General features: G+C 36.9%; 2 protein-coding genes across 2 annotated transcripts; both read left to right on the top strand.

Moving 5' to 3' along the window:
- Positions 1 to 4,919: 4,919 nt before the first annotated feature.
- LOC113469467 (myb-like protein P) lies at positions 4,920 to 10,866 on the top strand. The gene is given in 5 exon segments (XM_026827211.1): positions 4,920 to 4,934; positions 5,522 to 5,682; positions 5,775 to 6,674; positions 6,676 to 8,396; positions 9,536 to 10,866. Coding segments are annotated over 5 exon segments (4,128 nt in total).
- A 24,472-nt stretch (positions 10,867 to 35,338) lies between these two features.
- Positions 35,339 to 58,373, top strand: LOC103514164. The gene is made up of 7 exons (XM_026827209.1): positions 35,339 to 35,464; positions 42,011 to 42,636; positions 43,146 to 43,274; positions 51,824 to 52,044; positions 55,440 to 55,654; positions 57,045 to 57,239; positions 57,952 to 58,373. Exons 1-7 carry the CDS (start codon positions 35,389 to 35,391, stop codon positions 58,371 to 58,373), a joined length of 1,884 nt encoding a protein of 627 aa, XP_026683010.1. The 5' UTR covers positions 35,339 to 35,388.
- Positions 58,374 to 72,089: the final 13,716 nt, after the last annotated feature.

Genomic DNA, 72,089 nt, shown 5'->3' with positions numbered 1-72,089 from the left:
CCTCTACTCCATATTGAATTAGAATATGGAAGCACAATAAATCATTATATCCGGAATTAGACACAGTACAACTGTGTCTAATCTGTGTTGTTACAGATTCTATCAAGGCAAGTTTTTCGGAACTAAACTTGGTATTATTATTTATGAGTTTATGACCCATAGAAGTGCTATGGGAGTTACAGCCTATGAGCCCACTGCGCCTATCAAGGAACCTATGATTAAATTTGCCTATGAAACTGTTTCACTGAAACATACTACTGCCTCTGCAACATAGTAACAAAATGAGCTTGTAGTACAAAATGAGTTTTGTAGTTTACATGCCTAATCATAGGTGTCTATTTTGTTCTGGAGCATAATTACTACCTTCCATTAACCTTATGACCCTCCATTTCTTTCGTATTCAATTTTTTCACCTGCAAATTGATTGTTAATTTGTTTTCTCTCGTCTACTTTGTTTTGAATTGTTTTTATGAAACATACTACTGCCTCTGCAACATATAGTAACAAAATGAGTTTTGTAGTTTACATGCCTAATCATAGGTGTCTATTTTGTTATATGGAGCATAATTACTACCTTCCATTAACTTTTGTAGTTTACATGCCTAATCATAGGTGTCTATTTTGTTATATGGAGCATAATTACTACCTTCCATTAACCTTATGACCCTCCATTTCTTTCGTATTCAATTCTTTCACCTGCAAATTGATTGTTAATTTGTTTTCTCTCGTCTACTTTGTTTTGAATTGTTTTTACGAACAGTTCAGTCCAAATGTTCGAATTTGTGGGTTGAAAATGTTAAAATGGTAAGATTGAAAAAAAAAAAATGTAAAAATAGATAAAAACGAGAGTCAAAATATTAGTGGCCATGGTGAGGCTAAGGTCAAAATTGGAAAAAAAAAAATAAAAAAAAGAAATAGTGGATTTTATGTCCTGTTGTACCAAACGCCATTGAGGTTGAGTGAAAAAGACTGGCTGGGGTCTACAATCTCCTTATTTAACCTTTTACCAAGGTAAAAATAGATAAAAACGAGAGTCAAAATATTAGTGGCCATGGTGGGGCATTCCCTGCTAAGGTCAAATACTGAAAAAAAAAAAATCTGGTGTGAACATGAAAAATAGTGGATTTTTATGTCCTGTTGTACCAAACGCCATTGAGGTTGAGTGAAAAAGACTGGCTGGGGTCTACAATCTCCTTATTTTAGTGGATTTTTATGTCCTGTTGTACCAAACGCCATTGAGGTTGAGTGAAAAAGACTGGCTGGGGTCTACAATCTCCTTATTTAACCTTTTACCAAGCTCAAAGACCCTCGGCACATGACCCTCAAAGACTAGGGTCAAGAAATACCCAAACATTCTCAGCAATAACACGTGACTGTCACATAGTCCCGAACCTAAACCAACTCCCAAGCACATTCTGACGGAGTCCCAAGCACTAACAGACAAGCTGGCTCCAAGACGTTGCGTTATAAGAGATCGGTATCTTACAAGGTCCGAAATTGGATCTGACGATTACCCACGGACTTCTTGTAGATAATTGGTAATCTTAACATCTAACAACCCATCAAATAGCCGAACTTTCAGCAGAATACCGGAGGCTATAACGCTGTATGGGGATATAGCGTAGAATTGTAGATACTTTGGAACGTAGATATGTATATATAGATACTCCTGTGCATGGGTAGATTTCTTTCATTCTAAAAAATCTAAATACCTTCCCGATGCCGAAGGGCATTTACAATTCGACAGTCTCATTTCGATTTTTTTTCACTTTACATAGTCAACTTGCTGTTTTTATGGCCTACTGAAACAAATGTTTTTAATTTGGTTGGGCAAATAATTCCCACGGTTGCGAACTTGGTGCAGTTTTTTTCCTCGCGACTCGCGAACTTGCGGTTTTGGTGTTTTTTTTTTTCCTGCAACGGTTGAATGTTTCACACTGGCGGACTTGTCTTGTTTCATCTCAAAGTGCCAGGGTCAGGTTTTATTAGTTCTACCAAGGGTCAGGTCACTGTTTGTTACACTTTCGGTCTTTGGTTATCCCAACAAATCAGCAATCGATGGCTAAAACTTGGTCCTGTTTCGAACTATGTAAATAGCATCAGTTGTGGGAACCCAATCTAACCATACCATTTGAAAGGGCGCCCGCAAACAAAGTAACAACCCATAAGAGCTAATCATCAGTCACTATCAAGTAGATGAAGTGACACAAAACACGACTAAAGTTGAGCCAAAAGATATCAAAAAGGAGAAACGATACCAGAAAAATGCATTTTCTGCAAGTCATGGTTACACAGTAGGCTATTCTACTTTGCCCAGAAACAACGAGGTTGGTGTACAAAGTCAACTTCAAGTAGATGAAGTGACACAAAACACGACTAAAGTTGACCCAAAAGATATCAAAAAGGAGAAACGATACCAGAAAAATGCATTTTCTGCAAGTCATGGTTACACAGTAGGCTATTCTACTTTGCCCAAAGATATCACTGAAAGCGTACCTCAAACTCAATTCAATCTTCAACAAGGGGGATATTCAACCTTACCGGTAAATTATAACGAAAAACAAATCAGCAGAAAGGTAAAGCCCGACAATGCTGTTGTAAATGAAATTAAAAAGGTACATTCTGGTCATTTAAAGAAAAAAACCAAATACCACAATAACGGATACTCTACGATAGCAGAAGATTTACTACAACAGCATGATCTTAAAAACGATCTACAACAATTAACTTACTCCACTCTTCCAAATCAGAAAATCCTTGAAGTACTGAAACACCAAAGACATTTCAACTCTACACAACAGCAAGATCAACAAACTGTAACAACTGAAAAGGATACATTACAAAAAATGAGAGAGAACGCACAGAAGTTTTACAATCCACATATTTTACAAGCCGTAAGAAACAATACTGGTAGTGACAATGTACAAATTCAACAATCTATCCAGATCTACGAGAACAACTATGCATCCAAAGGTGACGACAATCATATTGATCTCTCTGGAATAACCACAACTTCCACCACTACTCCTGCATCCACACCAGTCAGTACTACGTCAGAATCATCAGTAGTCACTGAGATCAATGTCATTGAAAGTAATCATGATAGTGATAATCAAGAAAGTAATCTGTACGAGGAAATTATGCTGCAGGATAAATCCAAGCCATTAGAGGATCATTATAACAGCAACTCTCATTCATACTTTGGACAAAAAATGCAGGGTCTTCTCTCTGCAGAGAGAAGACCCTGCATTTTTCTCCTCTGGAAAGATTGGGCGCAGCCCAATATATTCTGCTTCGACACTGCCCACTGCTATGGAGCAAATTTGTAGTTTTGGCATCTCCACTAATGTTATTGCTAGTTTTGGCATCCCCTCTAATAAATTTGGTAGTTTTGGTATTGGTAATTTTTGACATCTGCACTCGTGAATTAAGTAGTTTTGGCATCTCCACGAATAAATTAAGTAGTTTTGGCATTTTCAATCGTGAATTTTGTGGTTTTGGCATCTCCACTAATGAATTCGGTAGTTTTGGCATCTCCACTAATGATGGGTTGTTTTGATATCTCCACTCGTGAATTTGACAGTTTTGGCTTTTCCACTAATTATATTGGTAGTTTTGGCATCTCCACAAAGGAATTCAGTAGTTTTGGCATCTCCACTAATGATGGGTTGTTTTGATATCTCCACTCGTGAATTTGACAGTTTTAGCTTTTCCACTAATTATATTGGTAGTTTTGGCATCTCCACAAAGGAATTCAGTAGTTTTGGCATCTCCACTAATGGGCTGGTGGTGTTGACATTTCTTTAGCCTGGATGAAATCATACTATTACGTACCAACCATCTACAAATGGTCAGCACTATAATATTTTTATAGTTCGATGACGTAATTCGATAATGACTACTTCCGATTCTCAGTCATTCGGAAACTCCCATAAAGAGCATCTGCATTCGTGAATTTGGTAGTTTTGTCATCTCCACTAATGAATTAAGTAGTTTTGGCATTTCCAATTGTGAATTTGGTGGTTTTGGCATCTCCACTAGTGAATTCGGTAGTTTTGGAGTCTCCACTAATGAATTTGGTAGTTTTGGCATTTCCACTATTGAATTTGGGAGCTTTGGCATCTCCACTAAGGAATTCAGTAGTTTTGGCATCTCCACAAATGGGCTGGTTGTTTTGACATTTCTTTAGCCTGGATGAAATCATACTATTACGTAGGTACCAACCATCTACAAATAGTCAGCACTATAATATTTTTATAGTTCGATGATGTAATTCGATAATGACTACTTCCGATTCTCAGTCATTCGGAAACTCCCATAAAGATCTGAAATCAATTCACGGTCCAAAAATTCCAAAATCATCTGGATAAACGACTGGAAAGGAATTTTAGTAGTAAAATTTTTAATGGCTCTATTAAGTCATGCTAAAGTGGAGGCATATTTTAAAGAGTTAGTTATGCTAGTTCCAAAGATGTTTCATTTCGGAGTGAAACTTGTAAGTTTTCCTGAGTTATGCTAGTTCCAAAGATGTTTCATTTCGGAGTGAAACTTGTAAGTTTTCCTCATATTTTGAGAGGAATGAGGAAGAGGCTTGTTTCAATTAATTTGTACTGATAAGAAATCTTGCTCTCTTTTTCTCTTCTTTCCTTCTCTCTCTCTCTCTCTCTCTCTCTCTCTCTCTCCCTTTATATTTTATGGGTGCTATTTTTGACATCTCCACCAATTCTAGAGGATGTGCTAAATTTTGAATATGAAAAAAAGTTACGAGAGCCAAATCTACATAAATATTCCACATTTTTATCGTTCTATCAACTGTCATACGTCACACATGCGTGACATTTCACCAAAACTTACGCGAAGACTCTTTTAGCACCACTTCCGTGATGGTCTCAAAGTTCAATCCAAAAATCCTCTCCAACATGTTCATAGAAAAGGTCAAAATTCAGCCATCGCGTGCAGTACCACATAGGATGACAGAACAAGTTTGAAGAAGAGCTTAAAAAAAGCGACACGCATTTAACCACTTGTTATAAACACTTGTAGCCAATACAAAAAATGTTAACGACCAGAGAGAGAGAGAGAGAGAGAGACATGTAAAAAAGATAGTGAAAGTAACCTACACCGAGCCAAAGTATAGATTATACGAGCTAAGAAGAAGTCAGTTTGGGCAATCGCAGGTGAAATTAGTGCCCTGATGTCCACCAGTTGATTTGTACACATTCCTGAGTTCGAAAACAAAAATTATTGATTTAGTGATCTTGGGCAGGTGAAATTAGTGCCCTGATGTCCACCAGTTGATTTGTACACATTCCTGAGTTCGAAAACAAAAATTATTGATTTAGTGATCTTGATCGGTTCTTTGGACTTGGTGGTTCTGAGAACCAAAAGTTGCATACAGGGTGGTCCGAAATTCAGGAAATATTTTTTTGGTGTTTTTCTTTTTAGAATTTTTTTCATGATGTGATACTAATAAACTTCTCACACGTTTTGAAACAATCATCTCTTTCGTTTTCTGTTTCAGATGAATCTCTCACTCTTGGTTGCCGTCAGTAGCATTGTGGTATTGGCAAGTTGTGCCGCTGCTCCACCCAATGCTCACTACAACAGAAGAGCTTATCCACCACCCAAATTCTTCTATAGTCACAAGTACTCCTGGTTGCCGTCAGTAGCATCGCGGTATTGGCAAGTTGTGCCGCTGCTCCACCCAATGCTCACTACAACAGAAGAGCTTATCCACCACCCAAATTCTTCTATAGTCACAAGGGCGGTTTCAGTTCCGGACCTCCTATAAATAAGTACAGACCTCCGGGATTCCGTGCCACGAGAAATCCTTACATAGGCCCTGGATCAGGACAAGGCATTCAACATCAAGGATTACCTGCACAGGGAATTCCTCAGGTTCTTCATCAAGGTCCACCGCAAGGACTTTATCAGGGTAGACCTCCGGGATTCCGTGCCACGAGAAATCCTTACATAGGCCCTGGACCAGGACAAGGCATTCAACATCAAGGATTACCTGCACAGGGAATTCCTCAGGTTCTTCATCAAGGTCCACCGCAAGGACTTTATCAGGGAGTACCTCAAGGTATTCACCAAGGACCACTAGGCTTTAACCAAGGAGCACCACATGGCTTACACCAAGTTTCTCAACATCAAGGTGTTCATCATCCCCTAGCTCAAGCCCCTCATCCAGGTCACCCTTACCAACAAGTTCCTCACCAGTCTCAGCTCTTCCAGTCCTCCCCTGCCAAACGGTTCACTCCTACACCACAAACCTTTGTAAAAACTTCACCTATACCCCAATTCACCAGCATAGCTCCATGGAAAATTCAGCCCTCCCATTTGAATAGCATTAAGAATGACCTGATCAGTGAGGCTCCATCTTTCACAGTTGCTACAAAAACATACTATAAACCAGATGACGAGAGAAGTCCTATTCACACAATCCCTGCACCAAAATTGAGTCCAGCTGATAAACCAGCTGACTTTGAGTACAGAATTCAACAGCAAACTACCCAACAACAATATTCTACAACACCTGGATTTAAAACTTTAGACAAAGCCATTGCTAATCAAATTAAAATGAATCCTGCAGCACTCTTAGCTCAACAGACACAATCCCACTTTGCACCTGATCCAGACCCACAACATGTACCTCAAGTACGCATACCACCCTACAACACCTGGATTTAAAACTTTAGACAAAGCCATTGCTAATCAAATTAAAATAAATCCTGCAGCACTCTTAGCTCAACAGACACAATCCCACTTTGCACCTGATCCAGACCCACAACATGTACCTCAAGTACGCATACCACCAACCAGTGATCCCTTTTCTCAGCCATCGAATGGACAAGTCCCAATCGACATCTATCTACAACAGCAAATCGATAATGAAATTGCCCAGCAAGAAGCTTTGTACATTCAACAACAAAGAGCTAAGGAGGCGATACAATATCAACAACAACTGGAAGCAGCTCAACTCGCAATAGCACAACAACAAGCTTTCCATGCTCAACAAGAAAACTTGAAGCAACAACTGCTACAACAACAAGCTCTTGAAGCTCAAAAGCAATTGGCTCTACAGGCTCAACAGCAAGCCGCTCAACAAGCAGTACTTCAACAACAGCAACAACAACAAATCTACCAAGAAGTGCCAGTTCAACAACAGTCCTCAGAGTCTTTGACCGCTGAAGAACTGTTCAACCTGATGCATGGAATTCCCGCGAAGAATCAAGCTGGTGTTCAAGCTTCAACCCAATCCGTACAAGATGTATTGTCAGTACCACAGCAACAAAATAATGAAATAGCGAGTGCTGCAACCACTAACTTTCAACCAAACTATCAGAGTTTCAATTATGACGAGAAAGCACACCAACAACAGATTCAGGTAGAACAGCAGAAAGAGTACTCAGAAGGATCTGAATCTAAAAGATCAACTAGCGAAGGTGTTGCACAGACCAACTTTAACCCTCAATATCAGAATTTCAACTATGATGAAAAAACAAAACGTAACGGATTCAACAATGGAAACAACGAGGTTGGTGTACAAAGTCAACTTCAAGTAGATGAAGTGACACAAAACACGACTAAAGTTGACCCAAAAGATATCAAAAAGGAGAAACGATACCAGAAAAATGCATTTTCTGCAAGTCATGGTTACACAGTAGGCTATTCTACTTTGCCCAAAGATATCACTGAAAGCGTACCTCAAACTCAATTCAATCTTCAACAAGGGGGATATTCAACCTTACCGGTAAATTATAACGAAAAACAAATCAGCAGAAAGGTAAAGCCCGACAATGCTGTTGTAAATGAAATTAAAAAGGTACATTCTGGTCATTTAAAGAAAAAAACCAAATACCACAATAACGGATACTCTACGATAGCAGAAGATTTACTACAACAGCATGATCTTAAAAACGATCTACAACAATTAACTTACTCCACTCTTCCAAATCAGAAAATCCTTGAAGTACTGAAACACCAAAGACATTTCAACTCTACACAACAGCAAGATCAACAAACTGTAACAACTGAAAAGGATACATTACAAAAAATGAGAGAGAACGCACAGAAGTTTTACAATCCACATATTTTACAAGCCGTAAGAAACAATACTGGTAGTGACAATGTACAAATTCAACAATCTATCCAGATCTACGAGAACAACTATGCATCCAAAGGTGACGACAATCATATTGATCTCTCTGGAATAACCACAACTTCCACCACTACTCCTGCATCCACACCAGTCAGTACTACGTCAGAATCATCAGTAGTCACTGAGATCAATGTCATTGAAAGTAATCATGATAGTGATAATCAAGAAAGTAATCTGTACGAGGAAATTATGCTGCAGGATAAATCCAAGCCATTAGAGGATCATTATAACAGCAACTCTCATTCATACTTTGGACAAAGAATCCGACCTAAGAGGACGTAGTTCTAATTATTCAAATGGTTGTATTAATGCATCCTCTTTCAAAGTACAATAACACATCAAGTCAATGTATATTACATAGATCAGATAGACTATTTACCAAAGCCAATCTATGTATGTACTATCATAGATTGTTTTTGGAAACTCGTTTCAGATCGCACAGAAAATGGTCTGCCAGTGTGCTTGAACTGACTGAGTGACTGACATCAAAACTTACGACAATAGTAAATCTAGATATATCGAAATACTAAGCCACGTAATAACCCTCAAGTATACAAAGTAGGTATTTCAATTTATTTATTTTTAATTGAGGAAATTATGTATTTGCAGCATTTTGTGGAGAGTAAAAAGGCAGTTCAATTTAAATTATAATTGGATAAATAATCTATCCGTTTTTAATGAGTTAATAAGAGATCCTTCTTGTACTCTCACGAGCTCTTCAAATTATTACGAGGATAAATTATGGGTATATTTAATCCACAGACATGAAGAGTGAGACATTATAAAGCAATTAAATTGAGATTAAATGAAACTCGAAAGAAAATGTATGTAGAAATCGAATGCCGGAATTACTTGAACATAATAGAAATAAATAAAGACAGGTAACTAATGAATAAAAATAAGTGCAATCTTTATAATATTATTTATTGGATTATAACATAATCTGTTTTATAATACCTAGTTAGAAGATCATATAGAAGATCAATATCAACCATCATGTACGAATACATCAAATGCAAGTATACCGACTTACCGACCGTCTGGGCAATCACATCGCAAAACCGTCTGGGCAAAATGATAAAATTATATCATTAGTGATTGGTAGACAGTTGGTGTAGACGTATTTGGTTCGCACCCTTTTACATGATCTAGCAGACTCAGCTATTTGAACTTTGTACCTAAATATTGTTGAATTAACATTCATGATGACAAAAGTAACATTCATTCATTAACCCTATCCATGTTATGCTTAACATAATTATCTGGTCAATGTACTCCCAAGCAATTTCAATAACGACCAGGAGGAGGTATTTGCTGAAAACAAATTAAAAATATATTAAATTTCATCATTAGGAAATTTATAACAAGCAGTACTTCAACAACAGCAACAACAACAAATCTACCAAGAAGTGCCAGTTCAACAACAGTCCTCAGAGTCTTTGACCGCTGAAGAACTGTTCAACCTGATGCATGGAATTCCCGCTAAGAATCAAGCTGATGTTCAAGCTTCAACCCAATCCGTACAAGATGTATTGTCTGTACCACAGCAACAAAATAATGAAATAGCGAGTGCTGCAACCACTAACTTTCAACCAAACTATCAGAGTTTCAATTATGACGAGAAAGCACACCAACAACAGATTCAGGTAGAACAGCAGAAAGAGTACTCAGAAGGATCTGAATCTAAAAGATCAACTAGCGAAGGTGTTGCACAGACCAACTTTAACCCTCAATATCAGAATTTCAACTATGATGAAAAAACAAAACGTAACGGATTCAACAATGGAAACAACGAGGTTGGTGTACAAAGTCAACTTCAAGTAGATGAAGTGACACAAAACACGACTAAAGTTGACCCAAAAGATATCAAAAAGGAGAAACGATACCAGAAAAATGCATTTTCTGCAAGTCATGGTTACACAGTAGGCTATTCTACTTTGCCCAAAGATATCACTGAAAGCGTACCTCAAACTCAATTCAATCTTCAACAAGGGGGATATTCAACCTTACCGGTAAATTATAACGAAAAACAAATCAGCAGAAAGGTAAAGCCCGACAATGCTGTTGTAAATGAAATTAAAAAGGTACATTCTGGTCATTTAAAGAAAAAAACCAAATACCACAATAACGGATACTCTACGATAGCAGAAGATTTACTACAACAGCATGATCTTAAAAACGATCTACAACAATTAACTTACTCCACTCTTCCAAATCAGAAAATCCTTGAAGTACTGAAACACCAAAGACATTTCAACTCTACACAACAGCAAGATCAACAAACTGTAACAACTGAAAAGGATACATTACAAAAAATGAGAGAGAACGCACAGAAGTTTTACAATCCACATATTTTACAAGCCGTAAGAAACAATACTGGTAGTGACAATGTACAAATTCAACAATCTATCCAGATCTACGAGAACAACTATGCATCCAAAGGTGACGACAATCATATTGATCTCTCTGGAATAACCACAACTTCCACCACTACTCCTGCATCCACACCAGTCAGTACTACGTCAGAATCATCAGTAGTCACTGAGATCAATGTCATTGAAAGTAATCATGATAGTGATAATCAAGAAAGTAATCTGTACGAGGAAATTATGCTGCAGGATAAATCCAAGCCATTAGAGGATCATTATAACAGCAACTCTCATTCATACTTTGGACAAAGAATCCGACCTAAGAGGACGTAGTTCTAATTATTCAAATGGTTGTATTAATGCATCCTCTTTCAAAGTACAATAACACATCAAGTCAATGTATATTACATAGATCAGATAGACTATTTACCAAAGCCAATCTATGTATGTACTATCATAGATTGTTTTTGGAAACTCGTTTCAGATCGCACAGAAAATGGTCTGCCAGTGTGCTTGAACTGACTGAGTGACTGACATCAAAACTTACGACAATAGTAAATCTAGATATATCGAAATACTAAGCCACGTAATAACCCTCAAGTATACAAAGTAGGTATTTCAATTTATTTATTTTTAATTGAGGAAATTATGTATTTGCAGCATTTTGTGGAGAGTAAAAAGGCAGTTCAATTTAAATTATAATTGGATAAATAATCTATCCGTTTTTAATGAGTTAATAAGAGATCCTTCTTGTACTCTCACGAGCTCTTCAAATTATTACGAGGATAAATTATGGGTATATTTAATCCACAGACATGAAGAGTGAGACATTATAAAGCAATTAAATTGAGATTAAATGAAACTCGAAAGAAAATGTATGTAGAAATCGAATGCCGGAATTACTTGAACATAATAGAAATAAATAAAGACAGGTAACTAATGAATAAAAATAAGTGCAATCTTTATAATATTATTTATTGGATTATAACATAATCTGTTTTATAATACCTAGTTAGAAGATCATATAGAAGATCAATATCAACCATCATGTACGAATACATCAAATGCAAGTATACCGACTTACCGACCGTCTGGGCAATCACAGGAGAAAATTATATCATTAGTAATTGGTAGCCAGTTGGTGAAAAAAAATGTTGCCCAGATATTATGTGTATAGGTACCTACGTAAATATGGATATAACGGAAGTAGATAATTATGACTACAAAACTACTATAACCCAATCACAGTTAGTCCGATACTAATATGATTGCAGTCTATAAGCACCCGGGTTTGATGTCCACCATCAATCAAAGTTGTAGAAGAACTCAAGAGATCGATAAAATAATTTAGAAAAAGTATGGCTCATTGCATACTTACCTGAAAACAGGCGTTCATATAAATAAAGTTTCATCAACTAGCCTGTTCTAGCTTTTAGTACCCCAGTCAGACTGAGTTGTAGAGGAATCTAGATTTAGTTTACAGTTTAGAGATAGTTTAGCACATTGCATACTTACTTGAAAACAGGCGTTCATATAAATAAAGTTGTAAACCAAATTTTAGTGAAGGATTATGTATTCATTCATAGCTCTCGTACCGTTTGGACCTCGATTCCTTCCTAAAAAGTGTTTCAACTTTTGGTATCGTGTTCATGTTCAAATTTACTGATAGTTCAAGTTATTTTCATAGCTTGTCTAATTTTACATTTACAGTAATGTAAATAAGTTTAGCACATTGCATACTTACTTGAAAACAGGCGTTCATATAAATAAAGTTGTAAACCAAATTTTAGTGAAGGATTATGTATTCATAGCTCTCGTACCGTTTGGACCTCGATTCCTTCCTAAAAGTGTTTCAACTTTTGGTATCGTGTTCATGTTCAAGTTTACTGATAGTTCAAGTTATTTTCATAGCTTGTCTAATTTTACATTTACAGTAATGTAAATGTTTGTAAGCGCTAGGTCGCGGGTTCAATTTCCGCCCGAGACGGATTTTATCCTAAACAGATAAGATTCGTTCTCGGAACGGCTGGCTTCTTCTATCCTGTCTTCCTTCTCTCTTCGATTTCGGGACGATAAAACCTTAGCAGTTACAGTTCTGTCTGTCAAACTTCTTTAAAAAAATGTGTAGCTGAATCGCAGTAAAATGACAAGGCAGACATGTCTGATATGACTTTAGCAGTTAAAAGGCTCCCCTTTACATAAAAAAAAATGTTGCCCAGATATTATGTGTATAGGTACCTACGTAAATATGGATATAACGGAAGTAGATAATTATGACTACAAAACTACTATAACCCAATCACAGTTAGTCCGATACTAATATGATTGCAGTCTATAAGCACCCGGGTTTGATGTCCACCATCAATCAAAGTTGTAGAAGAACTCAAGACCTAACCCTAACCTAACACTGGTTACTGCTCATTTGTGCGTTTAACCTAATCCTAACCTAACACTAGTCACTGCTCATTTATGCGTTTAACCTAACGCCTAACCCTAACCTATTTTTATGTTGTCGAATGAGAAAATTAATTTTTTTCATCTTTGTGTTGGTCAACATGGCGATAACACTCATAAAGCAAGTATCTTCCCTCTTATACACAGATTTTCGTAATGTCTCGTGGACGCGCCTAAGATTTCAAAGTTCGTTTCTTAAGTGCTAATCAATTAAAATATGTGACTTTTTTTACTTCGCGCCTTTTAAAACTTCACTAGGAACACTCCTAAAGCAAGTATCTTCCCTCTTATAAACGGATTTTTGTAATGTCCCATTGACGCGCCTTATGCACAACTACCAATAAGAAAATTATTAATAGATAATACAATTTAAAAGTAAATCCATCTGAACTAAAAGCTCCTTTAAACTTAAATAACTAAAAAAAAGACACATTAAACAGTTCTACTAGTCTACTATAGGAATGTGAAGTGCTGTTCTCTAAAATTATTGTTACCTACCTAAAAAGTTTGAAATGAACAAAGTAATGCATCACCTAGGTACTTCTACAGCTTTATAATGGTAAGTTGAGTTTTTCACTTTATTGAACAGTTCTACTAGTCTACTATAGGAATGTGAAGTGCTGTTCTCTAAAATTATTGTTACCTACCTTATTCATTTCTTAAGAACTTTCTTCTCTTCAGTATGGCACTTTCAAAGAGTATCTGTTTCAGTCACCTGACTAAGATCTACTTCCCTTACCTTTGATATCAGTAGACTAGTTTTATTGACTAGACCGTCATCTAAGTACATGTACATATGTAAATGCAGTTTCTTTGTGTTATTATATCACAACTTTGGTGCTCACTACAGCATTGTAGGATTTTCCCAATATCTCAATAATCCTAAAATCCAATGTTTACCTACCATGCTGGCACCGGTCGCTATGCGCATTATTTATATGTCATAGCTACTCATTTTCCTCACAAGGCTGAGTGGGCCCCGCAACAGCCAGTCACAGAATCAATCATTTGCATGATACAAATTTCTTGACCCCGCCGGGAATTGAACCCGAGTCTACCGCATGCAAGGCGAGCACAGTGACCACTACGCCATGAGGGCTGACTTACATGTACATACATATGTATACAAAATATGTAGGTAATCATGCATTTTATTGATTACCAACATCACTCGTCCCCACAAGCGAGTACAAGATGATTCTTAGAATTGTCTAATCCAGAGGTTCTCAAACTCAGGGGTGTGCCCCCTTGGGGGGGTGTGGAGATAAATCAGGGGGGGCGCGAGCTTTCCCTAAAAAAATCAAATGTATACCAAAATTACCTACCAGGTACTTAGTCTCCAACTCTAGTATCTTGAGATACGTCCAGCGTAATCATATGTATATCAAACGCCTAGAAAAATATTCTGATTATGCTTGAGCCACTGAGGTTGGTTCGTTTTGTTATTTCATAAAACCTATAAATAAAATAGGTAACCTACTTACTTGAATATAAAAAAAAATCTCAAAGTTTCAAATTCTCGTTTTGTTATTCCATAAAAAAAACCCATAGGTAAAAATAATATACCGAGGGGTTGGGTAAGGTAGGGGGGGCATGAAAAAACGAAAATATGCCCAAAGGGGGCGCCATGCAAAAAAGTTTGAGAACTACTGATCTAATCCAATACCTTACTCCTTATTCCTCACTCGGTCACGTTAGGTCCAGCCATGTCTCTCAATCTCAACATAATAATTATGTATGTACCCTGGCTTCAAGATAGTCTCTCAAGTTATGGATACTTGGCTTCAGAATCTTCAGGTTAGAGTAGCTTGTCCGCAGTAGTGAAGAGGTAGATAGTATGCCCCAGACCTGAATCATGTGCTGTGCGAGTGACTAGGACTAGTTCCAGTACTGAGGTATGTGTCGTGACATACACTCCTAACCATTTCCTCCGCGATCTACGCGATCAGAATAATCAAAATCTGATAGCCATCGCGAAACTTTTCATTTTCAAAAAATAAATTCGAATTTGATTTTCGAGTAACAATGCGAGTTAGTATTGTTTCAACCGTGACCTCAAAATACGAAATACCAAACCCATGAAGTTCAAAATGAAATCTAATCTATTCCTAACGAAACTGATAGTGTTTGTGGCGTTTCATGTAAACCAAGCAACCGGTAGCAATGTGTCAAATCAATTAAATAAAAAATACAAAGCATATTGTGATAGTAACGTGTTTAATTGTTTAAAACTAAACATGCTGTTGGAGATACGTAAAATGTCGATGAAAAAGCTGATACAATCCAGATGGTGGGAGGGACCTCAGTGGTTAAAGGAAGATATTGAACACTGGCCACGACAAGAAGAGCCGACAAACGACCTCGAAGTGAACGCTGAAAGAAAAAAGACAGTCGTTTCGGCAATGTTACAGACATCTAATGATACAGAAGGAGAATGGTCACAATGGTATCGGTATTTCTCGCAATTTACCAAGCTCGTCAGAATGCTTGCTTGGGTCATTCGGTTTGTCCTCAAAATACGAAATACCAAACCCATGAAGTTCAAAATGAAATCTAATCTATTCCTAACGAAACTGATAGTGTTTGTGGCGTTTCATATAAACCAAGCAACCGGTGGCAATGTGTCAAATCAATTAAATAAAAAATACAAAGCATATTGTGATAAAACCGTGACCTCAAAATACGAAATACCAAACCCATGAAGTTCAAAATGAAATCTAATCTATTCCTAACGAAACTGATAGTGTTTGTGGTGTTTCATGTAAACCAAGCAACCGGTAGCAATGTGTCAAATCAATTAGATAAAAAATACAAAGCATATTGTGATAATAACGTGTTTAATTGTTTAAAACTAAACATGCTGCTAGAGATACGTAAAATGAGTCAAAGCAAAATCTACCCCATCACTGACGAGCTGTGGTTGGAACAAATAAACAAAACCAGTCTACCTAACAATAACCAAAGTTACATCAAACAACTAAAACTAAATAAAAATAACATCAAACTAAACAAAATCATCAGTGAGTTGAACGATGTTTACCTAACAATAACAATAACCAAAGTTACATCAAACAACTAAAACTAAATAAAAATAACATCAAACTAAACAAAATCATCAGTGAGTTAAATGATGTGTTTAAAACGCATAGTCTGTATATGAATGTCCCAATTTTGCATAGTTCAGATTGGAAGGCAGTAGTTATTTCAGTATTTCTGTAACTTGTCTGGTAAAATACAAGAACTTAGAGGGCTGGGGGACACAGCAACTCATTCTCTAGGTCAATGAATTACTTTTTCTTCTTCCATCAGCCATTATGATGGTAATACCTTTGGGTACATTCTTTTGTTCCGCGCAATTTACTGTTGAAAATAACTTGTCCTCCTAATCCACAGTCTCTCTCTCCCTCTCTCTCTCTCTTTCGAAATTATGGATCGATCGATTTATAATTTTACTATAATTTCATAATAAAGACATGATTGATTGTACTCATCATTTGAAGATGTCTCACATAGTCACATATTTAAGACATCATGAAGATGACTTACATCTCCAAATATATTAAAACAATATTAAAGAGTGTCACAGCTGATTGATATGTTTTATAGAGTAATGGAAATTCACTTTCAATGTTTGGATGTGTGCGTCGTATTTTTATCATCATTGTCACAAATAAGAGAATGAGACTAGACTGCTTTGTAAAAAAATAATGCTTGTAAAATAAATTACCTATTTTTGTATAGTTTCATAGTACCTATTTGTCAGAAAATAATATTTGAATTATTTGATGGTAGTCTCGTTTTCGATGCTGGAATTTCAGATAAAAATGTCATCGGTGAAATGTCATGGTATGTGTAAAATGTTCTGATCTTGTGGACAGAATAAGCATAAGCACAGAATCTTGTAAACAGCATCTCAAAGAATATGCCTTGGAATGCCTAAAATCTGAAACTACTAACATTTCGCTCTGAATTCTGGTTCTCTGACTAATTGCTATTAGTAGGTATTAGAACATTTAGAGCTATCAGCCTATTAAATTAATGTGCCTACTTAATACAAGTCTAATGACTTCATTCAATTTTATAGTCAGAAATCGGAATGCTTCTCAATAATCGGGCTTAAGGAATTGGTTGATACCTAGGTGGTTCTTTGATTTTAATCCTATAACTTCTGTTGCTAAATTTGAGATAGTTAAACAAATCTCCAAGGGTTTGTCGTTCATTTGTTGGGTACCAAAAACAAGACAATCATTCTGGCAAATGACAAACAATACAACTATTTTTGTCCTTTTTGGGTAACGAACTACATAATATGTATACGTATACCTACCAATATATTTTCCCATTCAAATTGGTAATAATCAAGTCTATACCTAGTTATCTAGTGAATCTAGTGATGATAAATTGAAACAATAAAACATACATGCCAACATCTCAACATCTCCGTATCATTCGGCCTGCTACATATGTTCACTAACCACCTGTTTGCGTGACAGATGCCAATTAATATAAACCATGTGGTTGGTCCATTATATGGTTGATATACAACAGGTTGTATAGTTGACGTAGAAACCTATGGTGTTCCATATACACGCCTCATATCACCAAGGCACGTGCTATCGGACTTCGGACACCACTTTGATATAATTACCAACCATATAGGTATCTCGTAGATTCATATAGGTATCTAGTCATAGACACCAACACATAGGTAGTTATTTTACTCACCTACCTGCCAATTTGCCTATGGGTATCAACAAGGTCTGATATCAATTAGAGTCCCAGTTGTGCAGTTGTTAAGGCCTTGGATTCCATAGTTGAAGGGACAATGGTTAGACTTCCAACAGCAACACGAAATATTTGATTCAGAGGAATGCCATTTTGTAAGATCAAGTTTAAATAAATAAATTCCTTTTTACACGATTCTTTATTTGTTAAAATTGCTTAGGCCAGCCATTCACTATCAGGTGTCAGGTAGAATTGACAGGAGGACCTTTTCAGCCGTACCACCTAGGTCTACGTATGCTCATAAGGTGTCAGGTCTACCTGATAGTGAGGGGCTGGACTTACCTACTCTTATCGTCCAATACTGTTAGTAGAGTATTAAAATTTATTGACTGATTCAACCAAACTTAAGCATCTGTTAAAAGCTGCTTCTAGCATAGTTCAAGTTCATAAGCTTCACGTTTATAAACGACAGTCATTATAGCTCATATCACCACAGCTTCTCCAATTGCCTGTTCCTTGTTGTTTATAACTTTCAGTGGAAAGCTCTGTCATCCAGTTTGCTTAGAAGCTCTAGAGAGTGATTCAACCAAACTTAAGCATCTGTTAAAAGCTGCTTCTAGCATAGTTCAAGTTCATAAGCTTGACGTTTATAAACGACAGTCATTATAGCTCATATCACCACAGCGTCTCCTTGCCTGTTCCTTGTTGTTTATAACTTTCAGTGGAAAGCTCTGGTTTGCTTAGAAGCCCTGGAGATGCTAATAGACCTCATTAACAGCTTTCTCTCATTTTGCCATCGTTAAAATTAGAAAAGATGACTTGAAATCAATCAGGCTAGGTAAAGTTATGCGTGTCTTCATTTTACAGCAATTTACAGCAATGACTTCAATCTAAAAATAATATGGTCTTCATTTTACACACTTTACATTTACACCAATTTTGCATAGTTCAGATTGGAAGGCAGTAGTTATTTCAGTATTTCTGTAACTTGTCTGGTAAAATACAAGAACTTAGAGGGCTGTGGGACACAGCAACTTTCATTCTTTAGGTCAAGAAATTACTTTTTCTTCTTCCAACAGCCATTATGATGGTAATACCTTTGGGTACATAGTTCTTTATTATCTTTTGTTCCGCGCAATTTACTGTTGAAAATAACTTGTCCTCCTGATCCACAATTTCTCTCTCTCTCTAGTTCAGATTGGAAGGCAGTAGTTATTTCAGTATTTCTGTAACTTGTCTGGTAAAATACAAGAACTTAGAGGGCTGTGGGACTCGGTAACTTTCATTCGCTAGGTCAAGGAATTACTTTTTCTTCTTCCAACAGCCATTATGATGGTAATACCTTTGGGTACATGGTATCTGGTTATCTATTTGGTACATGGTTATCTATTATCTTTCGTTCTGTACAATTTACTGTTGAAAATAACTTGTCCGCTTGATCCACAATCTCTTTCGAAATTATGGATTGAATGGATTGATCGATTTATAATTTTTATACCATTGTATAAGACATGATTGATTGAACTTATCATTTAAAGATGTCTCACTGATTTAAGACATCATGAAGATGTATTATGGATCGATCGATTTATAATTTTACTATAATTTCATAATAAAGACATGATTGATTGTACTCATCATTTGAAGATGTCTCACATATTTAAGACATCGATGACTTACATCTCCAAATATATTAAAACAATATTAAAGAGTATCACAGCTGATTGATATGTTTTATAGAGAAATGGAAATTCACTTTCAATGTTTGGATGCGTGCGTCGTATTTTTATCATCATTGTCACAAATGAGAGAATGAGACTAGACTGCTTTGTAAAAAAATAATGCTTGTAAAATAAATTACCTATTTTTGTATAGTTTCATAGTAAATATGGGTCCATATACCTAGATACCTATTTAGTTGATGTGATAAAGGGCTTTGGTTCCATGGGATGAGTATTTTTCTAGTCTTAAGAATATTGTACCTGATTGTATTGTGTACGAGTAGGTAGGTATTCATTCATCTTTCGAAAAGTTCATATTCATGTACTTACTCACCTAATATATAGAGATTAATAGAATGCGTTTGATGTTTGAACCGCGGCAACATCGGTCCTAATCCTAATTCTAGGAAATACGTATCCTGTTGGTTCCATGGGATGAGTATTTTTCTAGTCTTAAGAATATTGTACCTGATTGTATTGTGTACGAGTAGGTAGGTATTCATTCATCTTGCGAAAAGTTCATATTCATGTACTTACTCACCTAATACATAGAGATTAATAGAATGCGTTTGATGTTTGAACCGCAGCAACATCGGTCCTAATCCTAAGTCTAGGAAATACGTATCCTACGGAAGTGGAACTATAACTTTGAGCTGTGTCCAGTGTCCATACATAGTCGACGCCTTCCATCGCTGGTCGATCGACGAGGCGAGTCTATGTTGTCGAAGCAGTGTACGGTTTCAGTCGACGGCGTCGACTATGTTTGGACACAACCTAAAGTTCAGATTGGAAGGCAGTAGTTATTTCAGTATTTCTGTAACTTGTCTGGTAAAATACAAGAACTTAGAGGGCTGTGGGACTCGGTATCTTTCATTCGCTAGGTCAAGGAATTACTTTTTCTTCTTCCAACAGCCATTATGATGTTCATTCCTTTGGGTACATAGTTCTTTATTATCTTTTGTTCCGCGCAATTTACTGTTGAAAATAACTTGTCCTCCTAATCCACAGTCTCTCTCTCCCTCTCTCTCTCTCTTTCGAAATTATGGATCGATCGATTTATAATTTTACTATAATTTCATAATAAAGACATGATTGATTGTACTCATCATTTGAAGATGTGTCACTGATTTAAGACATCATGAAGATGTCTTACATCTCCAAATAAATTAAAACAATATTACAGAGTATCACAGCTGATTGATATGTTTTATAGAGAAATGGAAATTCACTTTCAATGTTTGGATGCGTGCGTCGTATTTCTATCATCATTGTCACAAATGAGAGAATGAGACTAGACTGCTTTGTAAAAAAATAATGCTTGTAAAATAAATTACCTATTTTTGTATAGTTTCATAGTAAATATGGGTCCATATACCGATTGATATGTTTTATAGAGAAATGGAAATTCACTTTCAATGTTTGGATGCGTGCGTCGTATTTTTATCATCATTGTCACAAATGAGACTAGACTGCTTTGTAAAAAAATAATGCTTGTAAAATAAACTACCTATTTTTGTATAGTTTCATAGTAAATATGGGTCCATATAGATATTTAGTTGATGTGATAAAGGGCTTTGGTTCCATGGGATGAGTATTTTTCTAGTCTTAAGAATATTGTACCTGATTGTATTGTGTACGAGTAGGTAGGTGTTCATTCATCTTGCGAAAAGTTCATATTCATGTACTTACTCACCTAATACATAGAGATTAACAGAATGCGTTTGATGTTTGAACCGCAGCAACATCGGTCCTAATCCTAAGTCTAGGAAATACCGAAATGGAACTATAACTTTGAGCTGTGTCCAGTGTCCATACATAGTCGACGCCTTCCATCGCTGGTCGATCGACGAGGCGAGTCTATGTTGTCGAAGCAGTGTACGGTTTCAGTCGACGGCGTCGACTATGTTTGGACACAACCTAACATTCCTCCCCCTGACGCTTGTCTTGTTCACAGAGTCCCGAACGTTCGGGTTCGCCCGGCGCCGTCTCCTGTTCGCCATCATCCCCATCATGTTCAAGATGGGCGTCATGATGACCATGCTTGTCGTCCTTATGTTCCTCACCCTCAAGAGTGTCGCTATCGGTAGCCTCCTCCTCTTCATAAAATGTACCATATTCCTAAATCAGAAATCATCTTCTTTAATTTCGGAACCACATACACAGCAAATTCCCTTCTAATTGTTGGAAAAAAGATAGGTACGTTACAAACAAGATCTTGTTGGATGTATCTCATGTAGCATGTAGGTATCGAGAATTCCAAATGGAGTAATGAAATAGGGTTAGGTCTCCTTAAACCACTTTTGACAGATGATCTCAACACTGGTCCTAATGGCTTCAAATCTACATACCTACATATAATACTGACTACATGTTCATCTAATATTATATTTAGGTCTTCAGGTGCCGAAATATTAACTAGCATACTCGAACCCATGCGGTTAGGTCTCCTTAAACCACTTTTGACAGATGATCTCAACACTGGTCCTAATGGCTTCAAATCTACATACCTACATATAATACTGACTACATGTTCATCTAATATTATATTTAGGTCTTCAGGTGCCGAAATATTAACTAGCATACTCGAACCCATGTTGATGAGTTGATCTATTTAGATCTCAAATTATTTCAAGTTTTGTTTCACCATGGATGTCTGTATGTTCCCCGATCTCATCATTTATCTTGCTAATAATGCCGAGTCATGCACCTTTCTCCATACCTTCCATCTTGATAGTATTGAACACGGAACATACGCGTATTGTGCTGCAAAGTCCTTCAAGTTCTTCAAGTTTTGTTTCACCATGGATGTCTGTATGTTCCCCGATCTCATCATTTATCTTGCTAATAATGCTCAGTCATGCACCTTTCTCCGTACCTTCCATCTTGATAGTATTGAACACGGCACATACGCGTATTGTGCTGCAAAGTCCTTCAAGTTCACTAGCAATAGTAGCAAGCACTTTCAAGTTTTGTTTCACCATGGATGTCTGTATGTTCCCTGATCTCATCATTTATCTTGCTAATAATGCTCAGTCATGCACCTTTCTCCATACCTTCCATCTTGATAGTATTGAACACGGAACATACGCGTATTGTGCTGCAAAGTCCTTCAAGTTCACTAGCAAATACTAGCAATAGTAGCAAGCACATCAGAAAGTAGCTCACACATTCTGTCATTAGAATAATTAGCAGTGTTTGCTTTTGCTTCTGGCTCTTCCGGATTATGGGCCTAAATGAAGCGTTACTTGGAGTTGAAAGTAAGCTTATAATAATAGCAAGAAGGTGTAATCGGGACAATAGGAAGTATCACGTACATCGCCAATGACACCAATAGGGAAATGGCACCTGTGAAAGATAAAATCATATTAAAATTATAATGGTGAAAGATACATTTATAACTAGAAGTGTGTAATGGGGACACAGGAGCAAGAAGGTGTAATCGGGACAATAGGAAGTATCACGTACATCGCCAATGACACCAATAGGGAAATGGCACCTGTGAAAGATAAAATTATAATGGTGAAAGATACATTTATAACTAGAAGTGTGTAATGGGGACACAGAGAAGGTGTAATCGGGACAATAGGAAGTATCACGTACATCGCCAATGACACCAATAGGGAAATGGCACCTGTGAAAGATAAAATCATCAGCGGTGACACGGTTAGCATTGCTCATCTCTGTGCGACTGGTACAAAATCGGGTTTAGTGTAGATTCGAGACCAAAGAAGGACATTAATCATTATGGTGTCCCATTAGCTCAATAAAATTGACTTGATATTTTCTACTCAAATAGGTATGTATGTAGTATGTACATACCTACAAATACTAATACCAAGATCCGGTTTAATTTTGAAAGGATTTCTGCAAGCTAAAAATCATAAATTTTGGGAAAATATGATTAGTATCTAGATTAGTAGGTAGGTACTACCTCCGCATCTTCTCAGGCTAAATTAGTTTCTTTGTAATGTGCATCAGACTACAAAACAGTTTCAGAGAACTTTGGAATCTGGATAGAACAAGGACTGTTTGGTAAGTGAAAAATTCTATTCCTTTATTTATATTAAATAATTCTGTATTTTGCCATGCAAACCTTTGAACACACCAATCTGTAGGTTATTAGATGATTATTTTTTGTAAATAATATAACTATTTTAAAATGTACCATATTCCTAAATCAGAAATCATTCTTCTTTAATTTCGGAACCACATACACAGCAAATTCCCTTCTAATTGTTGGAAAAAAGATACATTACAAACAAGATCTTGTTGGATGTATCTCATGTAGCATGTAGGTATCGAGAATTCCAAATGGAGTAATGAAATAGGGTTAGGTCTCCTTAAACCACTTTTGACATATGATCTCAACACTGGTCCTAATGGCTTCAAATCTACAATAATTCTGTATTTTGCCATGCAAACCTTTGAACACACCAATCTGTAGGTTATTAGATGATTATTTTTTTTTGTAAATAATATTATAACTATAACAAAATGTACCATATTCCTAAATCAGAAATCATCTTCTTTAATTTCGGAACCACATACACAGCAAATTCCCTTCTAATTGTTGGAAAAAAAGATACATTACAAACAAGATCTTGTTGGATGTATCTCATGTAGCATGTAGGTATCGAGAATTTCAAATGGAGTAATGAAATAAGGTTAGGTCTCCTTAAACCACTTTTGATAGATGATCTCAACACTGGTCCTAATGGCTTCAAATCTACATACCTACCTATAATACTGACTACATGTTCATCTAATATTATATTTAGGTCTTCAGGTGCCGAAATATTAACTAGCATACTCGAACCCATGTTGATGAGTTGATCTATTTAGATCTCAAATTATTTCAAGTTTTGTTTCACCATGGATGTCTGTATGTTCCCCGATCTCATCATTTATCTTGCTAATAATGCTCAGTCATGCACCTTTCTCCATACCTTCCATCTTGATAGTATTGAACACGGAACATACGCGTATTGTGCTGCAAAGTCCTTCAAGTTCACTAGCAATAGTAGCAAGCACATCAGAAAGTAGCTCACACATTCTGTCATTAGAATAATTAGCAGTGTTTGCTTTTGCTTCTGGCTCTTCCGGATTATGGGCCTAAATGAAGCGTTACTTGGAGTTGAAAGTAAGCTTATAATAATAGCAAGAAGGTGTAATCGGGACAATAGGAAGTATCACGTACATCGCCAATGACACCAATAGGGAAATGGCACCTGTGAAAGATAAAATCATATAAAATTATAATGGTGAAAGATACATTTATAACTAGAAGTGTGTAATGGGGACACAGATTACCTTTTCCAATCAGAAATTACTATTTTCGCTGTCATGGAATATACGCTTGGTGTAACCAAGCGCACATCGTTTGCAAACAGTGTTTGCAATCATTTTTCCACAAACATTGGCTTGCAAACAGCGTTCGTGTGTGCGCGGAGTTGATCCGGCTGCTGTCGGTTTTTCTAAAAAAGCTAAAGGTAATGTTACTCCAAGCGCGCCTTGTTTGCAAACGTTCACAAACAATGCGCGCTTGGTGTAACATTACCTTAAAATAGCAAGAAGTTCTGTGAAACAACAAGAGTGTGAAATGACAAGTGTTGGAAATTTAATTTCTTTTCAGCCAGCCTCACTTAATAATTTTGCAGTCTTCAACCAGCTGTCGACTCAGACAGTCACATTTCGTTCGTGTCTCTTAGCAACCCTCTCACAAGAGAGCCTTTTCAGTTTTCCATATAAAACTCGTTGTCTAATATATAGCAAACCGTTTCAAATCTACTTGTTGAGAGATCTTTTGTCAATTCCGTGTGTGGAACATATCGCCATCCCGAGTGTGGGGAACATATTCGTTCGTGTACAAGCCTCATCTCATACCCATATTTCGTCATTACTATTGAACTGTGTCAAATACCTTCCAATTCCTGTTGTCCAAAATCAACCTCCCTGTGTCCCCTACCAAAGCAATAAGTACAGAGTGGCCGATATGATCATTCTCAAGGTCCTTCTTTCATCCATCTTTCATCCTTCATGAACACCCTTCAATCCTCTCCCCACTCTGTACCTAGTGCAGAACCATCACCTATACAGTCCACTCGAATGGACTAGGGTAACTTTCCATTTTATTTATCCCTCTCCATTCTACCTCTCTTTTCTCCCTTTTTCCCAACAACAAGGATGGCGTTAAGCTCTAGTAGATCCGGATCATTTGAAAATCTATGTCACAATCTGTCAAAGACTGACACTATGGAAGACATTGGATACACATGTGGGTTGATCAGTTTTGTTGTTCCTTTCAGATTGATTCTTGTCTGATTATCCTATTTAGTATGTTTTGGTGTTCACTTTCCATAGTTTGATTGATCTTGATTAATACACCACTATTTGTAAGCGCTAGGTCGCGGGTTCAATTTCCGCCCGAGACGGATTTTATCCTAAACAGATAAGATTCGTTCTCGGAACGGCTGGCTTTCTTCTATCCTGTCTTCCTTCTCTCTTCGATTTCGGGACGATAAAACCTTAGCAGTTACTGTTCTCTCTGTCAAACTTCTTTAAAAAATGTGTAGCTGAATCTCAGTAACATGACAAGGCAGACATGTCTGATATGATTTTAGCAGTTAAAAGGCTCCCCTTTACATAAAAAAAGCACCCGGGTTTGATGTCCACCATTAATTTGAAGTGCAAAATATGCATCAAAGTTGTAGAAGAACTCAAGATCGATAAAATAATTTTGAAAAAGTATGGCTCATTGCATACTTACCTGAAAACAGGCGTTCATATAAATAAAGTTTCATCAACCAGCCTGTTCTAGCTTTTAGTACCCCAGTCAGACTGAGTTGTAGAGGAACCTAGATTGTTAGAGTACAGTTTAGACAAAGTTTAGCACATTGCATACTTACTTGAAAACAGGCGTTCATATAAATAAAGTTTTATCAACCAGCCTGTTCTAGCTTTTACTACCCCAGGCAGACTGAGTTGTAGAGGAACCTAGATTGTTAGAGTATAGTTTAGACAAAGTTTAGCACATTTCATATAAATAAAGTTGTAAACCAAATTTTAGTGAAGAACTAACCAAGATCGTTAGAATGAATAGTGAATACAGTTTAGACAAAGTTTAGCTTATTGCATACTCACTTAAAAATAATGGGCGTTCACAAAAAAGTTGTCTTAGTATAGGTAGGTACGTGCCTAATTATTTTCAGTAACTACCCTGTAATTCAATTTCATCTTCATTGGATTTTCAATTTTCTCAAACGTTATCATTTGATTTCATCAATTTTTATTTTAGGTCAGAGCTGCAGCTCGACCCACTTTGAGAAGCACTCACTCATCCCCTACCGTTTCAGACCTAATATAATTTTTTCTTCTACGTCATCATTTTAGTTCCATTTTCCCCGGGTGTTTTCCTTATTCCGAACTTTCCCATGGGAAATATTTTCGGTTTAGGTTTCAGGTAGTCCTAGGTAGCCGAACCCTGGCCCGAGCTGGCCTTTCTTGCTTCAGTTTATTCATAACTTTCGTACCGTTTGGACCTCGATTCCTTCCTAAAACTGTTTCAACATTTGGTATCGTGTTCATGTTCAAGTTTACTGATAGTTCAAGTTATTTTCATAGCTTGTCTAATTTTTCCATTTACAGTAATGAAAATAAATGCTAGCTTTTTCTGAAGTTGCTGTTTTCTACGTCGCTTCGTGTCCTTGTGAAATTTTATGCCGTGAAGGTAACTACTAAACATTTTTTTACAAAAGGTTGGCTTATTTTAGTTAGAAAATTATAGTAAAAGTGTAAAATTAAATAAGTAACAAAAATAATAGAAAGTAATGACATTTGTAATCCTTGATCATAACGTATCTATACGTCATTATATTTGATCATAACGTATCCATATGCCATGGTATTTGGTCATAAAGTGTCACGTTATGATTTGACAAAGATAAACAAAACCGAGAGCGAAAAATTCAAATTTTCAGTACCTAGTTAGATATAAACTAATAAACTCAATACAGTTCAATTTAAATTATAATTGGATAAATAATCTATCCGTTTTTAATGAGTTAATAAGAGATCCTTCTTGTACTCTCACGAGCTCTTCAAATTATTACGAGGATAAATTATGGGTATATTTAATCCACAGACATGAAGAGTGAGACATTATAAAGCAATTAAATTGAGATTAAATGAAACTCGAAAGAAAATGTATGTAGAAATCGAATGCCGGAATTACTTGAACATAATAGAAATAAATAAAGACAGGTAACTAATGAATAAAAATAAGTGCAATCTTTATAATATTATTTATTGGATTATAACATAATCTGTTTTATAATACCTAGTTAGAAGATCATATAGAAGATCAATATCAACCATTAAAAATAAAAATTAAGTTCTTAAAACTGATGGAAAGAAACAAAGGTTTGATTTAATTTAATGTTTTAGGTGAGAGAAAAATATCTTGGCTTTCATTACTGTGAGCTAACTTTGGGGTAGCTCACAGTTTTTTCTCACCTTAACCTCTGTAAGAATCCTTAGGAGGAAAAAGAGAGATATTTTCTATGAATACAATATATCTGAGTACCTGCCTACTTTAAAAACTAACACAAACAAAAAAACAACTGATTTTAAAGTAAAAGGGGGAAAAACTACAAATCTCGTAGGCAGTTCATAATATCTTCTTAAAGTTCCACAATAAAAAGAAATTAAAAATAAAGATGGTTTTGTGTTAAGCAAAAACAAACTGTTAATAAGTTCATTCATAAAAATATTCACAAGTAGCATTCAAGTGGCAGTCAACAAGTGGTTTATCACGTGCCAATGTCTGACTCCCACACTTATTATTCCCACTCTAATCCGAACCATTTTTATGAATGAGAATAGTACTCTAATCTGACTTAAACTGTTTGTGAATGGGAATAGTATGTTTGTAAGTGTCTGCACCAGTGTATTGTTAGGTGAGGTGGGTAACCGTATTGTCCAAGTATAGGAGCTAATCATCAGTCACTACCGGTTCCTTTGATATCGGATGAGAAATTGAAAATCATTATCGAAACTTATCCAATTTATTAGGCTCCCACTTTCGATTTTATTGGACAACGCTGCACTCAGCAATCGATGGCTAAAACTTGGTCCTATTTTGAACTATGTAAATAGCAGTTGTGGGAACCCAATCTAACCATACCATTTGAAAGGGCGCTCGCAAACAAAGTAACAACCCGTAAGAGCTAATCATCAGTCACTACCGGTTCCTTTGATATCGGATGAGAAATTGAAAATCATTATCGAAACTTATCCAATTTATTAGGCTCCAACTTTCGATTTTATTGGACAACGCTGCACTCAAGTCCCTCAAATCCGAAGTCTTTATCAAAGTTCCTTACCGCCCAAATACAATTAAACCTGCATTACTCACAATAAAATGAAATTACTAGTCATAAAGTCATATCTATTAAGATTTGAGATCTCGTATTTGAGTGTAATTTCCGGTAATTACATTACAAATTCTATCATCAACCTCGGTAATGAATTCAGCAGATATGAAGGAGTTAATCTTTGTAATGATAGAACAGAAGTAAGAGACCGAGGAACCTCTATGGTTAGTGGAAAGTGGTTACCTAGTAGATAAATCTAGGTAGTGGGCTAGAGAAGAAATTGTACCAAGTAAGAGACCGAGGAACCTCTATGGTTAGTGGAAAGTGGTTACCTAGTAGATAAATCTAGGTAGTGGGCTAGAGAAGAAATTGTACAGGATTCTTCATTTTTGGGATTATTAAAGGTACGTGTTTGCTTTAACGATCGGTAGAAGTCGGCATTTCACGATTGCCAAAACCCGAAGAAGGTCGAAGTTTGTCGATATACACACAGTTGATTGACTTCCAGATATCGATCCACATTCTCAATCGATTAAGTCCTAAGATCTATAAAGCTGTGTCCACACATACCTAGTCAGCGGTTGATCGATGACTGAAACTTTCCACACTGCCTCGACAACAAAGATTCACCTCGTCAAAAGAGGGTCCTCTTCTATGTGTGGACACAGCTTAAGAGAATGAACCTAACATTCCACTAAACCTCTGCAGTAGTCCGGTGTGATCTAAAAAATTTAGAGGTCCAACATGGTTGAAACCTTTCATTTCATTATTATTTCCTCTTATGTATGTAGGTAGTTATATTGCCTACTTCTCATCATCATCATCGGCAACCGTTTCCATTCATATGTCTATTCTTAAGACAAGTAGTTAGTTACTTAAATATTCATAGAAGCTTAACCCATCCTCTAGGAGTCTGGGGATCACGCGCCTTTCACAAACACAAAATAAATGTGATATATCCAAAATTGTGGATCGGTAATAACTTTGCGCATATTTTGTGGTTAAAATAGTTTAACTGCACTTTCGGTCATACAAGTTACGTAAGAAAATCATCAAGCCACATGCAAGTAACGGGAGCACCGCGTGTTTTGCTCCAACATGGTTGAAACCTTTCATTTCATTATTATTTCCTCTTATGTAGGTAGTTATATTGCTTACTTACTCATCATCATGGGCAACCGTTATCTGTCCACTGCTGAACAAAGGTCTCTTCTTCATTCCTCCATTGAATTGTATCCTGTGCTCATCCAGTTACTACCACTAAATTTGTATTTACTTTATTGAAGCTCGGAATAAAGACTGTTACTCGTATGTTGTTTCTTGGACTTACTTGCTCCAACATGGTTGAAACCTTTCATTTCATTATTATTTCCTCTTATGTAGGTAGTTATATTGCTTACTTACTCATCATCATGGGCAACCATTATCTGTCCACTGCTGAACAAAGGTCTCTTCTTCATTCCTCCATTGAATTATATCCTGTGCTCATCCAGTTACTACTACTAAATTTGTATTTACTTTATTGAAGCTCGGAATAAAGACTGTTACTCATTTATGTTCTTTCTTGGACTTACTTGTTGGGATAATGGACTTGGACTTGATGGACAAATACTTGGAATAACGGTCAAGATGAGCTTACTAGTTGAAAGGGTTGTCCCTCAAACGCCAAAAGACAATACAACCAACAGGTAAAGTCCTCTAGCAAGTCCGAAATCCTGGTAAACTTGACTCCGTGTTCACGTTACAACACACGACTAAAGTTGAGCCAAAAGATATCAAAAAGGAGAAACGATACCAAAAAAATGCATTTTCTGCAAGTCATGGTTACACAGTAGGTCTCAATATCAGAATTTCAACTATGATGAAAAAACAAAACGTAACGGATTCAACAATGAAAACAACGAGGTTGGTGTACAAAGTCAACTCCAAGTAGATGAAGTGACACAAAACACGACTAAAGTTGAGCCAAAAGATATCAAAAAGGAGAAACGATACCAAAAAAATGCATTTTCTGCAAGTCATGGTTACACAGTAGGCTATTCTACTTTGCCCAAGGATATCACTGAAAGCGTACCTCAAACTCAATTCAATCTTCAACAAGGGGGATATTCAACCTTACCGGTAAATTATAACGAAAAACAAATCAGCAGAAAGGTAAAGCCCGACAATGCTGTTGTAAATGAAATTAAAAAGGTACATTCGGGTCATTTAAAGAAAAAAACCAAATACCACAATAACGGATACTCTACGATAGCAGAAGATTTACTACAACAGCATGATCTTAAAAACGATCTACAACAATTAACTTACTCCACTCTTCCAAATCAGAAAATCCTTGAAGTACTGAAACACCAAAGACATTTCAACTCTACACAACAGCAAGATCAACAAACTGTAACAACTGAAAAGGATACATTACAAAAAATGAGAGAGAACGCACAGAAGTTTTACAATCCACATATTTTACAAGCCGTAAGAAACAATACTGGTAGTGACAATGTACAAATTCAACAATCTATCCAGATCTACGAGAACAACTATGCATCCAAAGGTGACGACAATCATATTGATCTCTCTGGAATAACCACAACTTCCACCACTACTCCTGCATCCACACCAGTCAGTACTACGTCAGAATCATCAGTAGTCACTGAGATCAATGTCATTGAAAGTAATCATGATAGTGATAATCAAGAAAGTAATCTGTACGAGGAAATTATGCTGCAGGATGAATCCAAGCCATTAGAGGATCATTATAACAGCAACTCTCATTCATACTTTGGACAAAGAATCCGACCTAAGAGGACGTAGTTCTAATTATTCAAATGGTTGTATTAATGCATCCTCTTTCAAAGTACAATAACACATCAAGTCAATGTATATTACATAGATCAGATAGACTATTTATCAAAGCCAATCTATGTATGTACTATCATAGATTGTTTTTGGAAACTCGTTTCAGATCGCACAGAAAATGGTCTGCGAGTGTGCTTGAACTAACACATCAAGTCAATGTATATTACATAGATCAGATAGACTATTTACCAAAGCCAATCTATGTATGTACTATCATAGATTGTTTTTGGAAACTCGTTTCAGATCGCACAGAAAATGGTCTGCCAGTGTGCTTGAACTGACTGAGTGACTGACATCAAAACTTACGACAATAGTAAATCTAGATATATCGAAATACTAAGCCACGTAATAACCCTCAAGTATACAAAGTAGGTATTTCAATTTATTTATTTTTAATTGAGGAAATTATGTATTTGCAGCATTTTGTGATGGAGAGTAAAAAGGCAGTTCAATTTAAATTATAATTGGATAAATAATTTATCCGTTTTTAATGAGTTAATAAGAGATCCTTCTTGTACTCTCACGAGCTCTTTAAATTATTACGAGGATAAATTATGGGTATATTTAATCCACAGACATGAAGAGTGAGACATTATAAAGCAATTAAGCTGAGATTAAATGAAACTCGAAAGAAAATGTATGTAGAAATCGAATGCCGGTATTACTTTAATATGATAGAAATAAATAAAGACAGGTAACTAATGAATAAAAATAAGTGCAATCTTTATAATATTATTTATTGGATTATAACATAATCTGTTTTATAATACCTAGTTAGAAGATCATATAGAAGATCAATATCAACCATGTACGAATACATCAAATGCAAGTATACCGACTTACCGACCGTCTGGGCAATCACAGGAGAAAATTATATCATTAGTAATTGGTAGCCAGTTGGTGTAGACGTATTTGGTTCGCACCCTTTTACATGATCTAGCAGACTCAGCTATTTGAACTTTATACCTAATTATTGTTGCTGAATTAACATTCATGAAGACAAAAGTATCGGATCCTATTGGTTGTTGGATGACTGTCAAAATATACACGTACTGCAGCATTAACCCTACCCATGTTATGCCTAACATAATTATCTGGTCAATGTGCTCCCAAGCAATTTCAATAACGACCAGGAGGAGGTATTTGCTGAAAACAAATTAAAAATATATTAAATTTCATCATTAGGAAATTTATTTCTTTTGAATTGGTATTAATTTATATTTATTATCCGAGTGAAACTTTCCTTTCTCATTACTATCACATAACTGAACAATGTTGTTTTTAAATGGTTTTGTCCAAATATTTTTAGTCAGTTCATTTCACCAAACATGTCTATTATACATTTCGGTAGATTGTCTGTGCGGATTTGCGGAATCATCATCTTATTCACATTTAATTTCATACTATCTTTGAATCGGTTGCCGATTTTATGGGCATGTAGTATGTGTAGTTGTTCGTTTTCATTTAATTGTTTTAAATTGTTTACTGGATTGTAGGTGGTTGGTTCTCTAGCTATCAATCAATTTACCAGCTACAATGTGGTCTTATTTGTTTTGCCTCCATTTGTTCTTATTTATTTAGTTATTTCTGTTTGAAATATCATTTTAATAAGTTTAAACAAATTTTTATTCCTTCCTAAACCAGATTATTTAAGAGAGGCATCCAGTTTATTGAGTATCTAAATCTCACCTATGTTTTTTGAATATTTTAATATTAAATAACTTGATTAGTTAAACTAATAACTTCAGTTAGGAAGTACTCGTTTACATCCTGAAACTTTCTATCTGTTATCCCCAATTAGATAACTGCTCGTTCCATGTTAGTTAACAGCAGTTAACTAAGAAGAAAAAGAACATGCACATTGCACATCTTGCTCATGAAGAAATGAAGCCTTATCTATTTGAAGATATATGTTTTAAATGTCTTGTATATTTATTTTAAATTGTCCATTAATTACCTTAAGTGTCTGACCAGTGTACCATAAGTATTATTTATTGTTAAGTGTAAGGTGTAATTAGTAATTAGGGATTATCTTTAGTAATGTATGATAAGTACCTAGTGTACCATAAGTATTATTTATTGTTAAGTGTAAGGTGTAATTAGTAATTAGGGATTATCTTTAGTAATGTATGATAAGTACCTATATTTATCTCGATATGACTCATGTATCTTGTTGTCAAGATTGTTAAAAACAGAACATCCTTCAAATTTTGTTTGATAAACTGTAGCACCTCATTTAATTCATCCCAATGATAAAATGAGGTATTACCAGCTTTTATAAATAAATACTCTGCCATTAACATTAAGATAGGTACATTACATAATGATATCAAGATCATAATAATAACTATCGTCAACTTCTATGGCAAAATACTTAAGCCCACCACTCACTATCAGATAGACCTGACAGGTACACTTGATCAGGTCCGCCTGTGAGGTCTACCTGATAGTGAGTGGCTGGCCTTAGATTGTTCTACATACTCATCTTTGAATGAAAATTTACTTTGCTCAATAGTTATGTAAAGTGTAAATATTTTATATTAATGTTATTTATATTTATTTTTTAATAAGTCTTTTGATTTGTGTCCATGATTTGTCTGCTCATTGTCTATTTTCTTCACAGAAATGCTTAGAAATGTATTCCTCCACTAAGTAGGAAAGGGCAATAAAAGCATGCTAATCCAGAGGGAATTTACTTTGCTCAATAGTTATGTAAAGTGTAAATATTTTATATTAATGTTATTTATATTTATTTTTTAATAAGTCTTTTGATTTGTCTGCTCATTGTCTATTTTCTTCACAGAAATGCTTAGAAATGTATTCCTCCACTAAGTAGGAAAGGGCAATAAAAGCATGCTAATCCAGAGGGTACATAAATCAAATAGTGGAATACTCCGGATGTCAATCATACACTGAAATGAAGAGGAAGACTTCTGATAGAAGAGCGTGGAGAACTACAAACCAATCTCAAGATTGATAGTTATGATGATTATGATGAATCCAGAGGGTATAGTAGGTTAAGTGTATCAGTTCACTGGAGTAAACAATGTTTAGCCAGTTTTGTTAGCTTGGTCGGTAGCGAGTCTGCTTTGTAAGCGCTAGGTCGCGGGTTCAATTTCCGCCCGAGACGGATTTTATCCTAAACAGGTAAGATTCGTTCTCGGAACGGCTGGCTTTCTTCTATCCTGTCTTCCTTCTCTCTTCGATTTCGGGACGATAAGACCTCAGCAGTTTTCTCTCTGTCAAACTTCTTTAAAAAAATGTGTAGCTGAATCTCAGTAAAATGACAAGGCGGACATGTCTGATATTTTAGCCATTTAGCCGTTAAGAGGCTCCCCTTTACATAAAAAAAATGTTGCCCAGATATTATGTGTATAGGTACCTACGTAAATATGGATATAACGGAAGTAGATATGACTACAAAACTACTATAACCCAATCAGAGTTAGTTCGATACTAATAGGTATGATTGCAGTCTATAAACACTTGGGTTTGATGTCCACCATCAATTTGAAGTGCAAAATAAGCATCAAAGTTGTAGAAGAACTCATAGTGCCTAAATTACTTCTCCAGGAATTATGGGAAACAGGATTGACCTGGGATGATGAAGTGGCCGAAGATACAAGAATGCGATTTAATCAATGGATGGCAGAAGTACCACTCATATGAATGTGGTTCCTGGAAAAGATTTGGAAATTTACAGGAGTGAACCGGATGGGAAATTCAACATGAAACTGCAAGGTGATAATTCCACGCGTTATCCATATTACGTAGTCCATAGTCCTAACCCCCCTCACTCTGGAGGTATTTACACGTTTTTATAACTGTTTCCTTTCTTTTGCTTGGGGGCAGTAGCTTTGTATGTAGCCAAAAGCAATAAGCATTAACTATACTTATTGTATAATAATTTTTTAAAGTGACAAAAAATAATTTAACCGTACAGTCATTGTATTACTTTACACTTTCATCTCTCATGTTAATTTTTGCTGATCCGGTTGTCCGGTTTTAAATGTTTATCGTATATCTGTGTGCTTGCACAAGAGTCCAAAGTTCATGTCAAAGTGAGACTGTAATCATGGCAGGCGGACTTTTTCCGGCACCAAGTTCCGAAGCGACGGTCAACGGTCAGGCAGTCGGAGCTTGAGTGGCCGGAATTTCAGACTTTAGATTTCAGTCAGAGTGGCAAGTACCTACTTAGGAAAATGTAAATAATGTGCTCCGCCTACTCTTCTTTTTTTTATCAGCCTGTAAATAGATATTACGCTTTTGATATACTGAAGAGGCGAAGCCCTGTTAGCCCGTGGGAAAATTGAAAATGAGTGAATAGGATTCTAAAGTTAACCTTGATCATAGTATGGGAATACACAATACACTAAGGCATAGAATATGATTACCTCTGTATCCTCTTTAGACTGGGTTTCTAGGTTATCTACTGATCGCCCACCAAAAAAACAGGTCTTCTATTCAGATAGAAACATAAAGAGAAGCCCCAACTAAATTGAATCTGATGACTTTATTGGTGTCTATCTCTTTTTTTATGCCTACTTTATTGATGTCTCTACCTCTTTTTTATGTCTTTATCTCTTTTTTATGCATACGTTCGGCGTGGACTAGAAAGTCCTTTATTATAATGCCACAGACAAATGTTTGTCACTTACCACTCACTATCAGATAGACCTGACAGGTACACCTTATCAGGTCCGCCTGTCAGGTCTACCTGATAGTGAGTGGCTGACCAAACAAGTCCCTATTTGTCAGAAAATAATATTTGAATTATTTGATGGTAGTCTCGTTTTCGATGCTGGAATTTCAGATAAAAATGTCATCGGTGAAATGTCATGGAATGTGTGAAATGTTCTGAACTTCTGATCTTGTGGACAGAATAAGCACAGAATCTTGTAAACAGCATCCCAAAGAATAAAGAATATGCCTTGGAATGCCTAAAATATGAAACCACCAACATTTCGCTCTGAATTCTGGTTCTCTGACTAATTACTATTAGTAGGTAGGTATTAGAACATTTAGAGCTATCAGCCTATTAAATTAGTGTGCCTACTTAATACAAGTCTAATGACTTCATTCAATAAAAGTCCTTTATTATAATGCCACAGACAAATGTTTGTCACTTACCACTCACTATCAGATAGACCTGACAGGTACACCTTATCAGGTCCTCCTGTCAGGTCTACCTGATAATGAGTGGCTGGCCAAACAAGTTCCTATTTGTCAGAAAATAATATTTGAATTATTTGGTAGTCTCGTTTTCGATGCTGGAATTTCAGATAAAAATGTCATCGGTGAAATGTCATGGTATGTGTAAAATGTTCTGATCTTGTGGACAGAATAAGCATAAGCACAGAATCTTGTAAACAGCATCTCAAAGAATATGCCTTGGAATGCCTAAAATCTGAAACTACTAACATTTCGCTCTGAATTCTGGTTCTCTGACTAATTGCTATTAGTAGGTATTAGAACATTTAGAGCTATCAGCCTATTAAATTAATGTGCCTACTTAATACAAGTCTAATGACTTCATTCAATTTTATAGTCAGAAATCGGAATGCTTCTCAATAATCGGGCTTAAGGAATTGGTTGATACCTAGGTGGTTCTTTGATTTTAATCCTATAACTTCTATTGCTAAATTTGAGATAGTTAAACAAATCTCCAAGTTAAACAAATCTCCAAGGGTTTGTCGTTCATTTGTTGGGTACCAAAAACAAGACAATCATTCTGGCAAATGACAAACAATACAACTATTTTTGTCCTTTTTGGGTAACGAACTACATAATATGTATACGTATACCTACCAATATATTTTCCCATTCAAATTGGTAATAATCAAGTCTATACCTAGTTATCTAGGGAATCTAATAGTGATGATAAATTGAAACAATAAAACATACATCTCAACATCTCCGAATCATTCGGCCTGCTACATATGTTCACTAACCACCTGTTTGCGTGACAGATGCCAATTAGGTTTCATATAAACCATGTGGTTGGTCCATTATATTGTTGATATACAACAGGTTGTATAGTTGACGTAGAAACCTATGGTGTTCCATATAAACGCCTCATATCACCAAGGCACGTGCTATCGGACTTCGGACACCACTTTGATATAATTACCAACCATGTAGGTATCTAGTCGTAGACACCAACACATAGGTAGTTATTTTACTCACCTACCTGCCAATTTGTCTATGGGTATCACCAAGGTCTGATATCAATTAGAGTCCCAGTTGTGCAGTTGTTAAGGCATTGGATTCCATGTTCGCGGATTTGGCAATTATGTTCGCGGATTCGCGTCCCGAATCGACATTTTGGATATTTGGCAAGCCTACTATTAGTAGGTGTTAGAACATTTAGAGCTATCAGCCTATTAGTGTGCCTACCTAATACAAGACTAGTGACTTCATTCAATTTTAGAGTAAAAAATCGGAATGGTTTTCAATAATCGGCTTATTGCGTTGATACCGTTGAAAGGTGGTATTTTGATTTTACTGTCACTTTCATTGCTGAACTTGGTGTACTTATTAAAAAAAAAAAAAACGAAAAGTTTGGCCATTTGTTGGATACCAACCACAGGACAACCATTCTGGCAAGTGACAAACGAGACAACCATTTTTGTCCTTTTTGGGTAGCGAACTCATATATTTTCCCATACGAATTGATAATATTCAAGTCTATACCCTATGTACCTACATATAGGTAGGTATCTACTAAATCTAATAATGAAAAATTGAAACAATAAAACATACATTCAAACATCTCAACATCTCCGAATCATTCGGCCTGAAACATATGTTCACTAACCACCTGTTTGCGTGACAGATGCCAATTAGGTTTCATATAAACCATGTGGTTGGCCCATTATATTGTTGATATACAACAGGTTGTATAGTTGACGTAGAAACCTATGGTGTTCCATATACACGCCTCATATCACCAAGGCACGTGCTATTGGACTTCGGACACCACTTTAATATAATTACCAACCATGTAGGTATCTAGTCGTAGACACCAACACATAACATAGGTAGTTATTTTACTCACCTACCTGCCAATTTGTCTATGGGTATCAACAAGGTCTGATATCAATTAGAGTCCCAGTAGTGCAGTTGTTAAGGCCTTATTTTACTCACCTACCTGCCAATTTGCCTATGGGTATCAACAAGGTCTGATATCAATTAGAGTCCCAGTTGTGCAGTTGTTAAGGCATTGGATTCCATAGTTGAAGGAGCTATGGTTAGAATCCCAACAGCAACACGAAATAATTGATTCAGAGGAATGCCATTTTGCAAGATCAAGTTTAAATAAATTAATTCCTTTTTACACGATCATAGTTGAAGGGACTATGGTTAGAATCCCAACAGCAACACGAAATAATTGATTCAGAGGAATGCCATTTTGTAAGATCAAGTTTAAATAAATTAATTCCCTTTTACAGGATTCTTTATTTGTTAAAATTGCTTAGGCCAGCCATTCACTATCAGGTGTCAGGTAGAATCGACAGGAGGATCTTTTCAGCCGTACCACCTAGGTCTACTTAAAGTGTGTATGCTCATCAGGTGTCAGGTCTACCTGATACCGACTTACCTACTCTTATCGTCTAATACTGTTAGTAGGGTATTAAAATTTATTGACTGATTCAACCAAACTTAAGCATCTGTTAAAAGCTGCTTCTTAGCATAGTTCAAGCTCATAAGCTTCACGTTTATAAACGACAGTCATTATAGCTCATATCACAACAGCTTCTCCAATTGCCTGTTCCTTGTTGTTTATAACTTTCAGTGGAAAGCTCTGTCATCCAGTTTGCTTAGAATCTCTGGAAATGCTAATAGACCTCATTAACAGCTTTCTCTCATTTTGCCATCGTTAAAATTAGAAAAGATGTCTTGAAATCAATCAGGCTAGGTAAAGTTATGCGTGTCTTCATTTTACAGCAATTCACAGCAATGACTTCAATCTAAAAAGAAAGTAATAATATATTTGTCTATGGGTATCAACAAGGTCTGATATCAATTAGAGTCCCAGTTGTGCAGTTGTTAAGGCCTTGGATTCCATAGTTGAAGGGACTATGGTTAGAATCCCAACAGCAACACGAAATTATTGATTCAGAGGAATACCATTGTGTAAGATCAAGTTTAAAAAAGTAATGATAGTGTCAGCTAAAGTTAATTGCAAACTTTAATGTTAATGTGACATGTCAAAATTCTGCTATTGTAGTTGAGCGTAATAAGTCACTGTACTCACTGTGTAGATTAGTGCACCGTGGCAATAGATTAAGAGATACTAAAACGTCCCTAATTTCTCGTTCCACCCATACCCATAACTAGGTAGAATACCTAGGGTGGCACTCCATTTATCTTTATCATGGTGATCTTTTCATGATAAAATGAAGAGTTCAATATTCAAAATTGATCTGGATCAAAGTTCCTAAATAACAATAACGTTCTTCAGTAAGTAGGTGATTGGTGGTATTTGCTCAACAAAGTTTTCTACTATAAATCCATCCAATATGTTACTTAACAAAGTTCAAATATTCGGAAACCTAGTTCAAGTTCTTCCCGTGGTCCATGGTGCTTCACCACATTCATCGGTTCTGGTAGATGAACACACCACACCGCCCACCGTATTAATACATTCGTCATAGTTGAAGGGACTATGGTTAGAATCCCAACAGCAACACGAAATAATTGATTCAGAGGAATGCCATTTTGTAAGATCAAGTTTAAATTAATTCCTTTTTACACGATTCTTTATTTGTTAAAATTGCTTAGGCCAGCCATTCACTATCAGGTGTCAGGTAGAATTGACAGGAGGACCTTTTCAGCCGTACCACCTAGGTCTACTTATAGTGTGTATGCTCATCAGGTGTCAGGTCTACCTGATAGTGAGGGGCTGGACTTACCTACTCTTATCGTCTAATACTGTTAGTAGGGTATTAAAATTTATTGACTGATTCAACCAAACTTAAGCATCTGTTAAAAGCTGCTTCTAGCATAGTTCAAGTTCATAAGCTTGACGTTTATAAACGACAGTCATTAAGTATAGCTCATATCACCACAGCGTCTCCTTGCCTGTTCCTTGTTGTTTATAACTTTCAGTGGAAAGCTCTGGTTTGCTTAGAAGCCCTGGAGATGCTAATAGACCTCATTAACAGCTTTCTCTCATTTTGCCATCGTTAAAATTAGAAAAGATGACTTGAAATCAATCAGGCTAGGTAAAGTTATGCGTGTCTTCATTTTACAGCAATTTACAGCAATGACTTCAATCTAAAAATAATATGGTCTTCATTTTACACACTTTACATTTACACCAATTTTGCATAGTTCAGATTGGAAGGCAGTAGTTATTTCAGTATTTCTGTAACTTGTCTGGTAAAATACAAGAACTTAGAGGGCTGTGGGACTCGGTAACTTTCATTCGCTAGGTCAAGGAATTACTTTTTCTTCTTCCAACAGCCATTATGATGGTAATACCTTTGGGTACATAGTTCTTTATTATCTTTTGTTCCGCGCAATTTACTGTTGAAAATAACTTGTCCTCCTAATCCACAGTCTCTCTCTCCCTCTCTCTCTCTCTTTCGAAATTATGGATCGATCGATTTATAATTTTACTATAATTTCATAATAAAGACATGATTGATTGTACTCATCATTTGAAGATGTCTCACATATTTAAGACATCATGAAGATGTCTTACATCTCCAAATAAATTAAAACAATATTACAGAGTATCACAGCTGATTGATATGTTTTATAGAGAAATGGAAATTCACTTTCAATGTTTGGATGCGTGCGTCGTATTTCTATCATCATTGTCACAAATGAGAGAATGAGACTAGACTGCTTTGTAAAAAAATAATGCTTGTAAAATAAATTACCTATTTTTGTATAGTTTCATAGTAAATATGGGTCCATATACCTAGATATTTAGTTGATGTGATAAAGGGCTTTGGTTCCATGGGATGAGTATTTTTCTAGTCTTAAGAATATTGTACCTGATTGTATTGTGTACGAGTAGGTAGGTATTCATTCATCTTGCGAAAAGTTCATATTCATGTACTTACTCACCTAATACATAGAGATTAATAGAATGCGTTTGATGTTTGAACCGCAGTAACATCGGTCCTAATCCTAAGTCTAGGAAATACGTATCCTACGGAAATGGAACTATAACTTTGAGCTGTGTCCAGTGTCCATACATAGTCGACGCCTTCCATCGCTGGTCGATCGAAGAGGCGAATCTATGTTGTCGAAGTAGTGTACAGTTTCAGTCGACGGCGTCGACTATGTTTGGACACAGCCTAACATTCCTCCTCCTGACGCTTGTCTTGTTCACAGAGTCCCGAACGTTCGGGTTCGCCCGGCGCCGTCTCCTGTTCGCCATCATCCCCATCATGTTCAAGATGGGCGTCATGATGACCATGCTTGTCGTCCTTATGTTCCTCACCCTCAAGAGTGTCGCTATCGGTAGCCTCCTCCTCTTCATTGCCACCGTCAGCGTTCTGTCCAGGATAAAATACTGGCTGTCACCTTCCAGTCCACCAGTGGTCACGCCTGTCACCACTTTTTCAAGCAGTCCTGTCAACGCTTTTGTCAGTCCAGTCAATGCGTTTGCCAGTCCAGTCAACGCGTTTGCTAGTCCTCTTCGGAATGCGGTACTTCAATCGGAAGCTGGAGATGGAAACGGATCGAACATCCATGTCCACATCCACATGAACGAATCTCAAGGCATGCACTGGGGGACGAGCAGTCATATCCCCGATCCGGCATCGTCATACCCTCCTATGGTTCCCATGCCAGATCATACTTACGCCCAAAACCCCTACCCGTACCCGCCTGCCCGGGATACTTACTTGCATCCGCCGTCAGGTGCCAGCATGTGGAGTAGGCAAGGAGTTGACGGACCACTCAGTATTACGGGTATTGTCAATGGCTCAGTGGACCCTTCCGAACGTGTTGCTGTGGTAAGTACGATTTTTCTTCTTAGGCCGGTCACTCACTATCAGGTAGACCTGACAGGTTCCGCTGAAAAGGTCCGTCTGTCAGGTCTACCTGATAGTGCGTGGTTGGCCTTGGAGAAAGAATGGGATTAGAAATCGAAGGGACGCTTGCTTTCAAGATTTTGGTATCCAGATTTGATTATGGGTAACTCTTTAGGGGTTCGGTAGGTGCGAAAATAAAGGATCCTCTGAAATATGAACTTTATGGACTGCTAACTAAGTATCCATTATCTACTAATTCCATTATTGAGCTCAACTTCTCAAGCATAAATCCATCTATCCTTTTCCCCAGAAAATACCTTAGAATGCTCCTTACTCATCCATTATCTACTAATTTCATTATTGAGCTCAACTTCTCAAGCATAAATCCATCTATCCTTTTCCCCAGAAAATACCTTAGAATGCTCCTTGCTCCTTGATCTATTACGGAAACTTTTGAATAAATTTTCATCGTTCCTTGCTATAAATTCCAGGTGACCGGAGCCAACAAAGGTCTCGGATTCGGCATCGTCAAGAGTCTGTGTGAACAGTTCGATGGCTACATTTATCTCACCGCCAGAGACAAGAAGAAAGGAGCGGAGGCTGTTCAGGTGTTGAAAGACGTAAGTACCCTAAATTAGACACTATAGGCACACTATTAGGCTGACGTAAGTGACGTAGTGTCCGTTTGACAATTAAATGAAACTTCAGTGAATTATCTCACCGCCAGAGACAAGAAGAAAGGAGCGGAGGCTGTTCAGGTGTTGAAAGACGTAAGTACCCTAAATTAGGCACTAGGCACACTTTTAGGCTGACGTAGTGTTCTTATGACAATTAAGTATTAAGTATTAGTGCTTTATTTAGACTGTCGAATTAGGACATGTAGTCCCATTATCTCAACAGTTTAGTCCCATTACCAATTAAATGAAACTTCAGTGATTCAATATTTAGAAGAATTAGAAGTTTTTGTGTATGCTTTCTTTTAGAAGGAATACAGTGTTACAAGGTCTACGAGCTAGTGCTGTGTGAGAAATAACATCGTTTTCAACAATAGAAGAATCATCACATTCATCACACATGTTCGGTATCTCACAAATCTCGAGGTCTACATCCCACTATGGAAACACGAGATTCCTATAAGTAAGCTAATAACGGATTTAAGTTTCTGAATTAAAATCAGATTCAATATTTAGAAGAAGAATTAGAAGTTTTTGTGTATGCTTTCTTTTAGAAGGAATACACTGTTACGAGGTCTACGAGCTAGTGCTGTGAGAGAAATAACGTTTTCAACAATAGAAGAATCATCACATTCATCACACATGTTCGGTATCTCACAAATCTCGAGGTCTACGTCAGTAATCACATACTCCTACATGATTATCATTTCCAGAACATGTCCACACGTCCAGCCAATATTGTTAGGCACGTCAGGAACCAACTTTCCCTCTTTATCCGACCGCGGACCTCTTCCTTACGGTAGAAGATTCGGTGGTGAATCGTGATGGAATATTTTGATAAACTTCTTCGCGGATGACAATGAAGATGGTATTAGATCAGAAGATATCGTGCCTTATTACAACAGCAGTGGAGATTTCTGATACGTGCCTCCTGGAATCGGGACATGACTGGAATTGTGTGAAGTCGGAATGAACAATTTGAACGGTATCAATACGAAATTGCGAAAAATGAAGGCAATGGTCAAATTGGTCTTAATTTACTCAAAATTGGCCTCGAAAAGTTTGACAACAGCAGTGGAGATTTCTGATACGTGCCTCCTGGAATCGGGACATGACTGGAATTGTGTGAAGTCGGAATGAACAATTTGAACGGGATCAATACGAAATTGCGAAAAATGAAGACAATGGTCAAATTGGTCTTAATTTACTCAGGCCTCCTGGAATCGGGACATGACTGGAATTGTGTGAAGTCGGAATGAACAATTTGAACGGTATCAATACGAAATTGCGAAAAATGAAGACAATGGTCAAATTGGTCTTAATTACTCAAAATTGGACTCGAAAAGTTTAGAAATCGAGAAAGTAAAAAACCATTTCTTATGATTTGCTAGTAGTTGAGACTTCAGAGAAATTCCTAAAAATAATAAGAATACAAACAAAATTATTGTGGATCATTTCTTCATGTGCTTACAGTATTTCTTCATGTACCTTGTTCCTACATACATATTATCAAGTAGTTCAAAAAGAAACTTATTGTGGATCATTTCTTCATGTGCTTACAGTATTTCTTCATGTACCTTGTTCCTACATACATATTATCAAGTAGTTCAAAAAGAAAAAGCTGAAACGCTCAGACAATGTTGCACCCACTTGACCCACTACTCCGTGTTGACCCAAGACATTATCTCGCAAGACCTCGTGCAAATATGCAGACAATGTTGCACCCACTTGACCCACTACTCCGTGTTGACCCAAGACATTATCTCGCAAGACCTCGTGCAAATATGACAACGGATCCCTCCATAAGGACCGGCGCAATGGCACACTCCACACGGTTCTGCCAGGTTCATCTTCACTCAAGATAACCGAATGACGTTAACTCTGTGAACTTGGTCCAAGGCAACTTAGAGAACCAGTCAGTCTCCGCTCCTTAAAGTTCAAAGACCTCTGTCCATACTGCCTGAGCTTCGCTTGGAAACTGTCGTTTGGGAATTGGGCTTTTGGACACTGTCATTTAAGACTTTCGGTAGACTTTCAATCTTCTTCTTTTCTTTGCCTTTTCCCGTAGGGTTTGCGTTTTTCTTCAGCCTCTCAATCAACCCTGACTAGGGTGATTACTTGTTTGGGAATTGGGCTTTTGGACACTGTCATTTAAGACTTTAGGTAGACTTTCAATCTTCTTCTTTTCTTTGCCTTTTCCCGTAGGGTCGGCGTTTTTCTTCAGCCTCTTAATCAGCCCTGATTAGGGTGATTGCTTTGGGCTGACTTTCAATCTTTCAATGAAGACATTTAAAATTTTAATAGTTTTTTTTTTCGAATATTACACAATGGAACGTGTGTCTTGTCAATGGCCAGCGGATCCGCATACCGTTGCCCATCGGGCGGAGGTCAGAGTTGACTAATCCGTCAGCTTACGCTGCTGCTTTGTCAATGGCCAGCGGATCCGCATACCGTTGCCCATCGGGCGGAGGTCAGAGTTGACCAATCCGTCAGCTTACGCTGCTGCTTCCTCCTCAGAAGATTATGCGTACCGAGACCAAACGACGCAGCGGTGACACGGTTAGCATTGCTCATCTCTGTGCGACTGGTACAAAATCGGGTTTAGTGTAGATTCCAGACCAAAGAAGGACATTATGGTGTCCCATTAGCTCAATTAACTTGATATTTTGTACTCAAATAGGTATGTATGTAGTATGTACACACCTACAAATACTAATACCAAGATCCGGTTTAATTTTGAAAGGATTACTGCAAGCTAAAGATCATAATTTTTGGGTAAATATGATTAGTATCTAGATTAGTAGGTACTACCTCCACATCTTCTCAGGCTAAATTAGTTTCTTTGTAATGTGCATCAGACTACAAAACAGTTTCAGAGAACTTTGGAATCTGGATAGAACAAGGACTGTTTGGTAAGTGAAAAATTCTATTCCTTTATTTATATTAAATAATTCTGTATTTTGCCATGCAAACCTTTGAACACACCAATCTGTAGGTATTAGATGATTATCTTTTTGTAAATAATATAACTATTTCAAAATGTACCATATTCCTAAATCAGAAATCATCTTCTTTAATTTCGAACCACATACACAGCAAATTCCCTTCTAATTGTTGGAAAAAAGATACATTACAAACAAGATATTGTGGGATGTATCTCATGTAGCATGTAGGTATCGAGAATTCCAAATGGAGTAATGAAATAGGGTTAGGTCTCCTTAAACCACTTTTGACAGATGATCTCAACACTGGTCCTAATGGCTTCAAATCTACATATAATACTGACTACATGTTCATCTAATATTATATTTAGGTCTTCAGGTGCCGAAATATTAACTAGCATACTCGAACCCATGTTGATGAGTTGATCTATTTAGATCTCAAATTATTTCAAGTTTTGTTTCACCATGGATGTCTGTATGTTCCCCGATCTCATCATTTATCTTGCTAATAATGCTCAGTCATGCACCTTTCTCCATACCTTCCATCTTGATAGTATTGAACACGGAACATACGCGTATTGTGCTGCAAAGTCCTTCAAGTTCACTAGCAATAGTAGCAAGCACATCAGAAAGTAGCTCACACATTCTGTCATTAGAATAATTAGCAGTGTTTGCTTTTGCTTCTGGCTCTTCCGGATTATGGGCCTAAATGAAGCGTTACTTGGAGTTGAAAGTAAGCTTATAATAATAGCAAGAAGGTGTAATCGGGACAATAGGAAGTATCACGTACATCGCCAATGACACCAATAGGGAAATGGCACCTGTGAAAGATAAAATCATATAAAATTATAATGGTGAAAGATACATTTATAACTAGAAGTGTGTAATGGGGACACAGATTACCTTTTCCAATCAGAAATTACTATTTTCGCTGTCATGGAATATACGCTTGGTGTAACCAAGCGCACATCGTTTGCAAACAGTGTTTGCAATCATTTTTCCACAAACATTGGCTTGCAAACAGCGTTCGTGTGTGCGCGGAGTTGATCCGGCTGCTGTCGGTTTTTCTAAAAAAGCTAAAGGTAATGTTACTCCAAGCGCGCCTTGTTTGCAAACGTTCACAAACAATGCGCGCTCTTTTTTCTGAGTTTGTTGACTAGTGACCCCCCCCCCCACCCCTCCCTTCCATCCACCTCTCTGTTCTAGCCGAATGAATGGAACGGTCGTCAATGTCTATTCCTTATCAACTAGAAATTCTCTCTCTCTCTCCTCTCCTCTCCTCTCCTATTCTCTCTCTCTCCCTCTCGCTATGTGTTTGTCTACTGCACTTACAAAGGCAAAGGTCGCTGAAGCGTTCAAGTCATTTGAGAGTTCAGTTTATTCGGTTCTCTCTGTAGAGGTGGAGGACATTCTATTCCTCAGTTTAGACTCAGACTCAGTCCCTTGGACAAAGGTTTAGTGTAGACCACTTATCGAGTTGTGTCGATCCCTTTCGGGCTCAGTTCCTTCCATTAATCCCGCTAGGACTCAGGTCCTCTTGGTTTGAGATCCCACTAGGCGGACCACTCATTTGGCGGCATGACGACCGGGGATCCCAAGTGGGGAAATATTCGTGCGTGTAACAAGCCCATAGCCCTTTTCATACCAATTTCGTAACTATTGAACTGTGTCAATACCTTCAATTCCTGTGTCCAAATTCAACCTCCCTGTGTCCCTACGCCTATCTCCATCCAAGGCAAAGCAATAAGTACAGAGTGGCCGATATGATCATTCTCAAGGTCCTTCTTTCATCCATCTTTCATCCTTCATGAACACCCTTCAATCCTCTCCCCACTCTGTACCTAGTGCAGAACCATCACCTATAGAGTCCACTCGAATGGACTAGGGTAAGTTTCCATTTTATTTATCCTTATCCATTCTACCTCTCTTTTCTCCCTCTTTCCCAACAACAAGGGAAACAATGCGCGCTTGGTGTAACATTACCTTAAAATAGCAAGAAGTTCTGTGAAACAACAAGAGTGTGAAATGACAATAGTAGTGTTGAAAATTTAATTTCTTTTCAGCCAGCCTCACTTAATAATTTTGCAGTCTTCAACCAGCTGTCAACTCAGACAGTCACATTTCGTTCGTGTCTCTTAGCAACCCTCTCACAAGAGAACCTTTTCAGTTTTCCATATAAAACTCGTGTCAAATTAGCAACCGTTTCAATCTCTTGTGGAGATCTTTTCAATTCCGTGTGGGAACATATCGCCATCCCGAGTGGGGAAATATTCGTTCGTGTAACAAGCCCATTTCATACCAATTTCGTAACTATTGAACTGTGTCAATACCTCCAATTCCTGTGTCCAAATTCAACCTCCCTGTGTCCCTACCAATTCAGATAAGTACAGAGTGGCCGATATGATCATTCTCTCCTTTCCTTCTTTCATCCATCTTTCATCCTTCATGAACACCCTTCAATCCTCTCCCCACTCTGTACCTAGTGCAGAACCATCACCTATACAGTCCACTCGAATGGACTAGGGTAACATTTTTCTTCTTAGGCCGGTCACTCACTATCAGGTAGACCTGACAGGTACCGCTGAAAAGGTCCGTCTGTCAGGTCTACCTGATAGTGCGTTGTTGACCTTGGAGAAAGAAAAAGCTAAGTTTCCATTTTATTTATCCCTCTCCATTCTACCTCTCTTTTCTCCCTTTTTCCCAACAACAAGGATGGCGTTAAGCTCTAGTAGATCCGGATCATTTGAAAATCTATGTCACAATCTGCCAAAGACTGACACTATGGGTATTATAAATCCATCCAATATGTTAACAAAGTTCAAATATTCGGAAACCTAGTTCAAGTTCTTCCCGTGGTCCATGGTGCTTCACCACGAATGGGTTTTGAAATTGAAGGGACGCTTGCTTTCAAGATTTTGGTATCCAGGTTTGATTATGGGTAACTCTTTAGGGGTTCGGTAGGTGCGAAAAATAAAGGATCCTCTCGTAGGCCAAGTTTGCGATGAAATATGAACTTTATGGACTGCTAACTAAGTATCCATTATCTACTAATTTCATTATTGAGCTCAACTTCTCAAGCATAAATCCATCTATCCTTTTCCCCAGAAAATACCTTAGAATGCTTCTTCACCACATTCACCGGTTCTGGTAGATGAACACACCACACCGCCCACCGTATTAATACATTCGTGTTACACCTAAACCCATGGATCACTCTTATCCTACTATGGAAACACGAGATTCCTATAAGTAAGCTAATAACGGATTTAAGTTTTTGAATTGTGTCTGATTATCCTATTTAGTATGTTTTGGTGTTCACTTTCCATAGTTTGATTGATCTTGATTAATATTGTCCTCACAAGTCATATCTATTAATCACAATCTTAATAGCAATAACTAATCTGCTACTCCTTTCAGATTGATTCTTGTCTGATTATCCTATTTAGTATGTTTTGGTGTTCACTTTCCATAGTTTGATTGATCTTGATTAATACACTATACTATTGTCCTCACAAGTCATATCTAATAATCACAATCTTAATAGCAATAACTAATCTGCTAATCATGTTGGTTCTAATTATAATATTGGTATTTATCATGACAACTGTGTTGGTGTCATGAGTGGGACGCATAGAATGTATAACTTTCATCTAATTTGACACAGTGGAATATATTTTATTCAAAACGAAAGTGCAAACACCAGCGTGAATACAAATGTAGGAACGTTCGAGACGAAGTACGATGACAATAGTAAAGGAATGACTGGAATGGAGTGACATCGATTTGGCGCACAAATGGATCGCGGACCGCCATCTCACGTTTGAATTCTTTGATGTTCATGACTGCTCCATAGGCAGAATGGCAGAACCGAAGTGAAAAGAAAATGTAAATGAATTTATTAATCTGAGCACCACGGGGGTTCGAAGGAACAATCGCTTGATCCCGCGGCGATGAGCTGTGACAATCGAGCAATGGTTGGAGAAATGGTTTCGATTTTCGCTTTCCTTAATGATCGGATATAAAATATAATTTGATGACATTGATGAAAGTAATGATAGTGTCAGCTAAAGTTAATTGCAAACTTTAATGTTAATGTGACATGCCAAAATTCTACTATTGTAGTTGAGCGTAATTAAGTCACTGTGTAGATTAGTGCACCGTGACAATAAATTAAGAGATACTAAAACGTCCCTAATTTCTCGTTCCACCCATACCCATAACTAGGTAGTATTATAATTTGATGACATTGATGAAAGTAATGATAGTGTCAGCTAAAGTTAATTGCAAACTTTAATGTTAATGTGACATGCCAAAATTCTGCTATTGTAGTTGAGCGTAATTAAGTCACTGTGTAGATTAGTGCACCGTGACAATAGATTAAGAGATACTAAAACGTCCCTAATTTCGCGTTCCACCCATACCCATAACTAGGTAGTATACCTAGGGTGGCACTCCATTTATCTTTATCATGGTGATCTTTTCATGATAAAATGGAAGAGTTCAATATTCAAAATTGATCTGGATCAAAGTTCCTAAATAACAATAACGTTCTTCAGTAAGTAGATGATTGGTGGTATTTGCTCAACAAAGTTTTCTATTATAAATCCATCTAATATGTTAACAAAGTTCAAATATTCGGAAACCAAGACCAACTTCTTCCCGTGGTCCATGGTGCTTCACCACATTCACCGGTTCTGGTAGATGAACACACCACACCGCCCACCGTATTAATACATTCGTGTTACACCTAAACCCGTGGATCACTCTTATCCTACTATGGAAACACGAGATTCCTATAAGTAAGCTAATAACGGATTTAAGTTTTTGAATTAAAATCAGATTCAATATTTAGAAGAATTAGAAGTTTTTGTGTATGCTTTCTTTTAGAAGGAATACAATGTTACAAGGTCTACGAGCTAGTGCTGTGAGAGAAATAACGTTTTCAACAATAGAATCATCATCTCACATGCCCGGTATCTCACAAATCTTGAGGCCTACATCATTTATCACATACTCCTACATGATATATTATTATCATTTCCAGAACACGTCCTCACGTCCATCCAATATTGCTAGGCACGTCAGGAATCAACTTTCCCTCTTTATCCGACCGCGGACCTCTTCCTCACGGTAGAAGATTCGGTGGTGAATCGTGATGGAATATTTTGATAATCTTCTTCGCGGATGACAATGAAGATGGTATTAGATCAGAAGATATCGTGCCTTATCACAATAATAGTAGTAGCCTACTGCTGGAGTAAAGGGACTTTTCAGTCCTATGCGAGCAGTATAAATAAGCACTATTATTATTATTGATTTAGGTTGAACTTGACTTTTATGATAGAGAGATACAAGGGGGTCTTACGTGCTGAATTGTCAGATTAGAACTAAAGTTGGTTCGCGGTGTTTCGTCGGTTTCCGTTGGTATACTAGTACCGGGCAATAGGAGGGAGGTATAGGGTATGAGAAAAAGGAGATATACGCATAGTTCCCTCTATCCTTTTTGAGAGACAGAGAAAAATAATGATTTTTCCCCTCATTCTTGTCTTTCAGCGTGCCTCCACGGTGCCATTCGCCATTCAAGCGGAGAAGACCATCCTGACCAACTACCTCGGTCTGGTACGTACGTGCGTGTTCCTCTTCCCTCTACTCCGCCGTCACGCACGCGTGGTCAACCTGTCCTCGTCAGCAGGACATCTATCCCAGATCACCAACTTGGAGCTCAAGAAACGCCTTAGGCAACTTAGAGAACCAGTCAGTCTCCGCTCCTTAAAGTTCAAAGACCTCTGTCCATACTGCCTGAGCTTCGCTTGGAAACTGTCGTTTGGGAATTGGGCTTTTGGACACTGTCATTTAAGACTTTAGGTAGACTTTCAATCTTCTTCTTTTCTTTGCCTTTTCCCGTAGGGTTTGCGTTTTTCTTCAGCCTCTCAATCAGCCCTGACTAGGGTGATTACTTTGGGCTGACTTTCAATCTTTCAATGAAGACATTTAAAATTTTAATGTTTTTTTTTTCGAATATTACACAATGGAACGTGTTGTTCACCTGTTTTCTAAAAACTCGAATTTCTAGAATTACGGTACTTGGAAGAATTTATCGTCCATTAAACACACTTGATTCAGAATTTAGAGATTTAGGATAAAGTAATAGATAGCTGACATTGTTTTGAAAGCACTTAAAACTGATCTCACTGATCTGATAGCCAGGTTGCTTCTGAAATACCTAGACGCCAATAAATAGATGAAAGTATGGTAATACAAAGACATTCTACAAACTACAGGTGACTTATTGCATAGGATACTGGTTTAGTAAAAGAAAAGAGGGAATTGGACGAAAATTCTTTAAAGAAATCGAGCTTTGGTAATGTTTTTTTTCGTACTTGGAAGAATTTATCGTCCATTAAACACACTTGATTCAGAATTTAGAGATTTAGGATAAAGTAATAGATAGCTGACATTGTTTTGAAAGCACTTAAAACTGATCTCACTGATCTGATAGCCAGGTTGCTTCTGAAATACCTAGACGCCAATAAATAGATGAAAGTATGGTAATACAAAGACATTCTACAAACTACAGGTGACTTATTGCATAGGATACTGGTTTAGTAAAAGAAAAGAGGGAATTGGACGAAAATTCTTTAAAGAAATCGAGCTTTGATGTTTTTTTTTTTTCACTTTTGCTAAAGGTGACCATACAATTTCAGCTGGGTTTATACCTACGATTTCAATTTCAGTGAGGTTTTGCTATGGATATCAAATAAGGGCCAAGTTCACACAAGTGAGAAAACACTCCAAACTACAGGTGACTTATTGCATAGGATACTGGTTTAGTAAAAGAAAAGAGGGAATTGGACGAAAATTCTTTAAAGAAATCGAGCTTTCATAATGTTTTTTTTTTCCACTTTTGCTAAAGGTGACCATACAATTTCAGCTGGGTTTATACCTACAATTTCAATTTCAGTGAGGTTTTGCTATGGATATTAAATAAGGGCCAAGTTCACACAAGTGAGAAAATACGCAAGCACGCACTCTGCACTTATGTGAGAAATTGTAGTGATCCGCTCATAAGTGTACACTTTGTAGGTATACTTGAGTGATTTCTTGTCACTCTTGAGGACCTAGTTCGCTTCCTTGTGCACACGTCTCTTGGAAACCAGCGTAGCATAGATACACTTTTAATTAGATATACACTGGTGATAATGAGATGTTTTGTTAGGTATGTGGTTACAATAGTTACCGTGTATCTAAGTGCATGTAGCATTTATTTTAAATTTTAATATATTGCTAGGCACGTCAGGAATCAACTTTCCCTCTTTATCCGACCGCGGACCTCTTCCTCACGGTAGAAGATTCGGTGGTGAATCGTGTTCGAGTGAAATATGTTGATAATCTTCTCCGCGGATGACAATAATGGTAGGCCGTGGACAAGACAATAAAGATGGCATTAGATCAGAAGATAACTATTGTGTCTTATCACAACAGCAGTTACTCAGAGATTTCTGGTACGTGCCTCCTGGATTAAAGACATGACTGGAATTGTGTTTAGGAATGAACAATTTGAGCGGGATCCAATACGAAATTGCGACAATGCAATTGGTCTTGATTTACTCAAAATTGGCCTCGAAAAGTTTAGAAATCGTTGTAAGAAAGTAAAAAATTATTCCTTATGATTTGCTAGTTGTTAGCAGTTGTACATAGTTGAGATTTCAGAGAAATTCTTAAAAATAATAAGAATAAAAACGAAACTAAATGCTCCACAATTTATAAATTTGAAACGCTCAGACAATGTTGCACCCACTTGACCCACTACTCCGTGTTGACCCAAGACATTATCTCGCAAGACCTCGTGCAAATATGAGCAAATATTACAACGGATCTCTCCATAAGGACCGGCGCAATGGCACACTCCACACGGTTCTGCCCAGGTTCATCTTCACTCAAGATAACCGAATGACGTTAACTCTGTGAACTTGGTCCAAGGCAACAGGCAACTTAGAGAACCAGTCAGTAGTCAGTCTCCGTCTCCGCTCAACACTCAGACAATGTTGCACCCACTTGACCCACTACTCCGTGTTGACCCAAGACATTATCTCGCAAGACCTCGTGCATATATGACAACGGATCTCTCCAGAACCCAATGGCACACTCCACACGGTTCTGCCCAGGTTCATCTTCACTCAAGATAACCGAATGACGTTAGCTCTGTGAACTTGGTCCAAGGCAACAGGCAACTTAGAGAACCAGTCAGTCTCCGCTCCTTAAAGTTCAAAGACCTCTGTCCATACTGCCTGAGCTTCGCTTGGAAACTGTCGTTTGGGAATTGGGCTTTTGGACACTGTCATTTAAGACTTTAGGTAGACTTTCAATCTTCTTCTTTTCTTTGCCTTTTCCCGTAGGGTTTGCGTTTTTCTTCAGCCTCTCAATCAGCCCTGACTAGGGTGATTACTTTGGGCTGACTTTCAATCTTTCAATGAAGACATTTAAAATTTTAATGCGTTTTTCTTCAGCCTCTCAATCAGCCCTGACTAGGGTGATTACTTTGGGCTGACTTTCAATCTTTCAATGAAGACATTTAAAATTTTAATGTTTTTTTTTTCGAATATTACACAATGGAACGTGTTGTTCACCTGTTTTCTAAAAACTCGAATTTCTAGAATTACGGTACTTGGAAGAATTTATCGTCCATTAAACACACTTGATTCAGAATTTAGAGATTTAGGATAAAGTAATAGATAGCTGACATTGTTTTATACCTGACATTGTTTTGAAAGCACTTAAAACTGATCTCACTGATCTGATAGCCAGGTTCAAAGTTCTCCCATAGTATAGTAGGTAATTTTTTTAAGAGGTTTCTTAGAGGAAACTATAGCTGCTAAGGTTCTATCGTCCGGAATTCGAGAAGAGAAGAAAAACGGGATAGGAGAATGCCAGCCGTTCCGAGAACGAACCTTATTCCGTTCAGATCCATTGGGAATTGGTGTATTCAACGTTTTATCACCGACAGATATCAGCTCTATTTTGGGCTTTGGGGTTTGTCCGCTTTTTTAGATCAATGAAATATAAGATCGATAACGTGCCTTAGCCGACGCGTGACGTGACAGAAAAGAAAGCAATAACTATCACGTTGATAAATTATTTTTACCATTTATTTTCTTCTGTTACTCTTCAGCATAACCAAGGAACATCCGAGGGCTCACGTGGCAAAGGGATGGCCGGATAGCGCTTATGCTGTCAGCAAAATAGGCGTCAATCTACTGACCAGGATCTACCAGAAGAAGTTTGACTGTGAGCTAGGCAATCAGGATAAAGTCATAAATGCCGTACATCCGGGATATGTGGCTACCAATATGTCCAGCTTTATGGGGAACGTGAACATTTTCGATGGTAAGATTTTTGATTCTACTAAATTACTCCGAGGAGGCTAGATAAAACCTTTTAAAAATGACATCAAGGAGTCAGGATTCAGGTTGTGGTCACAGGGCTAGGCTAGAACAAACAAATAAATAAACGAATGAAATGGATTTCTTGCATATAGGTACCTATTTTTTTTCTCTATTTTTCAAGCCTGTGCATAACCACAACTTTGATCCTGACTCCTTGATACCTAAGCAGGTAAGATTTGTTCTCGGAACAAGACCAGCGAATACCTTGACCTAGTGTAGAGATTCCAAGAATCCCAATCGACATGTTTGTAACTTCTTTCTTTATTTATGTAACGGATATTTAATACCTACTACGAACCATTTATTAGCAGGTTTTGTGTATAAGTTTCTCACAGCACATAGTGGTAAAGTTCTTTGGTTCTTGATGGTTGATAATAATATGTTACTTCCTATCTGACTACTTAGGCTACTAAGTTGTTTTAACATGGAGGCATCGATATTCTTATCAATAATGCCGCAATTGCGTACAAGGTGGGTTGAAGAGAAAAGACCCTAGAGTGATTGTAGCAGTCCAATTAATTTATCATTTAGTCAGCCTTGTTAGTTTGTAACGGTATTAAAGGGGAGAACGACACAAGACTGTAAGGAATGCCCCGAGTGTGGGCAATATTCGGTGAACAAAAGGTCTTGATATCCTTTTTGAGAGATAGAGACTGTCCTTCTCTCCGGCTTCCGCGAAGATATCCTTCCATTGCCTCTATCGATCCACTTGGGAGAAAAAGCAAGTTGAAATTTCAAACTCAAATTGAACCCATAACCCATAAGCGTCTAATTTTGCTTTTTGTCAGACGGCAGACGCTCTTCGTCAAAAAGAATGCAGATTTTCGGATGATTTTAAATTTTGAACTCTTCTTTGCCTTTTCCAACTAGATTCTTCTACTTTTAACGCTTTTGAGAGAGTGATTTCTCATTTTCTCATAGGCCAACAAATCAACACTTTTATTCCTGCCATATACACGGTGCCGTTCGCCATTCAAGCGGAGAAGACCATCCTGACCAACTACCTCGGTCTGGTACGTACGTGCGTGTTCCTCTTCCCTCTACTCCGCCGTCACGCACGCGTGGTCAACCTGTCCTCGTCAGCAGGACATCTATCCCAGATCACCAACTTGGAGCTCAAGAAACGCCTTATGGAAGATTGCGTCTCGGAGAGACAGTTGACGGACATGATGTACGAGTTTATGGAGTAAGTATCATAGAATCTGTAATAAGTATTTTGGAGATATGCTGGAGTAAAGGGACTTTTCAGTCCTATGCGAGCAGTATAAATAAACCGCCTTGAAATATTTGAAGAATGACGCAAATGGGTCGAAAATTTGGTTTGGTTTCAGCTGCCAAGGCGCCGCTCTATTGCGCCCTCCTTCCCCCCCATATAAAAGAGCCCCGGGGTCAGCTAGTGTGGAATGATTGTTCCATAATGGACATCGACTCTCCGACCACGCCCCCAAGACCCGAAGTTCTAAAGCACGACAACGTAACCCATGTTAAAGACTACGTCAAAGTTTACTCCGTCTCACCGGGGGCGAGCGGATGAGACAGAATCTTTGATGAAACAAAATCTTTCTCTAGGAAATCCTAAAATAAACGTAAGAATAATAGGAAAACTAGACATTAAACGTTCGGTGTCCGTGAGCCTACCTATTAAACAAGGGGAAAAATCAATCATTTGTTTAGCCCAAGTTCTGTGCATAGAAATAATTCGTAAACAGGACCAAATAACTCATTCACCAAACTGTTTTTCGAGCTTCACCAAAGGAATAGGGGACTGTAACAACTTGTCGGTCCGAAATCTCTAAGAGAGTATTAGGAGTAGAGGATAGGAGAAAGCCAGCCGTTCCGAAAACGAACCTTATCTGTTTAGAATAAAATACATACGACCGGGCAGGAATCGAACCCGCAACCTAGCAGACCTACTTTCCAAGCTAACAATAATGGCTTCATTGAACCTACCGCCATGGGAGTTAGGTATCTAATTCTTTGAAAGACTCTTCTTTTTTCAAGCTTAGACACTTTCCAAGCTAACAATAATGGCTTCATTGAACCTACCGCCATGGGAGTTAGGTATCTAATTCTTTGAAAGACTCTTCTTTTTTCAAACTTGGAAAGACTTTTTCTATTTTAACTATTGGGTATGGAAAACGAATACTACTTCACCATCCGTTTTCCATACAGCCCAATAGTTAAAATGGACCTTCACAAAGTTACCGAGTTTTTCAATCAAGTCTTTCCATTTTTCAGCGGCGGAACTACCAGTCTACTGCGCCCTCCTACCTCCCAACATCCGGTCCCCTCGAGGTGAACTCGTCTGGAGTGATTACTCCGAGGTAGACCTGGACTCCCCCACTACACCCGAAACCAACACCGACATCAACCATTACGATATCTACGACGATATCCGTGACTACATCAACTACACGTCTACCAGCCGATTCCCGCCCTGGGACCCTCGCATACTGGATCAAGAGGATAAGAAGAAAACCACGCCTCCTTCCGAGAAATCCACCAATAAGAAAGGACTTAGCTCCGCCCACGGGAATCATTCTGCGCGCGCAGCCAGATCTGTCCAGGACACGACTAAGCCATTTAGGACCATCACGAGACCTACCCTGCCAGAGCAGTGGGTGTCCTATGCAAAGTGGGTTTTTTTCTCTCAAGCCTAGCCCTGTGCATAACCACAACTTTGATCCTGACTCCTTGATACCTAAGCAGGTAAGATTTGTTCTCGTCGGAAGAGCTTTTCTCGTTGTTTTAAGCCATTTCTAATAGGCAATTAGGAAATAAAAGAGGTCTCTAGATTCTATTTACCAAATATGTTGAATAGACCTCCTTTGATTCCTAATTGCCTATTAGACAGGCTCTAGGGTCTGATCAGTCCTAGGGCGACTCTAGGGTCTGATCAGTCCTAGGGCGACTCTAGGGTCTGATCAGTCCTAGGGCGACTCTAGGGTCTGATCAGTCCTAGGGCGACTCTAGGGTCTGATCAGTCCTAGGGCGACTCTAGGGTCTGATCAGTCCTAGGGCGACTCTAGGGTCTGATCAGTCCTAGGGCGACTCTAGGGTCTGATCAGTCCTAGGGCGACTCTAGGGTCTGATCAGTCCTAGGGCGACTCTAGGGTCTGATCAGTCCTAGGGCGACTCTAGGGTCTGATCATTCTTAGAGCAAGCAGTCAGTTAACATTTGCGCATGACTTTTCTTGCGGAAAATGCATGTGCAGACTTGCAGAGGGATACCTACATGAGATAGACTTTGTTTCCTCGCTAAGTATAAATACGAATAAAATAAATAGATAAAAAAATAAACTTTTTCTTATTGATTAGCTTAAAAATGATTATAAACCATTTTATTTAATATTTCCCGCTAAATGGAAATAAACGTAGGTACCTACCTACCTACTTTGTTAGAAAAACATTTGTCTTGTATTTTGATCACTATTTTTATTATCACTATTTTTTTTTGATTTAGAAAAAAAAAAAAATGCTGTGGCAAAATCTTAAATGGAAGAAAGTTGTCAAGAGAAGAGAACGGGGCCCTGAAAAAAATGAGAGAATGAGTGAACAGGGCCCATAGTAATATGAAAAGAGACCTCCTTTGATTCCTACCTACCTATTAGAAAGGCTTTCGGAAAAGCTTTTCTCGTACTTCCAGGCCATTTCTAATAGGCAATTATTAAATAAAAGAGGTCTCTGGATAAAAATACTGTGAATAGACTTCCTTTGTTTTCTAATTGCCTATTAGAAATAGTCTTGAACAACCAAAACCAAGAACCACACGGATTTGGTGAACGGGACCCGAAAGAGGTCTCTGGATAAAAATACTGTGAATAGACTTCCTTTGTTTTCTAATTGCCTATTAGAAATAGTCTTGAACAACCAAAACCAAGACCAACACGGATTTGATGAACGGGACCCGAGCTAGGGTAAGTCACAGCTAAATTTCAGTGAACAGGGCCCACAATAATATATGGAAAAAGAGATCTCCTTTATTTCCTAATTGCCTATTAGACAGGCTTTCGGGAAACCTTTTCTCTGCCATTTCTAATAGGCAATTAGGAAATAAAAGAGGTCTCTAGATTCTATTTACCAAATATGCTGAAGAGACCTCCTTTGATTCCTAATTACCTATTAGACAGACTTTCGGAAGAGCTTTTCCCGTTGTTCGCTAGGGCGACTCTAGGGTCTGATCAGTCCTAGGGCGACTCTAGGGTCTGATCGGTCCTAGGGCGACTCTAGGGTCTGATCGGTCCTAGTACGACTCTAGGGTCTGATCGGTCCTAGTACGACTCTAGGGTCTGATCATTCTTAGAGCGACTTTAGGGTCTGATCGGTCCTAGGACGACTCTAGGGTCTGATCATTCTTAGAGCAAGCAGTCAGTTAACATTTGCGCATGACTTTTCTTGCGGAAAATGCATGTGCAGACTTGCAGAGGGATACCTACATGAGATAGACTTTGTTTCCTCGCTAAGTATAAATACGAATAAAATAAATAAATAAAAAATAAACTTTTTCTTATTGATTAGCTTAAAAATGATTATAAACCATTTTATTTAATATTTCCCGCTAAATGGAAATAAACGTAGGTACCTACCTACCTACTTTGTTAGAAAAACATTTGTCTTGTATTTTGATCACTATTTTTATTATCACTATTTTTTTTTGATTTAGAAAAAAAAAAAAATGCTGTGGCAAAATCTTAAATGGAAGAAAGTTGTCAAGAGAAGAGAACGGGGCCCTGAAAAAAATGAGAGAATGAGTGAACAGGGCCCATAGTAATATGAAAAGAGACCTCCTTTGATTCCTATTCCTACCTACCTATTAGAAAGGCTTTCGGAAAAGCTTTTCTCGTACTTCCAGGCCATTTCTAATAGGCAATTATTAAATAAAAGAGGTCTCTGGATAAAAATACTGTGAATAGACTTCCTTTGTTTTCTAATTGCCTATTAGAAATAGTCTTGAACAACCAAAACCAAGAACAACACGGATTTGATGAACGGGACCCGAGCTAGGGGAAGTCACAGCTAAATTTCAGTGAACAGGGCCCACAATAATATGGAAAAAGAGATCTCCTTTATTTCCTAATTGCCTATTAGACAGGCTTTTGGAAGAGCTTTTCTTGTTGTTTTAAGCCATTTCTAATAGGCAATTAGGAAATAAAAGAGGTCTCTAGATTCAATTTGCCAAATATGCTGAAGAGTCACAGCTAAATTTCAGTGAACAGGGCCCACAATAATATGGAAAAAGAGATCTCCTTTATTTCCTAATTGCCTATTAGACAGGCTTCCGGAAAACATTTTCTCTGCCATTTCTAATAGGCAATTAGGAAATAAAAGAGGTCTCTAGATTCTATTCACTGAACACAATGAATCTATCTCCTTTGATTCCTAATTGCCTATTAGACAGACTTTCGGAAGAGCTTTTCTCGTTGTTTTAAGCCATTTCTAATAGGCAATTAGAAAATAAAAGAGGTCTCTAGATTCTATTTAACAAATATGCTGAAGAGACCTCCTTTGATTCCTAATTGCCTATTAGACAGACTTTTGGAAGGGCTTTTCTCGTTGTTTTAAGCCATTTCTAATAGGCAATTAGGAAATAAAAGAGGTCTCTAGATTCTATTTACCAAATATGCTGAAGAGACCTCCTTTGATTCCTAATTGCCTATTAGACAGACTTTCGGAAGATCTTTTCTCGTCGTTTTAAGCCATTTCTAATAGGCAATTAGGAAATAAAAGAGGTCTCTAGATTCTATTTACCAAGTATGCTGAAGAGACCTCCTTTGATTCCTAATTGCCTATTAGACAGACTTTCGGGAGAGGTTTTCTCGTTGGTTTAAGCCATTTCTAATAGGCAATTAGGAAATAAAAGAGGTCTCCAGATTCTTCTATTCACTGAACACAATGAATAGATCTCCTTTGATTCCTAATTGCCTATTAGACAGACTTTCGGAAGGGCTTTTCTCGTCGTTTTAAGCCATTTCTAATAGGCAATTAGGAAATAAAAGAGGTCTCCAGATTCTTCTATTCACTGAACACAATGAATAGATCTCCTTTGATTCCTAATTGCCTATTAGACAGACTTTCGGAAGGGCTTTTCTCGTCGTTTTAAGCCATTTCTAATAGGCAATTAGGAAATAAAAGAGGTCTCCAGATTCTTCTATTCACTGAACACAATGAATAGATCTCCTTTGATTCCTAATTGCCTATTAGACAGACTTTCGGAAGAGCTTTTCTCGTCGTTTCAGAGGTCTCCAGATTCTTCTATTCACTGAACACAATGAATAGATCTCCTTTGATTCCTAATTGCCTATTAGACAGACTTTCGGAAGAGATTTTCTCGTTGTTTTAAACCATTTCTAATAGGCAATTAGGAAATAAAGGAGGTCTCTAGATTCTATTCACTGAACACAATGCATAGATTGTTGATTTATTTACATCACAAATACAGGATTACCTTTCCTTCGTGTTTATTTTAAATAAAATGTCTTCTCACAAGAGAAGAACCTCTAAGAGGATTATTAGGGGTCTGATAATACTGTATCATTTGCAATTGCAGAAGTTGGTATATAGTATCTACATTATAAGCTTCGGTATTTTGAAGTTAATGGATAACCAAATTATTCAAATCAGATCCCCATTTTTGTTAAAAGAATGGATTTATCTAATACTTGTCTCAAATCCGTTTCAAAGTTGAACTCAAGTTCAAAGGTAAATACATAATTACAACAAGTACTTTTACAACAATTAATAAAACAGTTGATAGTAAAAAATAAACTATCGTACTGAAAAAACAAATTCCAATTTCATTATGTACAAATAAATATTTATAAGGACATTTTTCGTCGTACCCCAAACTTCGAAATTTTCTTTTTATTAATTAATTAAAAAACTACCTACCTAATTCACAATCTAAATGAAAGTTTTCAAGACTGAGTACTTACGTTCCTACGGATATTTACAAGATTTTCTTTGAAAAATAATAAAGTATTTGACTTATGTATCTAGATTTTTTAAATTAAAATACATACATGTACCTACATAACTTAAATAAAAATATGGTAACAATAAAAAAAGAAAGAAAATAATTCGAGATGGGGAAAAGACAGAGAAACTAAAGATGGACAGCAATAATAATGAGTAGGTTACATTAATTTAAGAGATAATGAAATTGCACACTTTAAATTTAGAGGAAAAATTGGAATTATTACTTCCTTTTTGTATTTACTTGTGACTTTTTATAATCAATAACCGATTTTTTCCGTTTTGTAAGTTTTTCCGATGGAACGGAAAGATCAATAGATTATTTTTTTTGTTATTATTACTATTATTTTTTTTTTTTTTTTTTTTTTTTTTTTTTTTTAATTTTGCTTGTTCGTATTTCTTCAGTCCATGTTTAAAATTTATTGATTATTTTATCACTGTCCAAATTTTCTGACTCAATTATTGATTTTGGTATTAATAAATGAAAAACGAAACGAAAAGAGGTCACGCAAGGATTTACACAATGGAAAAATAAAATAATACTTTTTAATTATTGCTTTAGAGATATACGTCCAAACTTATCAATTAATGAGATAAGATAGATAAAGATATTTAAGTGATTGAAAACACAATTGAGTCTTGAAAAAAGAAAACATGCAAAATCTAAAAGAAAAAAGGGGGGGCAATGAAATCTTGGAAATTGGAAAAGAATAGAGAAAAAACATCTTAAACCTGAGACAAATCAAAAAAAGTGCGTCATGTAAAAATCTTGGTTCTTGGAAAACTATTGGTAAAGTGAGATAAGATAGATAAAGATATTTAAGTGATTGAAAACACAATTGAGTCTTGAAAAAAGAAAACATGTAAAATCTAAAAGAAAAAAAGGGGGGGCAATGAAATCTTGGAAATTGGAAAAGAATAGAGAAAAAACATCTTAAACCTGAGAAAAATCAAAAAAAGTGCGTCATGTAAAAATCTTGGTTCTTGGAAAACTATTGGTAAAGCATAAAATTAGAGGAAAATAAATGAAGCACCTATGGGAGAATGAACTGAGGTCAAAGAAAATCACAACTAAATGAAAAAGTATATAGGTAGCTAATCTATCCAAACTTACATGATATTATGTATGTAGTACTCTTCATGTCAACAAATTCATTGAAGAATTTACATTGGTGAAATGTTCATTGGTAAAGCATAAAATTAGAGGAAAATAAATGAAGCACCTATGGGAGAATGAACTGAGGTCAAAGAAAATCACAACTAAATGAAAAGTATATAGGTAGCTAATCTATCCAAACTTACATGATATTATGTATGTAGTACTCTTCATGTCAACAAATTCATTGAAGAATTTACATTGGTGAAATCAGAAATGTTTTACATGATATTATGTATGTAGTACTCTTCATGTCAACAAATTCATTGAAGAATTTACATTGGTGAAATGTTCTAAAAACGCGATACACTCATACACAGTATCAACTTCACAGAATGGATAGATTATTATTACTGTAATAAATATTTTAAAAGAAGGAAAGTTATATGGAGTGAGATTCATCATACTTGAAGTCCCGTCACTAGCACACTTAGTATGTACGTATGATTATATTTTTGCTGTCGATAGCGACAGATACATACTATGTGGATAGGGATTTGGAACGCATTACAATCCAATTAAAGCTTTACTTTACCAGTAAATAAAACATCACTAACTTAGAACTAGAGTCATAAGAAGAAAAAAAAAGTCATTTATCCACTTGGACCAAACATACTCATTTGGATCACTAAACTTATTAGCACTCGAAGATTTCAAGAAGATTTGAAGAATAAAACCCGTTCACTTGCAAACCACAGAGAAAATACACAGGTGTAAGTATTTTGTTAAAAATTTCCAAGTGCATAACAGAACTTTCCAAAAAAATCAGATTATATATTAAAAAAAGACTTAACTACTTACAGATCAACTTTGGAGAAAACCAAAAAATGGTGTAATCTATGTGAGATTTTCGCAAACGACTAAGTAAAAGAGAGTATTTTGCATGAGCTATTTTACAGAAGAATAATATGCATAACCTAAGTTCAACATGAGTTTTTGAGGTGCTTGCTGTGTTAAAAATTTCCAAGTGCATAACAGAACTTTCCAAAAAAAAATCAGATTATAAAAAAAAGACTTATCTACTTACAGATCAACTTTAAAGAAAACCAAAAATGGTGTAATCTATGTGATATTTTCGCAAACGACTAAGTAAAAGAGAGTATTTTGCATGAACTATTTTACAGAAGAATAATATGCATAACCTAAGTTCAACATGAGTTTTTGAGGTGCTTACTGCCTATCTGAACTAAATTTAGATGGACTGAAATCAAGATAAATATAAGAGAAAATTACAAGATTGACAAAGCCTATTGAGGATTGTCTATATGAAATTCCTAGTTCTAAATTTCTTTAGTTATCACTTGGTCTAATGGATTAACATTTTTATTTCTCGGCAAAACAGTGCCTTTTGGTTAGACCTATCTGAACTAAATTTAGATGGACTGAAATCAAGATAAATATAAGAGAAAATTACAAGATTGACAAAGCCTATTGAGGATTGTCTAAATGAAATTCCTAGTTCTAAATTTCTATAGTTATCACTCGGTCTAATGGATTAACACTTTTTTCTCGGCAAAACAGCGCCTTTTGGTTAGAAAAAATATTGCTTTAACTGAAGTTACAGTGAGAACAATTTGGCAATATCCGGAACAGTCAAAACTTAGGCAACAGAAACGTGTTTACATTTTGTTTCAGGGCGACATCTTCTGCAGCAAGAAATAAAATGAAATCAAGATAAATATAAGAGAAAATTACAAGATTGACAAAGCCTATTGAGGATTGTCTATATGAAATTCCTAGTTCTAAATTTCTATAGTTATCACTCGGTCTAATGGATTAACACTTTTTTCTCGGCAAAATAGTGCCTTTTGGTTAGAAAAAAAATATTGCTTTAACTGAAGTTACAGTGAGAACAATTTGGCAATATCCGGAACAGTCAAAACATAGGCAACAGAAACGTGTTTACATTTTGTTTCAGGGCGACATCAGTATTCTGCAGCAAGAAATAAAGCTCTATCTCGGGCACTCTAATATAAAAAACAAAGTCCTCATCAATAAATCCATTTACAAATATGAAATATAATACACTACGCCTATCTATGTCAAAACATTTTGATTGTCAACTAAGTGGGGAAATGAAAAACCAATCGCGGACAAGTGAGTTTCTACTGAGGACTTATCTAAGCTATTGAGGAGAGGGGAGAAATTGAAGAATGTTTACATGAAAAATGTCTGACTTGTTTCACTACTGTCTAAAAGAGAGAAAACGTACATTTGAAAACTCTCCAATAAGTACGTCACAAAGCAATTGAGAAAAAATAAAAACGGTTTTCCAAAATTTAAGAGATTCAAACTTTATTTGAGGAGAGGGGAGAAATTGAAGAATGTTTACATGAAAAATGTCTGACTTGTTTCACTACTGTCTAAAAGAGAGAAAACGTACATTTCAAAACTGTCCAATAATTACGTCACAAAGCAATTGAGAAAAAATAAAAACGGTTTTCCAAAATTTAAGAGATTCAAACTTTACAACTGAACAAATTTAAATATGGCGGATGATAAAAACGTTTACCAATTTAACATTGCATGATAATTTACATATTTATTTATAAATTCATGTACAATTTGATTAACATTAAAAAATAATTAAATTAATATCACTAGATTTATTACTTATAGATTAAAACAGTATATTATTGAGAAAACAATATACTAATTATATCAGTCCAATTTTTATTGAGTACAAAATTAAAAAATATAAATATTCGAGAGACGATTTCAGGACCAATTGTTTTAAAAATTAAAAATTAAGTTTGAAGAAGAGTTATTCCTTATTTCAATGTACACGGTCGCCGATTAAAACAGTATATTATTGAGAAAACAATATACTAATTATATCAGTCCAATTTTTATTGAGTACAAAATTAAAAAATATAAATATTTGAGAGATGATTTCAGGACCAATTGTTTTAAAATATTTTGAAAATTAAGTTTGAAGAAGAGTTATTCCTTATTTCAATGTACACGGTCGCTTATTGCTATTTACACGTCAATTTACAACTTTCGAAACGAGAGCTTTACAAGAACAGTTTTCAAAGAAAGACATGATGTCAAAGGGTCACTGAAATGATCTCTCAAACATAAACAAGTCAGAGTAGTCGCTCACCAAAAATCAAATAAACTACTTCTTCAAAAGATTAACTATAAATCTAAGTCAGGAGATAAAAGTACATTGTATCAATAAACTAATATTCCTCCTATCTTTAAAATTGCAAATTCAAAAAATTCTTTCATTGGTTCGAATTTGGTTCGCCATTTCTGACACCAAAAGCCTCAGCAAAGTACATTGTATCAATAAACTAATATTCCTCCTATCTTTAAAATTGCAAATTCAAAAAATTCTTTCATTGGTTCAAATTTGGTTCGTCATTTCTGACACCAAAAGCCTCAGTAGATAAAAGTACATTGTATCAATAAACTAATATTCCTCCTATCTTTAAAATTGCAAATTCAAAAAATTCTTTCATTGGTTCGAATTTGACACCATTTCTGACACCAAAAGCCTCAGAGGTGCACCAAATGACACCACCAAAAGCCTTCTCTCGGCGTATTTGATACTTGGCTACACAACTACTCACATCAAAAAATTGTCTTGGGCAAATGTTCTCTTCAAGTTCTACGTGGATCCTTCACTCCTGTGGTGATTCCTTCGTTTTCTCTTCTTCCGCGAGGCGTCCTTCCTGAAGGTCACATTACCCGGATCGTCAGCTAGCTGAGGATACCTCTGAACGCTGTGAATGTCAACGCCCTCGTAACCTTCAACGCGACCGCGAAGGTTAAGCTCCTCCCGCTCTTCCTTGGTCCAGTCTCCACGGCCTCCTGAAATATCAACGGGGGGAAAAGTTAGATGTTAGTCTGGAAAAAGATTGGATAAAAATGCAAAGCTCTAAGTTTTAAGTAGTACATACATAGGTACATACCCTTCAATGTGCTTGATAAAATTGGTTTCTCAAGTTAATTGGTTAATTTATTAAATTATTAATTACTTCTTATAATGTCACATCAAATGTATACGTTGACTGAATCAACAAATATTTCAAGTCAAGTCAGCGATTTTTTCCCTTCTTTCAGCGACTACTGACTGAGTCAGAAACTCTCTTGACTGACCTCTGAACGCTGTGAATGTCAACGCCCTCGTAACCTTCAACGCGACCGCGAAGGTTAAGCTCCTCGCGCTCTTCCTTGGTCCAGTCACCACGGCCTCCTGAAATATCAACGGGGGGAAAAGTTACGTTAGATGTTAGTCTGGAAAAAGATTGGATAAAAATGTAAAAATGCAAAGATTTAAGTTTCAAGTAGTACATACATAGGTACATACCCTTAAATGTGCTTGATAAAATTGGTTTCTCAAGTTAATTGGTTAATTTATTGCTTGGTCCAGTCTCCACGGCCTCCTGAAATATCAACGGGGGGAAAAGTTAGATGTTAGTCTGGAAAAAGATTGGATAAAAATGCAAAGATTTAAGTTTTAAGTAGTACAAACATAGGTACATAACCTTAAATGTGCTTGATAAAATTGGTTTCTCAAGTTAATTGATTAATTTATTAAATTATTAATTACTTCTTATGATGAAAGATCAAATGTATACGTTGACTGAATCAACAACTATTTCAAGTCAAGTCAGCGATTTCTCCCTTTTTTTCAGCGACTACTGACTGAGTCAGAAACTCTCCTGACTGAGTAAGTAAATATTTCAACCGAAGTCACCAACTCTTTTGACAACTCTTTGCATCTTTTCACTGAGTCAGCAACTTTTGAGTATTTTGACAGAATCAGCAACTATTAAAACTTTAGTGGGGTTTCAAGTAAATCCTACACAGTGAAGGTAATTCGTTATTGGTGTAAAATTGGACTAAAGTGTAACAACAGCACGTTAAATGCACCAGTTTACAACGGTTCACGGAAGCTAAGGAACATTTTGTTTGGTTTAAAATTATTGATGTAATTTTTTAACCCATTAGATTTTATACCTTTTAAGAGGTTATCCGTTTCGTCATCATTCCCCATTAATCCAAAGTTGCATAATTTTGGCAAACGTGCATTTTGGACCCGATGGAACGAATGTTCTTGGTGGCTATATGTTGACCGAACCGGTTGAACACGTAAACTTCCTGGGTTTCAGGGGAGTAGACTTCGTACTCGCGGGCTGAGTTGGCCTCTGGGAGACGCGCTAGGACTGAACGAATCCTGAGGGAAGAAATGGGATAAAAAAGAGTTAGGAAAAGGGATGAAAAAGAAATTTTATACGTTTTAAGAGGTTATCCGTTTCGTCATCATTCCCCATTAATCCAAAGTTGCATAATTTTGGCAAACGTGCATTTTGGACTCGATGGAATTCCGTTAGGATTCTTTATTTGAGTGAGTCCTATACTACGAAACACTAGTGTTGTTTCCTACTTACCTCTGCTCAGTAGTTTCCACGGCAATCAGGAACTCCTTCTCATCGTACAAGTAGCGGAACGTCCGTCCGGTTTTCGGATTGTGCAGATGCGTCACCAAGTCTATCCGGTGTGGATCCGCATACAGCAGCTGACTCAAATTCCCACGCGTCGATTGTAGCGCTATCAAGCGGCCGCGATCATCGTAGCGGTAGTTCGCGGAGAACTTGTCCGGTTCTGCCGCATGCGACAGTTGACCTTTCTCGTTGTAGCGGAGATGCGTTTCGCCGCGACGGACTACAAAACCGCGCGCGTCGTATCCGTTGAGTTCGACGTCGCCAACCTGAGAGATGAGGGATGGGAGGGAGCGTGTTAAAATGTGAAAGGGAGTTTTAAATTGAATTCAATTCAATTGAGAACTATATAGAATTGAGACAGTTGAATTGAATTGAAATAATTAAGTAACCGCTAAGGACAGTTTCAGCCTTGAACTTATCCTCCAGGACCTCCAGATATAAAGATTCTAAAACCCACAGCTCAAACCCTTCTTACACCATGGAGGTTGGTTTATTTGACCAATTTTCAATCTACATAAATATTGAGGCTAATAGAAGGTTAAATTATTAATTACTTCTTATGATGAAAGATCAAATGTATACGTTGACTGAATCAACAACTATTTCAAGTCAAGTCAGCGATTTTTTCCCTTTTTTTCAGCGACTACTGACTGAGTCAGAAACTCTCCTGACTGAGTAAGTAAATATTTCAACCTAAGTCACCAACTCTTTTGTTTCGCATCTTTTGACTGAGTCAGCAACTTTTGAGTATTTTGACAGAATCAGCAACTATTAAAACTCAAGTCAGCGACTCTTCACTGAGTCAGAAACTCCCCTGACTGAGTCAACAACTTTTCCCACCCAAGTCAGCAAACTCACCTGACAGGCCGTTCGAGATGAGCGACTTCTCGATCTCCCACGCCCGCTCCACGGCTCTCTTATGCGCGTGCTTCAGCAGCCGATGCCGCTCGTCCTGTGGATCAGCACCGTACCGGATGGACACGATAGCGTCAGCATTGTGCAGACGCAACTCCGGAGGTAGAGAGATGGTTAGAAAATCAATGTTTTTCTTGTGAGTGCCATCTTAGACTTGGCGATTGATTTGGCCCAACATTAACTTTCCGTATCTCATCCACTTGTTTAAATACCTTCACAATCTCTACGACCATTAGCCAAGACACACACCAAAGTAAATATACATCAATTGGAGAAACCCCGCATGCAGCTCTTTCTTTTGAATGCTTAAAACAAGGCTATCCAGATTCTTCTTTTCGGGATGTACAAGATTTAATTTATGAACTGGATACGTATCACTTATTTAGTTTTAGATGTATTTGCAATTTTGCATAGGTTACATGTGAATAAAATAAGAATAAGACGTGTTCACTTAAACATGTCATGGTTTGTTGAAGTAAACACATATTGGCAGATTGGCACCAAAGTAAATTTAGATTCAACCCTGTGCCCGGGATTTGGAAGCTCTCCTGAACCACCTGCGGGGGATTTGAGGAAGCAAAAGAGATGTTAGAAGATGGTATGAGATATGAGATACTTTCGAAGTTTCGACCCATTCGTAGAAGCTTAACCAATCCTTTAGGGCTGTTTACCCTACGCCTAAGCCTCGGAGTGGGCTTTTTGTAACTTTCAAGAAATTATAGCCAAACTCAATTATTATAAGATTTATTTAATGTTACCTTTACCTTTGTGGGTCACCTGCCGCAAACGACCGAATTGGTAAAAAATAGAGGCGCTTGTAATTCTCGCGGGCAGAGTTGGCCTCCGGGAGACGCGCTAGGACTGAACGAATCCTGAGGGAAGAAATGGGATGAAAAAGAGTTAGATACAATGATGTTTTTCATTTCTCTTTAAAGTGTAGGTCTTCTCTCACAAATTTCTAGACAGTGGGTCTTTTCTCATAAAATGTCAAAGTGTGAGTGAAGTCCTTGCAGAGACTCTTTCTGATTTGAAGACACCGAATACAACAGCAAATTTCTAGACAGTGGGTCTTTTCTCATAAAATGTCAAAGTGTGAGTGAAGTCCTTGCAGAGACTCTTTCTGATTTGAAGACACCGAATACAACAGCAAAATGAACAAATAAATCAAAATTAGTCCAAACAGTGGAAAACATATTATTTTTCATTCAATATTTTTCAGTAACCAATAAAGAAATTATGAATTAATTTAAATGATTTTTTTTTCACTTATATCCAGGTGAGTACTTTTTACTCCACCCTTGGGTAAATGTAAGTTATTAAGTTAATCAACTTTCGATTCCGTCGGGGAGTCAAACCCGGGTCTCCCACGTGCACGGAACTCACCTATAGTTGGCCTGATCAGCAATATGAAGCACTCCATCCGGTGACACTACAATAGAGGAGAGCGTATTGAATGAAGACACCGAAATGAACAAATAAATCAAAATTAGTCCAAACAGTGGAAAACATATTATTTTTCATTCAATATTTTTCAGTAACCAATAAAGAAATTATGAATTAATTTAAATGAATTTTTTTTCACTTATATCCAGGTGAGTACTTTTTACTCCACCCTTTGGTAAATGTAAGTTAATCAACTTTCGATTCCGTCGGGGAGTCAAACCCGGGTCTCCCACGTGCACGGATTTCATCTTGATCGGTGTCAAATCCTTGCTATCCACGCTGATATCTATGTTATTCACTCGTGCATTACCATCATACTGGTACTTCATATGAACATTGTGCAGACCAGACTTGGAGCCGAACTTGAGCTTCTCGTCTTTCAATATACCAAAGTGGTACTTGAACTCGTGTTTCAGCTCAAAGTTGGGCTCTAT

Source organism: Diaphorina citri, unplaced genomic scaffold, assembly GCF_000475195.1.
Source record: "Diaphorina citri unplaced genomic scaffold, Diaci psyllid genome assembly version 1.1 scaffold1095, whole genome shotgun sequence".
Taxonomy (NCBI): Eukaryota; Metazoa; Arthropoda; class Insecta; order Hemiptera; family Psyllidae; genus Diaphorina; species Diaphorina citri.
The sequence above is the reverse complement of the archived record's forward strand: the minus strand, read 5'-3'. Positions and strand labels throughout refer to the sequence as shown.

Excerpts from the sequence above, each read along its gene's own strand:
- LOC103514164 (XM_026827209.1), top strand. The coding sequence starts at position 35,389 with ATGAAACTGCAAGGTGATAATTCCACGCGTTATCCATATTACGTAGTC. Across the intron at positions 42,637-43,145 it reads CTTCCGAACGTGTTGCTGTG|GTGACCGGAGCCAACAAAGG; the intron begins GTAAGTACGATT and ends TATAAATTCCAG. Across the intron at positions 57,240-57,951 it reads CTCCGTCTCACCGGGGGCGA|CGGCGGAACTACCAGTCTAC; the intron begins GCGGATGAGACA and ends TCCATTTTTCAG.